The 71,067-nt window shown below is 42.2% G+C and overlaps 6 protein-coding genes across 7 annotated transcripts in view; 5 read left to right on the forward strand and 1 right to left on the reverse strand.

Annotated features, from left to right (window-relative positions):
* The first annotated feature begins 1,145 nt into the window (after nt 1-1,145).
* foxd3 (forkhead box D3) lies at nt 1,146-2,748 on the forward strand. The gene has a single exon (XM_076276076.1). It carries the CDS (start codon nt 1,389-1,391, stop codon nt 2,490-2,492), a length of 1,104 nt encoding a protein of 367 aa, XP_076132191.1. The 5' UTR covers nt 1,146-1,388; the 3' UTR covers nt 2,493-2,748.
* Nucleotides 2,749-6,977: 4,229 nt separating this feature from the next.
* alg6 (ALG6 alpha-1,3-glucosyltransferase) lies at nt 6,978-20,354 on the forward strand. 2 transcript variants are annotated; one of them, XM_076277856.1, is made up of 14 exons: nt 6,978-7,202; nt 7,439-7,523; nt 7,658-7,747; nt 7,903-7,991; nt 8,202-8,284; nt 8,607-8,671; nt 8,931-9,116; nt 11,069-11,204; nt 14,338-14,423; nt 15,484-15,568; nt 15,689-15,759; nt 16,692-16,760; nt 17,953-18,157; nt 19,788-20,354. In XM_076277856.1, exons 1-14 carry the CDS (start codon nt 7,121-7,123, stop codon nt 19,983-19,985), a joined length of 1,530 nt encoding a protein of 509 aa, XP_076133971.1. In that variant the 5' UTR covers nt 6,978-7,120; the 3' UTR covers nt 19,986-20,354. The 2 variants fall into 2 exon arrangements, with proteins under 2 accessions (XP_076133971.1, XP_076133973.1); XM_076277858.1 differs by lacking the exons at nt 15,484-15,568; nt 15,689-15,759.
* Nucleotides 20,355-20,558: 204 nt separating this feature from the next.
* On the reverse strand, nt 20,559-29,576 carry itgb3bp (integrin subunit beta 3 binding protein). Its single transcript, XM_076277859.1, has 9 exons — nt 29,517-29,576; nt 29,256-29,307; nt 28,865-28,949; nt 28,423-28,486; nt 27,300-27,378; nt 27,008-27,095; nt 26,779-26,838; nt 23,793-23,846; nt 20,559-21,236 (listed from the first exon to the last, which is right to left on the reverse strand). Exons 1-8 carry the CDS (start codon nt 29,519-29,521, stop codon nt 23,794-23,796), a joined length of 486 nt encoding a protein of 161 aa, XP_076133974.1. The 5' UTR covers nt 29,522-29,576; the 3' UTR covers nt 20,559-21,236; nt 23,793.
* A 260-nt stretch (nt 29,577-29,836) lies between these two features.
* Nucleotides 29,837-46,396, forward strand: efcab7 (EF-hand calcium binding domain 7). Its single transcript, XM_076276089.1, has 13 exons — nt 29,837-30,317; nt 30,510-30,721; nt 30,856-30,942; nt 31,215-31,401; nt 32,929-33,050; nt 35,065-35,206; nt 35,394-35,503; nt 41,405-41,565; nt 42,145-42,278; nt 42,636-42,784; nt 44,539-44,748; nt 45,275-45,382; nt 45,860-46,396. The coding sequence occupies exons 1-13, from the start codon at nt 30,200-30,202 to the stop codon at nt 45,932-45,934; spliced, it is 1,815 nt and encodes a 604-aa protein (XP_076132204.1). The 5' UTR covers nt 29,837-30,199; the 3' UTR covers nt 45,935-46,396.
* Nucleotides 46,397-47,404: 1,008 nt separating this feature from the next.
* On the forward strand, nt 47,405-57,038 carry pgm1 (phosphoglucomutase 1). Its single transcript, XM_076277860.1, has 11 exons — nt 47,405-47,728; nt 49,603-49,765; nt 50,069-50,212; nt 50,385-50,510; nt 51,003-51,193; nt 51,586-51,740; nt 52,597-52,712; nt 54,154-54,289; nt 54,930-55,113; nt 56,024-56,158; nt 56,778-57,038. The coding sequence occupies exons 1-11, from the start codon at nt 47,483-47,485 to the stop codon at nt 56,865-56,867; spliced, it is 1,686 nt and encodes a 561-aa protein (XP_076133975.1). The 5' UTR covers nt 47,405-47,482; the 3' UTR covers nt 56,868-57,038.
* Nucleotides 57,039-63,317: 6,279 nt separating this feature from the next.
* The window catches only part of ror1 (receptor tyrosine kinase-like orphan receptor 1), a 110,779-nt gene continuing 103,029 nt past the window's right edge, over nt 63,318-71,067 (forward strand). Inside the window, exon 1 of the mRNA XM_076276100.1 lies at nt 63,318-63,614. Coding sequence (XP_076132215.1) covers nt 63,506-63,614 — 109 coding nt within the window. The 5' untranslated portion in view covers nt 63,318-63,505. The remainder of the gene's footprint in view (nt 63,615-71,067) is intronic.

Here is a 71,067-nt window from a genome sequence, read left to right on the forward strand (position 1 = left end):
TTGTCAATTAAAGATATTTTCATTACGACAGGAGGAGGTAAGCTATTTGACGCAAATCAATACAGTTATATTGGTTGTGGCAAAGGGGTAGCCTAACGAATTACAGCGCTGTGATTTCCTCGTCCACCTAAAGAAATTCTACACCGAAGACATGCGTGGAATAGATGTTAGGCCTTTTTAAAAAAAAAGAGGAAACGTTATCCTTTCAACGCATTAGGTTGGTTATTTTTCCATTAATCATGCTAATCCGTGTCAAACGAGTTCTTTCAGCCCCCCCTCCGGTACAATGACATTGAGCAACATTTTCTCACTCAACTCAGGAAATGTTAAAGAGTTCTGTATTCCGTTTCTACATCCTTTTCTTGAGAAACATCCCACATGCGAGGCTCACCTTCGCGGCTTTGAATAGTCTCTATGCATTCGCCCGCTCCCTCATTTCCTACTTTTTCAAATGCTAACACATGCAATGATTAGGTCGTTAACACCTCCGCACAACCAGTTAAGAGTCTTTATTTTTAGTTTTTCTCATTGTTGCTGCACTGTTATCTCACACATAGCAAACCATGCACTATAAGCTAGAGTGATAAATAAAATACTCTGCATAAGTTAACGGAAATTTTATGTATATTTTAAGTCACAGTGACGTCTTCTCTAAGCTGTTGGTAGGCTACGAGTTGTTTTTTATGAAACCGCCGTTTCTACTTAAAATATCAATGCATTTCATGCAATATAAAGACGAGCACACAATAATAACTAAAAGAGATTCAATTAACTTAGCTGTCGACGTTTTCGTTCAGCAGCTTTCAACACAATTTGTTTAAGCAAAGTAAAAATTGGGTTTAGAGCGCAGCCGCGTTAATGCACATCGGAGCTGGAGATTTCAATCACGCTGGGCAATTTTCTTTTTCTCTCTCCTTCTCTACTGCCGTTAAATGGTCTATGACGGACGAACGAAGCCAGAAAGTAGTGGCAAGCAGTATTACTGTTGTCCCTTTGTTGACAAATCCATGAAACAACTTCAGATTGCATGGTTTAACAGGAGGGCTCCTGACGTCACGACGTCACGTGACAGTGCTGATAGTATATCTTTAAGTGAAAAGTAATCTATCAGACAGTCCTTAAAACCGGCTTTAAAAGCACGTGTCATCTTGACTTCGCACTCAGAAATCACACCTAGTTTCTAGGAAATACGGCTAGTAGGAGATCTGGCGTGAAACACGCATGAGTGTGTTTAAACTTCAGATGCCAGTCGAGTGGAGAAATATTTTCTAAAGTGTAAGTTTCACTGGCAGGCCGAAGTGACCTGCATTTAGAATTGGTTGACATCCGATCTGACCGCACCGGACCCTACTCTTACCTTGGGTTGTTCTTGGGTAAAGTAAGCGGTGATGACCCTGTCTGGAGGCAACAGTGCCAGCGATATGTCCGGTCAGACGGTGCTTACAGCCGACGATGTGGATATTGACGTGGTTGGAGAAGACGACGAGGGAATGGAGCGGGACAGTGATTGCGAAAGCCAGGGGATCCAAGACCGAGGGGACGAGATGGAAGAGATCGACGTGAAAGAGCGCAGCGGCAGTCCCTGCGAAAGCTCCGGAGAGGGAGAGAAGGGGGACGGACAGGACAGCTCCCCCGGTGCTATCCAAAGCAAGCCGAAGAACAGCCTGGTGAAGCCTCCCTACTCCTACATTGCACTCATCACCATGGCCATCCTGCAAAGTCCACAAAAGAAGTTGACGCTTAGCGGCATCTGTGAGTTCATCAGCAATCGCTTTCCTTACTACAGGGAGAAGTTTCCTGCATGGCAAAACTCAATAAGACACAACTTGTCCCTCAACGACTGCTTTGTCAAGATCCCGCGGGAACCAGGCAACCCTGGAAAAGGCAACTACTGGACACTGGACCCCGCGTCAGAAGACATGTTTGACAACGGTAGCTTTCTTAGAAGGAGGAAACGATTCAAGAGGGTCCAGCCAGACATTCTCAGGGACCAGACCGCACTCATGATGCAGAGTTTTGGGGCGTATAGCATTGGGAATCCTTACGGTCGTCACTATGGATTTCACCCGGCAGCCTACACGCACCCGGCGGCTTTGCAGTACCCGTGCATATCCCCAATGGGTCCGATGCTTCCCCCCGCCGTCCCCTTACTGCCATCCGCTGAGTTAAATCGCAAAGCCTTTAACTCACAGCTTAGTCCAAGCCTACAGCTTCAACTCAACAGCCTGAGCACTGCGTCCATGATCAAGTCTGAACCGTCCAGCAGACCATCTTTTAGTATAGAGAATATCATCGGGGTATCCAGCACTTCGTCCAATGCACAGACTTTCCTGCGGCCTCCTGTAACCGCGCAGTCTTTACTGGGGGCACAATCTCTGTCTCTCACCCGGACATCTATTGCCCCTATACTCAGCGTCCCTTCAAATATTATTTCTGGACAGTTTCTGCCTACAGTATCATCGGCAGCTGTTTCCAAATGGCCGTCCCAATGATGGGCCTAATAATAAAAAATAATATTTTTTGTACACACGGTTTTTGGGGGGAAGACTGTAGCCTACAGCACGAAAGAGGCTCCACTGGACACTGTATGCCAAAATGTAGCCATGTAAAGATTTTAAAAGAGAAAAGAAAAGAAAAGGAATGCTATCTGTACAGGTAATATTTGTAAATATTTGTACAAAAAAATCACTTAATATGTTTGGATTTTCCTGTTTTGTTTCATAGTTTGGACTGTATGAAAGTCGCTGAAAAGGCTGTCTTATTTTATTTTTATGTTATTTTTTTATTGAAAACTCAGTGCGAGTTTTTTCCTTTTAATTATGACATTTTGTTTTGTTTTTACAACAAAATATACAAATGTTCTTATAAAATAGAACGAATAGTCGTTTATAAAATTTAAATATATGTATCTATGTAGCTCTATTGTGTTGTAAACTGCATTCTTTTGTTAATAAATATGTAAACGAACCACAATTAGAGTCAGTACCCTTTTGTGAAAGTTGAATAATTTTCAGATATACTTATGTTGAAAATAATAGCATATCTATACAGTTAGACAAAATTAATTTAACAAAAATGAAATCCAATAGATCCAATAATAAACTGAATTTTCTTCACTGGGTCTGATCAATGAAATTATTAGTACAAATGCAGGGTAGGCTACTGCTAAGCTTTAATCAATATAAGCCGATGGGTTTCATATGCGGTTATATGACAAAACAGAGAGATTTTATTATGTCATACTTAATCAACACAGATATTCTCACCGACAACTATTTGCATGGAAATTACACAGGCCCATGTGGCTAGTCATTTTTATAGATCTGTTAAGTAATAGTATAGTTATTGAATAATGAGTGATCCAGCATGACACAGGAGTATAGTTTGTGTAGTCCTAATAAGCCAATTCGCCTGCATATCCTCATCCTAACGAAACCAACTCCCTTAATTAGCCACTCAAAACAAGTTTTGTTTTGCATATTGGGTTCAAGGTGACAATTTAATGTACATGTCTAGGCCTACGTTTAGTTTCCTATTCACATTCTGTTTATGATATTGATTTAATGATATTCTTACATACCAGGAGCTTTGGAGCTAAAGGTCAATTGATGATCTACCCTGGAGGTAACCCTGTAACTAGCGAGACACTATGGTGTCTATTTACAAGAGAAAGCAAGGCGATCTAAAAACGTTTGCATGTTGCTTCTATAAAAGTAACACTTCGTTTCACAGTTGTGTCTGGCTAATCAGCTCAACACAAACAGCAAATGGTGGATGGTGTGTGGCACAGGGTTAGACTAGAGCTATATTTAACTGATACCCATGGGAAAAGAGAAAGGCCTGCTTCTTGAATTCACTTTCATACTCAAGAAGCTGCTGATTGTGTGCTTCTCAATGACACTGGATAACAGAGGGCTCATTCCACAACTGCCTATTTATTTCTTAAAATGAGACAAGCATTTCTATGCGCATTGCTGTAATGCCTGCCGTCACACTGGAGTTGAAGTACATTCCGCCCGTGATTTATTGGCAGTGTGAGGATAGACCTCATTTTAAAGCGATTATCGAACAATATCAGGGTAACATAGGACATAATGATTCCCAAAATATTAGAGTTGATCTTTGACACCGCGTGCTGCGAACTGGATAGTTTGTAGAAGAGCCACATAGGGTACTATAAAAAATAATATAAAAAATAATATTAACAAACATATTTTAAAAGGAAATGTATGATCCATGTAAAAAAGCAGGCTAATTTTAGTTATGCCTTACATGTTAAGCACATCAGTGTTTGAGCTATTTTTGAAAGGGATTTGAGATTTCTAATTCGCTGATGGCGTCGCAAGTCTCTTTCGGAGGCCTTTAATAAAAAGAACAACTTAAGACAACACATGAAATAACAAATAGGCCTATTAGCCTACAGTGAGATAGGATAGTATAATAATGTAATATGTACTAATTAATTTATTCTAAGGATGTTCTAACGATTTTCTTTCCATGCCTGATTTCGACTTTGGTGCAAGGATTTACTACACAACAAGCAGGCTGCTCTCAACACTTTCATACTCAAGGCATGATTACGTGATAGCAATATCTCTGCTATTTCGCTAGATGGCGTTTATTGACACTTAATTTAGAAAATCCATTCAAATAGCCTTCGATAAACAGGTAAAAAGAAGCACAGAGGTGGCCCAAGACATGTCAGCTGGAATGGACTTCAAGAGCGCTAGTGGTCTTATTTATCATGGAGTACGAACACTGACAAATCTTGGGATACAATTGCTTTAAATGAATGGTCTATTTTAAGGCCTGCTGGGATAGAGTCGACTTTTTAACAAGGGCAAGGTTATAATAGAGCCTGGCTTTTCATATACCTGACGTCAAGAACTAACCTTTCATGCTTGTCCGAGGTGTAGTTGCGTAAACGCTGCGCGGCGACGATGGGTCTCAAGATGTTGCCGTTTCATGTGCTCAATGCGATCTCTGCAAAATAACATAAGGCCCACTCAGCAAGTGCTGCATCAATTTAGTAATCGGTGGATAACACTGGATCAGGTATAGGATCAACAAAAATAAGCTAAGGCCTATTAATTTGACAAAATCTCTTAACTTTCATTTTAATAATGTTTTTTATTTCAAATTAAAACCAACTCCGAAAACAAATTGAACCCACTTCGGCTAGTCATTGTTTAAGCACATGTTGATCTTGAAAAATATTTTTGAACTTGAACATAGCTGTAGCCTACTCCCCGTTAACTGTGACAAAGTAAAATGTGCAGATCAACAACATTTCGGGTTTGACTGAAAAGCCCGGAGCCTCGACAGAGAACTGACCTCTGCGGGAACACCTGCTCTCTGCCAGCGCAGGTGGGCATGCTCAGACAGAAAAAATGGCTTTTCCCCACAACCCCCAGAGGACGTCGGTCAACCAGAGTTGAAGACCATGGGTAGGTTCCCAAATACAGCGTTTCTTGGCGTTTGAAGAAGACTAAAAGGTATGCCAACATTACAAAGGATGTTTACTTTTCAACGTGTGTGAAGAATTCTAAGTAGCCCCAGACCTACCTTCAGAGTCTGAATCCATTTTTCTAGATTCGTTTATTGTCATTCACGTTAATGGTTTGAACATGCGCGAGATGAGGATAGCCATGACTGCAGAGCAGGCTGTAGATGTTACCTAGTTAAAAACACCTTAATATCCTTGATTTAATAACCCCACCCCCCTTCGCTGTTGCAACCTTCCAACCACTTCCCCTCCCCAAGTTAGTGGCTAAAGTAATTTTAGCTGCTTTCATCAAACATACATGATGGTTTGTCCTAATCCTACACATTGCTGGGAGCCTATAGGCCAATCTAATCTAATTAATAAATAAAAACTCGTCTAAACTTGTCTAAAATGGTTTGCCAGCAACATGCTAATTTACAATTTAATTTAAGTCCCATGTTTTAGACAAACAAAAATGGATGAAAAAATCACTCAAAAACATAGCCTTCAATATCAAGGTAGCATGCACATTCTTTTCACCATCTCCACTGATTTTGCTGCAACATCACAAAGGTGCAGACTGAAGTTACAGGCTACAGAACAACAAAGACATGCTGGCCCTTATCATGAGAGGAATGACAGGCTCTTCCATCTCCTGGAGCTGATCATCGCCAGTAAATGTAGATACAGCAGTTAGTGAATATTTAAAAGGCACAGAGATGGAGCAATACATGACAAAGTAAAGCTGGCATGCTGTGGGGCATTAATAACTAATGGACACCCATGACTAATAGGCTTGCCATTGTAATGAAAGTGTCATTGCAAATCAGCAGTTGTCCAGAGTTATTATTATTTATAAATATTAAATGGACTAGCTACAAAAGAGTATTCTGTCCCCACAACTTTTGACCCATGGAAATAGATATGAGATGTGACCCTTTTGCTTTTGATGCCTGACAAATAGGTCTATCATTGGAGTTGTTTAACTGCATACTGTGTGGTGTGGAAGATTAACTTGTAAAGTTTCTGATGTAGGCTATTGCACGTATTGTGGCTGTTGGATGGGGGAAGCATTTTTTGGATGATAGTTTACACCCAATCTGTGTGGAAATAGAAACATTTTGTAGCATCCTGATACAAATGCAAGCTGGACCATTTTCATTTCTCATCTGGTGGGCTTATACATTTAGTCATAAGAAAGTTAGATAGGCCTTAGGCATTATCTAAAAATAATATTTTTTTCATGTAATTTTGCCTTGATGCAATGTCTTGTTCAGCATTTACAAATTGTGGACAAAAATAAAAACATACACTGCATACTTCAAAGGATTATTCTTTATTTACATTAAGATGGTCTTCAAACATGTTAACCATTCTTTGCATCAATGGATACAGTGTACCACTGCTACAAAGTATCAAGCAAGAGGAAATCAATAGATACATGAATGAGGGGGTGGAGAGTACAAGTATTACGTCATCAGTGTGCGCCGAAGAAGCGCTGTGAAGTCTGTGACACTCTATGGTGGCACTGACGTGTGATTAAGAAAGCTGGATCACAGAAATAAACGTTAAAACTAGCTATGAACTCGAGATTAAGGTAGTAGCTATATAGAAACATACTGTTGGCTGCCGAACATGGAGAACTGGAGTCTTGTGTCCCTCAGTGTTTTGCTCGCACTCACGGCGAGATGGGCAGTCTCGTTCAATTCATACTCAGGTTAGCTAAACTCGCGGTAACCTTTTTACTTTGCATGAGAAAAGTGAGAAGTATTAATTTATTATTAATTATTGCCTAGTTGTAAATAAATATGTAGCCGATAACACACAGGCATCGGTTGAATATACGGCGATATTAATAGTTAGTTGTGAAATGGCGAGCTTACTGGGCTGTGACAGAACTACAGTTAGAATAGCTCTCCAATTGATTAATAACATTCTGTCCCCTATGTTCAGGAGCAGGCAAGCCGCCGATGTTCGGGGACTATGAAGCCCAAAGACACTGGCAAGAAGTGACGTACAATCTTCCTGTTCATGAGTGGTTGGTCAATGTTTATTAACAACTGGCATCTGCAAGGTGGAGGCTTACCTAAGTGTTATGCTCTTGAATTGTAGGCCTACGGTACGTTGCAATGGTGGTGGTAATGGTCGACTAATTAATGTTCCTCAATTTAGGTACTTCAACACCACAGAGAATGACCTAAACTATTGGGGTTTGGATTACCCCCCCTTGACAGCCTACCACAGTGTCCTTTGTGCTTACGTGTGAGTCAGTCCTATGCCTCCTGTTCCCTGATTTGAACCCCTCCCCTCCTCCAGTATACAAGTCCATTCAACATGAGAGCCATAGCCATTAGGCAGCAGTGTGTCATACTTTCATGATCACATATGAAAACAGTTGTGTTTGTCTTCCCCCCCAGAGCAAAACTCATAAACCCCGAATGGGTGGAGTTGTATGTATCAAGAGGGTATGAGAGTCCAGCTCACAAACTGTTCATGAGAGCCACTGGTGAGGAACATTGATAAAGTGCTTCATATGGTACAATTAACGTGTAACAATCCCAATGAAAGTTGATTTTGTTTGTCAACAAAATGGAATGTGTAGATTATGTACATGAAATTGCAAATTTGTATCGTGTCTATTATGTCAAATGAGGTCATGTCCACAATGAATGTTTTATCTATATAATAATTTACACAAGTTGCTCTGTGTTGTCAGTTCTAGTGGCAGACATCTTGATATACATTCCCGCAGTTGTGGTATACTGCTTGTATCTTGTTGAAGGGACCACCAAAAAGAAGGTAAGGACTGTACCACATAGTTTGGATTGTGATTTAAAATAGGAAAAGTTTTCTTTTAATATATTTGTATTTGTTGTATTCTCATGTTTCAGATGGCTCTGCTGGCATGATTGAAGTGTTTATTGTACACCATTGTCCCTGTGAAGCTTACATAGCCTTACCCATATAAACTCTTGCAGTCACTCCTTCTTAGTCATAATTTCAGAATCACCGCCACTACTCCTAACATCCCATTGCCATCTTTGCATAACACAATAAGTAGACATTTTATACGGAAAGTATGATTATGTGAATAAAGCTCCCACATTTTCCTTGTATCAAGGTCACCACAATCTTCTGTATCCTGCTCTATCCAGGCCTTACACTGATCGACTATGGCCATTTCCAGTATCCTTTTTTGAGGCATATGCATTTTACTAACAGACTGAATCAAAACACATCAGAAATATTCACCTTTTACTATTTTGATTGGTTATACACACATTAACTTCCCATTCTCTTGGTAAGCACTTGCTGTTTCATTGCTACTTCTTGTTGACCAGACATCACCCTAAAAAAATAAGATAAGAAATCTTGTGTACGTGTCAATGGAGACATTGAGTCATATTCTCCCTATAGTGCTGGTCCATCCTTGACAGACTGCCAGATATAATGGCGTGAGTCTGGGCCTGGCCTTATGGGGGGTGATTGGTCTGGGTCTGGGCTGGGATATGCTGGGCTCGCTGGCCTTTACTCTGGCTCTCAACTACAAGCAAATGGAGCTGTACCACTCACTGCCCTTCTTTTGCTACCTGCTGGGGAAATGTGTGAAGCATGGTCTGACAGGCAGAGGGTAAGAGAGCATGACCCGTCTACTGTCCACTCATTTAAGAGAACAGAGTGAGACTGTCCTATACATGGGTTTACATTTAGCCCTTAAACAGGCAGAGGGTAAGAGAGATTGACCTGTCCACTCAGCTCATATGAGAGAATACAGAGAGACTGTGACCTCTACATGGGTTTACATTTAATCATCAATAAGAGATGCTTATAGTTAAAAATTAGGATTCACGAATGGTATAGGTGTTTGGATTCAAGTCAGGACACAGACTTAGCTAGCTCATAGTTCTCACAGAAACTTGTGTGATTTTCTAAGTATCCTTTGGATCATTAACATGCTAGAATATTCTTTCTGTTAAGCCTCTGGAGACTGGCAGTCATCTTGACAGCAAGTATTTTGTTATATCCACATTCATGGTACCATCTAAAACGTTGGGGAACACCTTTCATTCCGAAGCAAACTGACCAAACTCATCTGACCAAAGAGTGGGCTCCCACTATTCATACAGCTTCTTTTAAGGTTCTTGAGTAAACTTTTGTGCTGAAGAACAAACAAGTTTTTTCCCTCGGACGTCGTCCATAGAGGTTTCTACTCTAGTCTACTTGTCACCTCAGACATAACGCAGTCATTAACAAGGGGTATAGTTTAGAATCTTTTGACATTTAAAGCTGCAGTTGGTAAAAATGTTTTGATCATATTCACTGAAACCAACACTATGCTCCGACAGAACAACATAAATCAGCCAGTTTTAGAAAAAAAACACACTTCTACCTCCATCTAGAGCCTGTTATTTGTTTTGCAAAAATCCACAGCACCCGGTTCTTCTGGTCCAATCAGAGGAGGGCTGTGTGAGATCTGACCATGTCAATCAATGGTGCAGTCTGGTGCGCACTGACGAGCACAAACTCGATGAGAGGGTGCTCGGTGGTAGTGGGGGAGGGGCATGAGAGTTGTAAGCATTCAACATTTTGGCAAAAGTCCCCTCAATCTTGTCAGACTTGCCAACTGCAGCTTTAATTGATATTGTATAGGGTTTTACTCACATCTGCTGTATACTGTATTTTGGTTAGAGATTAATTAACATTCCACATTGTATTCTACTGGGAGCTGTGACATCTACTGATATGAGGAGTTTTGAGTGAATGTTATCTGATATGATTTAATTTCATTGGTGTAGAAATGGTCCCAAGGCTGTAAATTTAAGAGATGTCCCGTGAGAACTGAAAAGTTCTGCGAAAGGTACTCATGGTTACCATGAGCAGGGGAGGTGAAGGCAGAATTGCCTCTGTAACTGCTTTACTAAATGTACTATGCCATTACTTTATCCACACTCAGCCTTCCCCTCTTAAACACCGCTATAAGCAGTAGCCCTGGTTTTAAAATGACATCAGTTAGCTGGGAGCATCCCTTTCTCCCACAGGCATTATTTCATGTACGGTCTCAAGAGTGTGATGTTACCAACAGGATGATGGGATTGAACTCTGCTCTTTGCGCTCTTGCATTTGTTGATTTAGTAACGGTGTACCAAGGACATTTGGTGGCAAATGTATCAGTGGATTAGAGAGCTCGGGGGGCAGCAATGTCCAGATGACACTGTTGCCATGCTGAAGGCCCTGTGCTATGCCCGCATGTGCATCTCTGGCATCGGCTCTGTTGCAACTGAGCCGGTCAGCTATCGAAACGCAACACATAGCTTTTTTTGTCCATTTAAGGACCGTTCGTTGGTAATCATAGAACCTGTGTGGTTACATGTAGGGCAACTTGGGTTTATTGTTAATCCCAATGATGGTGTAAGATGAGCTCAGTGCTATATAGATTTTTTAAACTTCCTGGTCAGAGAAGAGTAGTGCTGAGGAAACAGTCCATGTTCCCCTCAGCTGTGCATCACTCCAATTCCTGTTCTGTCAGCGCATTTGTCTGGTGGTTTTGGTCGAGCCTGCTAAACTCTCTCTGCTGCTCCCTAGGCTGCTCCTCCTGGTGAAGGTTGCTGTGACCGTGCTGGTGACCTTTGCCTTCTGTTGGCTACCCTTCCTGTTGGACTCCCGGCAGGTCCTGCAGGTGGTCCACCGCCTGTTCCCAGTGGCTCGTGGGCTGTTTGAGGTGAGTTGGGGACCACACACCAGCCAGGTTTCTTTTCCACTCTCTCTGCAGTGCTGCAGTGCAATACACTGCTGTCCTTGATGGCCACCAAAGTGCAGCTGGCTACCGTTACACATATATTTTTAAGACAAACTCTCTCAGCACACACATGTTGAGGGAGTGTAAATGCATACTGTACACACACACACACACACACACACACTCACACTCACACACTCACACTCACACACACGGATGAAAGTAATGTCTATATAAACTCGTTTGTTGTAAAACAATACTTTTAACCTGTTTAAATAAAGATAATTTTGGGGTAGGGTGCACACACCTAGTTTGAGGGAGTTTTAGCATGCATATCACACCTGTGTGGTACAAAACCATTGGAAAATCTCTTCAGCACAGAGCTTGAGAAACTACGCCCCTGTTGTGCTTACGTACATTTACACTCCTAGGTCTGTCACAGCAAGTGTAATAACTCACATCCACTCTTAACACTCTCAGATCCCCTCTGTCTCTCTAGCACTGCTGCTCCCACACTGAACCTGCCTCAAACTAACACGAGAGCGGGATCAAAGAAAACAGGAATAAATCCACCAGAGGTCGGCGGATCACTTTTCAGTGGATCAGCGGCCTTCGAGCATGCAGGGAGGATGAATCCGCCTCTAATTTACAGCTGAACGCTTTTCAGCACGTCGTTTCTCCCGAGCACGTCACCCAGGGCCCGGAGTGAATGGCAGCTCGCTGCCACGCACCCTAGATCCTCACCCCAAACACAGTTGGCAGAGAACCACCCTGCTACCCCCATTCCAAACTGACACATACATCCGCGTACGCACTCCGTATTCAAACTCGCATGTGAGACGGCGGGCTCACAGCAGCTGTGGAAAGGGAGAAGAGAACATGGTGTGAAGAAAAGCAGCTACAGAGTGTGTGTGTGTGTGTGTGTGTGTGTGTGTGTGTGTATGTATTGTCCACAGCAGTCAGTAAAATAATACTGGGTACCGCACTGGACAGTAGCCAAGCTTTCCACAGGCACCCTTTGAAACACTTCCACACCGAAGGTGTCACTTGAGGTGTGGAGATGTGAGAAGTAATTGAAAATACCCTGCTGAATATGACGTGTGTGTGTGTGTGTGTGTGTGTGTGTGTGTGTGTGTGTGTGTGTGTGTGTGTGTGTGTGTGTGTGTGTGTGTGTGTGTGTGTGTGTGTGTGTGTGTGTGTGTGTGTGGGCAGCAGTGTGCATTTTCTCGTGGCATGGCATTAACATAATACACAGGGTGTGATCTCTCCTGATCTGCCAGCCCACATGTGTGAGGAGGAGGTGGTGGAGAGGGCGGCTGTGGTGCCGGCGCTGCTGAACTAATTGTGAAAGTGCGGGAGTAAGCATTGGTTCGGGACAAACGCCGGGAGTTAGTTTACACTCAGCGCGGCATACTGACGGCTCGGATTCCCGCACACAAAAATGGCAACAAATGCACGGGCCGAGGGAGATGCCTAGGTGAGGTGACATTTGCCGATGCGGCTGGACCTGGTGTCGCACAGCCTTGGGGCTGTATGTGAAGGAACATTCCGGAGGTCATTTGGAGCAGGCTTAGTTGGCAAGGCACATGGGAGGCTGATAGCAGTGGTGCTGGGGCATCCTCCTACTGAACTGGAAGCCTCAGTGTGTGCCAGTGCACACACACACACGCACACACACACACGGCTTAATGTCTGCTCACATAAAACATTCAACAGTAATATCAGTGTACATGCAGTTGGTCTAAACAAACCATGCAGTTGGTCTAAATGTCCATACATTCCACTTTCCCACACACTCATTGGCCTGGTATAACCAGGCACACACACACACACACACACACACACACACACACACACACACACACTCTCAGCTGTGTTTCAAAGGAACAGCTGTGGTTTTTAAGAGTAAGCACTGTGGTAGCCCCTTAGAGGACTGGAGCAGCAGCTTAAATAACTCAAGTAATCCCTCTGCTGCACTATTACTGAAGAGCCTCGGTTTCTACAGGAATGACATAGCAACTCTGCCTCGTACAGCTCCGCAGGTGGCCATTTTGGATCTCTTTCCATAATCATATGACTTGAACTCAGCACGTTGAGGAAACTGCAACCATATGCAGAGGTCATTTTGAAACTGCCAGGCATGCAGAAATGAAATGAGATAATCAGCTTAAGCTCATACATTTAACCCTGTGTCTGCAAGTTTACAAATAAGTAGATGGCTTTTTTTGACATCGCATGTCTGACAGGAAAATTTACAGTCGTAGGGACACTTCCCCCTGCCCTCTGCGGGTACAAGTGCTCCAAGGAATGCTGGTGGAATTTTTATTGCACTTTCAGTTGGGAAATGATTACTTAGAGCAATGCCACTTATTTGCTTTCTGTTCAGAGGCCAATGCTGTTTAAAGCAGCAGACCATATTTGTATATGCATCTAAATTTGAGAGACATGCCATAAATTTTCAATCTACCGGGAAAGCACATTCTTTTCTCCTAATCAATATAACAATGCTGTGTGCCTAAGAAGTATGTTAAATAAGCTCTTTAAAATAATATAATAATCCTTACTTTGTCAGGTCATGTTTGTATATGGAGAGCACATGACAATCAACTTTAAGTTATATTTTACCTTATAAAAGTAAGTATACTCTTTTGATCCCGTGAGGGAAATTTGGTCTCTGCATTTATCCCAGTCCGTGAATTAGTGAAACACACGCAGCACACAGTGAGCACACAGTGAGGTGAAGCACACACTAATCCCGACGCAGTGAGCTGCCTGCAACAACAGCGGCGCTCGGGGAGCAGTGAGGGGTTAGGTGCCTTGCTCAAGGGCACTTCAGCCGTGCCTACTGGTCGGGGTTCGAACTGGCAACCCTCCAGTTCCAAGTCCGAAGCGCTAACCAGTAGGCCACGGCTACCCCAATTGATTTGTAGAGCACTTTTTTACACTTTTATTCCTGTCAGTTGTTTTGTTTAATTTTTATCAAACTAGGAAACACTTTTGTATAACTCAGATTTTCAAATGCACTATACAAATAAAGTTGACCATGACATAGCATATATAGCATTACCTTTGCATGTTTTACCTTGTCATGTTTTTTTAATATGTGTGTTTACAGGATAAAGTAGCAAACGCTTGGTGCAGCTTGAATGTTCTGATAAAGATCAAGACCCTGATGACCATGGAGACTCAGCTCTCTCTGAGGTAATCCCCACTTCACTTCCCTTAAGACATACTCCATATCTCCATGCAGCCTGGATCTATTTTCCTCCTCCCCCTTCTCTCTCTCTCTCTCACTCTTTCCGTCTAACCCTATCCAACACATTCATATCCTCTATACAAAACTGTAATTGTCTCTGCATATAACGGAGAGTGAGCTGGTTATCTTTAGAAAATATCCTGTGGTCCCTGTGCTGTAGGCTTAGGCCATCACCCCTAATGCTGTAGATAGTTGTTTTGACCATGCGTGTTGGATATTGCAACCTTGTATGTTGGCATAGAGTGACTTCCACACTTAGCTGTGTTGACAGGTATTGTCAGACGCCTTATTCATAAAGTGTGATGCTCAGATGACCAACTGGGCTATATTTAGAGTTCCACAATAGAGATGTTGCCTCAAGACTGTTAATCCTCTGGATTTATACATTTTGTTGACCAGTGGACATTTAAGACTTAAACAAATGGACACAATGCTGGACAGAACTCTGTAATGTGTCATCGTCTGTAGGGAGTAGTGCCATTAGAGTGGGATGTAGACATATGTAGGAGCTTTGTTGCTCACACTTAAACATCAACACAGAAACTCCAAAACATGAGTTAGATTTCATCCTCACGAGTGTTAAGAGCCTCTGGTCCCTGGAGGGCCATTTAGGACTAATTAAGATCCCAAAATGGCCTCTCGTATGGATTGCCTGCTGTCCAGCCCGTTCTCTCTCTAGTCAGCACTTCTAGCGTCCCTCGGCCTGCCCGCCCTCAGTGGAGAACCGACTCAAGGGTTAAACCAATTTGAAGGGTCCTGTGAGCCTGGGGCTTGTATTTGCTGCATTTCCTGCATAGCAGGGGTCCTACGTGTTGACCGAGGCTGTGTATAAAAAGAGCAAGCAGCCGCACGATCTGGTTTCGCAGAAGGGCTTAAGTTACTGCAGTTTGGCACCGATGGCCCAGTCGGTCATATTTCTCTGGGTCAGTTTGTATGCGTAGTAAATCCTTCCGTAATGATGCATATGTATTTAATATACATCCCATCTCCTTCTTCTGATTTCAGTTTTGTGCTCACACTCTTGGCCGTCCTGCCCTCGTCAATAAAACTTTTCAGCAAGCCGACCCTGTGGCAGTTCAAACTCGCCTTAGTAAGGAATCTCTCTCTGTCTTTTGTGCCAACGTAGTTGATGCTTTAGCTAAAAAGCTGTCATTTTAGCACTGCTCTGCAGAGGTGTTGACTTTTCAGTCTGTCTGTTGTTGCCCTGCAGGTGAACTCGTCTCTGGCCTTCTTCCTCTTCTCCTATCAAGTCCATGAGAAATCGATTCTGCTGCCCGCCCTGTGAGTCTGTGTATTTTCGTCACCCGGCTTCGTCTCATTAATCACACGTGAGCCTATTATTCCGCGCCGCTCCGAGCGCGCCGCCCAGGAAGAGGAGTTGTGAAATGTCTTTCCAAACAGGACTGCTCCCCGCTGTCTGAGCGGAGCTGCTGAAAGCTGCAGTTGACCTGCGTCCGCCTCGGTTCCGCCACTGTCTGCGCTTTCCAGTAGTCCAAGGAAAGCAGCGCACATCACCACCTCAACGCCTGCTAACTCCTTAGGGTGCTTTCCACGCTGGGCCCCAGTTACTTAGTTTATGGGAACCTTATGGGGGGGATTGTTTATGGGTCTAATTAATCTCACTGCAGCGTGGTATGAACAGACACATACACACATGCGTATTGCAGCTGTAAGGCTTGCTGCATTGTGCCACCTTGATTTGTTCACAGATTTCCTTGATCTATTAATCTAGATTATCCAGATTGTTGCTTTATTAACTGTTGAGTTATATCTTGCACCTGTCGCCCAAATCAATCAGTAATGCTTGTTCCAGGATTAGTGGGCACTGGGCGGTGAGGGGGTTGAGGGGCCAAGGGTGTTGTTTGCTGAGGATCAGTGGCGAGGGGCTAGTGGAATGGCTGTAACAGGATCACTAGAGAGGAGGCCTGTAATTACCAGCTCAGTACACGCTTCCCGAAATGGTGTCAGCACCTCCCCCACCCATCAACATGATCACATGCATGTGTTTTACACCGCTCGGTGTCATTCGGTTAGTTTGTGTGTGTCTGTACGCCTGTCATTGTGCGAAATTATGTAGCCAACAGGGACATGGCTGTTCAGTACCGAAACCTGATCTCCATGAAATAATCTCCTTTGTTTTTTTGCCATTTGAGTCTTAATCTTAATGTATTATTTTCTTATAAACTGTTTTCTGTCTTGTATTTCTGTTGTAGGCCAGTGTGCCTTCTCCTCGGTGATATCCCGTTAGTGGCCATCTATTTTCTACAAGTATCTACCTTCAGGTGAGGACTGTGTTGTAACAAAATACATATGAGATGGTTAACTGGTCTAGATAGGTGAGTACTATTAGATGTCACCAGCACCTTTTGGTATAATGGACAAACACTGTTGAAACAGGACTGATGTGTTTTATGAACTAGCCTAGATGTTGGCATAGTAATGGCGAATGTTGAGCCGTGAAGGCCAAGAGGAAGCAAAGCCATCTAAAGTTCAACCAGCTGTCGTCAAATTCCTCTGGCAGGCAGGACTAATAGTTGTGCGCGTGGTTTAATGTGAGGATATTGCTGAATTATGAGACATAGCCCACATACCACTTAGCACTAAGCACGCTTTGTATAGGCACAGCCCAGTCATTCTGTAGATTCATTCTTGCCATTTCTTTGAGTACAGTTTAGGACAATTGCCAGCGACAGCATTTTCATTTTCCCCTATTGTTGGACACACGTCCATTTGTTAGGGACGATGATCCAATTACACATTTGAAGCCGAGTTTTTGTATGCCTTGAGTATCTATAGAGAGTTTGGTATTGTCTTTGTTTGTCCCAAGACAACAGCTTATTGCCTTAGCACCAGGATGTGATTTTTGCTGCTCTAAAAAACAATAACAGTGGTGCAAATGTGAGAAAACAGTTCTATTTTCCAATGAAGGACAAATAAAGTTCTCTCTCCTCAAATGCATGACATATTTATCTTCAACTCTAGAACCACTAAAGTGTGTCTAACAAAAAGGAAACTAAAGTGCCAGGTTCATATGAAATATACTATCTACTCTTCTTTTTGTGAAAGTAGAAAAATATCAGGGGCCAAGAAATAGTTTACTTCAGCAATTTCCTTAATATTACTTACCATTGTCTGTGTGCATATGAATGTGCATAGTGTTGACAGAGATCATACTTATGTCTCTTTCTCCAGTGATTGGCTGGAACATCATCCCCAGTTCCCCATGTGCATTTACTAGAAGAATGTGTTATTTGTACTCAATTATATTGACTCATGTAAACAAATATATATCTATGTTGTGGAACATAATTGAAGTCCATGATTATGCAAGTGAAGGTGAAGAGAAGTTATTTTTGCAGGTGCATAGAAACATTCTGTATTTCTGTATATTTTTGAATCTCATGAACACGGTGAATGTATTTGATAGACTAGTCCGGATCTAATGTGTGTGTGTGTCTGTGTGTGTGTTTGCAGCATGCTCCCTCTGCTGTTGAAGGATGGCCTGCTGCTCCCCTACGCGGTCACCTCCCTGGCCTTCCTCTACTTCAGCGTGTCCCTGCTGTCGGCCCTGCAGCGGTCCACAGACGAGCAGCTCCGGCTGCAGCCCTACCACACCCTCCTCAGCACCGCGCTGCCCTGCCTGCCCAGGCTCAACCTCGGACGCATCACCAAGTGGAAGGTAGGGCTGGAGACACAGGCCACTCCTACGGGATTTAAAGCCACTCTCATGCCTCTGAAGGTCAAGTTGCTCCCTTATCACAAGTGTCATATGGAACACTGGGGGTATGAAGAAGCATGTTTGATCATATCAGCACACACTTAGTTATGTAGTTATCCAAATGACAGTACTGTCACAGCTTTTAAACATATGCTCCCCCCCCCGAGAGCTGAACCCATGGCCCTGGTGTGTTGGCTTGTGCCAAGCAGTACTATTCCATCAGTGAAGAAACTGGAGCTTGTGGATCAAGTAGCAGTAGCCCTTGGTGTCACTGCGTTTAGTTTATTTCAGTATATTTCTATTACTCTATGGCGGGTCAGCTGTGCAGATTCGCTGACCAGGTTTCCGTCCAGCACAGCTCGGGCCGGTAGTGAACACCCGACAGCTGCTGAAAAGCTCAGCTCAGGGGGGAGCCGGTGTGCGCGAGGATGTCTGCATGAGACGTCTGCTTGGCTTTATATAGAGCGCACCATTAACACAGGTTTGCCTAGATATATTTATTTACTCAACAGGCATAAATAAGGGGGCCCAGGGGTGGGCATCGGGTGTCAGGGATGAGCCTCTAGCTAGCACCAGCGCTATCTCCTCTCCCAGCCCTGTGCTTCTCAGCTCCTATATAGCTCTGCGCAGCCAAGGAGCTAAATGCCAGGTTCTGTCGAGGGGCCATTGGGGAAGCAGGGAGGATCTTGTGATGGAGATGTGGTGATGAATGATAGCCTCTCACTTTGGACAAGAGACACACAGACGTGTGAGGCGGCTCTTGTTGGTTTTTCCATGTGTGTGCCCTGTCGGCTCTGTCCGGGCAGCTCTGCATGTCTGCGGTTGTAGATCTTGTGATAACTGTGAGGGCAGATCATGATGTCTCGCTCTCCAAGAAAGGGAGCGATTCAGCTGACTCAGTCACTCGGCCTCTGGTTTGGGCTGGCAATAATTACTTCCGGAACATTCTGTGAAATTCTCCACACATTATAAATGAATTTGCTCACAGCAAGAATAGCATTTCTTGCCAGTTGCACGCAGACCCATAATGTTGAAAGACACATTAACAAACATACAGATGTCTCCAGCTGGCCTAGTAATGCATTGAGCCAGGGTGAGTCACAATGGATCTGCAGGCTCTCCTGCTGACTGCTGTTACTTATGTGTTTATGTACACATGGGCAATTGGAGCATAGTGCTGAAAGGGTTTCCCCTCAATGCACAGCAGGGGAGAGAATCAGCTGTGGACGTTTTATGTCTAGAGTGACAGGACAGGCCATCCCTCCTTATTATACTGTATGCCGGGATGATTTTGACTATACAATGATTGTATTTCTCTCCATATATATCTGATGAAGACGCACTGAAAACTAGTTAAATTAATTACATTTGATGGTGTGTATTTGATGGTTGTCATTTTAGATTATTTGTCATTTTAGATTAAAATAAACTGACCTCATTGCACAGCAAGTGATTGTCTCCTTTAAAAAAAATAAAAAATTGTCAACATCTAATTGAGTTGGATTGTATTGATGGACTTATTGTTGTACTGCATTTATTGATATGGTGAAGCGTTAATAATAATATTTCTTCATCATATGTGTCATTCCAGTTTGTAGTGTCCATGGTGCTCATGGCCGGTCTGAGTGTGGGGAGTGTGGCGCTGGAGCCTCCTGCGCGCTTTCCCGATCTATTTCCTGTGCTCGTGTCATTCTTTTCCTTCTGCCACTTCCTGGGTATTCTGGTCTATTTCAACCTGCTGCAGCTCAGCGAGACTCCAGCTAGAAGGAGTGGCAAGAAAAGCAACTGAGGCGTGGGAGAGCACCGTCAGGGCATGTACTCACCTGAGAGGTCATAAATGTTTGTATACTGTATGTTCACATGGTTTTGGAGTTAGTATTGTTTTAGGTTGAAGGGTTTCTTGGGGGCCAAAATGTTTGTGCCATTTATAGCAGAAAATCCTGCTTGAAGGCTTCTCTAGTTAATGGATATTGGTTCAGAGACTAAAAGTGTATGTGTTTGTGTGTGTGTATGGGTGTTTGCCAAGGCTTTCTGTATGTATTAACATGATTTTGAAGTGTATGAGGGTTATTGAAAATGATAAGACAATTTTTTACACTGTGGATCCAAGAATGTTTTCTATCAGAGCTCTTCATTAAAGGCATTTTGTACAAATTGACTTATTTGTTTCTTGAATTACTGTTAAGATTAATACAGATCATTTCAAATAAATGTCCCTGTAACTTGTAAAACTTCACAAAGCCAGTAGATCAACTAATCATCTCATAATTTCCATTATGTCATCAGCAATAATCACACATACAACAGCCTACAATTCTTTAATTTAATATCATAAAACAGGTAATTGTAACAAGTCAATACAAAAGGAGTCCTCGCACAGAGCTGTACATTTGAACAAAAGAAGTGTAGGCCCAGGCTGTAAAACAAAAATGATGGAAGCTGACATGAGAGCATAACACCATAAAGCTGAAATAGCACAGGAAAGAGGCACAAGCCATCTCTCTCCCCACCTCGCCTCCATCTCCATTGGGACTTAATGACGGCCATTAAAAAAATCCATTACAACTATAAATGTTATCAGGTCACAAAGGGGCCGCTGTTGTTCGGCCTGTTCCACACTAGCCCTGCAGGCTACCAAGCACACACACACACACAGCCAGGAATATGGCTGTGAAGACAATGTCTGTCCAAAGTGTGGCTAATGGGAGTAAAACACAGAATGTACAAAAACAGGACTGTAGTGCTTAAACTTCTACAATCTGTGAGTGGAGTAGAGCATTCCCTCTTGCACACAAACACAAACACACAGACTGGCATGAACATCACAAAAGAGAATACAACCAGGTCTGTGATTATAAGCGAGTACTATTCCAGGTCTTCACAAACAGGGTGTAGTGAATGGACCACAGATGCTCAGAGGACGTGGTGAATATTTGTTGTTTTCACACGGCCCAAGCAAGACTTTGGTCCAGAAGAGGAGTCAGTCGGGTCTACAGAATAAGTAGGGTTGTCAGGTAGACCATAGAAGACAGGCTGGGATCTGTAAGGATCAGAGGGAAGTGAAGGAATAGGTTAGTTAGCGGTGGTCTGTCCAGCACCACTCTGCAAGGTGTGTGGGAGGTGTGTCATTTGATGGGTAGGTGTACGGAAGTGATAACCTGACTCCGCCAGATGGATTTGCTCCGCATATCCATCTGGGAACTTTTCATTGAAGAACTTTTGGGAAGGGGCGGAAATACTGGTTAGCTGATTGGATAAACCATCTGTCTATCACTACCTTTGTTGGTTATCGACGGGCCAAATCAACCAATTAGATGAACAAAGTGTTCTTCTAATGCCTTCGTTTAACATACAATTAAGTTAGGTAACGTGACTAACGTTAAGATGTTTTAACTTACCATTTGTATGTGACATGAACCTAATCAACGACAATTCCCATCAAGTTTTCACGGTAGGCCCTACACTTCTGAAGAAAGTATATTCCTCCATTGTGAACTGGAATCAGCCGTGGAGGATGTCTGTGTCTTTCATTCCTCCCAGCTGCATGGCTGAGACTCATAGCTTCACAGCTTACCCAGAAATACTTTCTAATTTGATATCTGTGGATGCAGTCATGTTGTTCGTTGCGTCACACCTCAACCCGCCTCAAAGCCAACGCTGATTGGACGTTCGTTTGGTGAACTGCTCCAAATTCTCTTTAACGGAAAGTATCCAGACTGATCTGCGAGTGAAACCCTGGAGCTCGTGAGATCAGGATGGGCTCACGAGGCTACGGAAGTGAGAGAATGAGCAAGAATGAAGTGACTAAGGGTTAGAAATAGAGATTTGAGTATGTTTGAAGATAGGGTGTGAAACAGTGCCGTTGTGCTGAATATGAGGATATGGGTAGCGATATTTTGTGAAATATTTGTGTATACATAACACTAAGCTACAATATAACTTCTTTGTACATTCTACATTTGGCCTTTATTTAAGTTAAATGTGCATGTAAATATAAAATGTAGGATTATTAGTTGAAGGCAATAATTTTAGCCTTATCAGGAGGACCATTTGAATTCTGTGAATGTTATGTAAGAATTTAAAAACTAAATAAAATTTTGAAGATAGATTAAACCATGTCAGAGGAACAGACAAATACATATTGGTTGTTGTAGCGACACATAAGCTAGCTTTAAAGGAGGGCTGGGTAAGCCAGTGCTGTGGACGTTGCTGTGGCCAGCAGCACCCTACTCTTCACCTCTGCGCCGCAGGTGCTGGGGGAGGAAAACATTTGCTTTGTTAATGTGCTCCTGGACTCTGCGTCCTTCAGGTGGCCTCCAGGGGTGATAAAGTGGCAGCCACACGATCCACCGCCGCACACAAAATAGGAAAGAGGTTTCTGTTCTCAGCAGCTGTTGCCACGGTGGCGAGGTCAGGGAACGAGCGCTAACCCTCGGCCAAATAAAGAGCAGCAGTGGGCTGCCTTTAAGTGTGAGTGTGTGGACAAGGATTATCTGTAGGTGCAACATACAAGAGTGCGCCCCAACTATGTACTCCACTGACAGTGTATGTGTGAGTGTGAAATGCATAAATACATATGTGTGTCTGTGTGTATTCAAGTAAGCCCATTTTACTTGTAAGAGTGTGAGGTGTGTGTGTGTGTGTGTGTGTGTGTGTGTGTGAGGGCTCACTCAGTGTCAGCTCTGACAGACCCAAGTGCCAGTCTGAGGAACAGTATTTTCGCAGCGAGAGCCGCTTACTGTTTACCGAAGAATCAACATTTTGTCAAACACAACAGAAGTGAAGGCTGACTTTCAATAGAGATCCGGACAGGGATAGAGAGATGTGCAAATGTCGGCCAGCACAAAAACTGTCAGAAAACAGAACTCTCTCTCTTTCTCTCTCTCTCTTTCTTTCTCTCTCTTTCTCTCTCTTGGGTTTATGAGTATTTTCTGCTAGTGTGGTTTTTGACATGGACAAATATGAGTGGCAGCCTCTTATATATTTTTACAGAGAGAGAGAGAGAGAGAGAGAGAGAAAGAGAGAGAATAAGTTGGAAAAGAAGGCTTGTCTCTGATGTCACTGACATTAAATTATATTGCACAACGGGGGGTTTGTGGCTGAGCTGAATTTAAGGAGATAAGAGAGTGGATCACATGCCAACAGGAGACAGAATAAAATCATGAGGCTCGCTAAAGCAAGCAAGCACGAACACACACACACACACACACCAAAGGAAACTAAACAGATAGGGAATACTATAATGACCTGCCATGTCAAACCCAGGAGAAAATACCAGCAAATGTGTAATGTTCTTTGCTGAAGTGTGGAGATGAAATATTAACATTTATTTTGTGTTTGCCATTCACTTTGTTTCTGTTAAGGCATCACATGAAAACATCAGCATTCATGTTATTGTGTTCTATTTGGTTATAACCTTCAGCCTCTGTAGCATCTCACAAAAACACAGCCACCTGTGAGCTTATTGTTATTTTGCTCAAATAGGGAAAACATTCACATTAATAGTATTGCTGGTATTTCTTATGAATCATAAGTCATATCATATGAGTAAACAAAGGAAGAAAAAAGGCAGAATTTGATGAGAGGTTTTAGTTACCTTATCGTAGGAGTGACTTCAGAAACTCATGGGAGTTCCCTGTGGGAGGGAAGCCTGAGGAAAACAAGAATAATGACATTTGTGCATAACCTAATGTGGGAGCTATTGAATAGGTTTCATGGAGCAGCTAATTAGCTGAACTGCAGGACTTTTGATTATGCTCCTGAGTTAACTAACATCTGAGAGCCTGTCAAATATCCCCCGGTGTTATTGCACAGCCAATGACAGAGAGTTGTAACGGTGCATCAGAGAGCAGAGGGGAGCTTTGGGAGAGCCGACGAGGCAGGATGTCTTCCTGTTCCAGAGCCTGGTTGTCTCTAATATACAGCACCTCTTTAATTGGGCCTGTGTTTTTAATCAAAATCATAAAGCCCTCCCCAAAACAGCTGCCATTCATCCTTCAGAGGAGCAGGATTGATGTGACCATCATAACTGGGGTCCTGGACCCGCGCATGGCCCAATGCTGAAAATTCCATCGCTTTTATTACATTTGAAGGAATCTCCCTTTAATGCAGTCTATTACGGCTGCCATACAAATCTCTCCCCACGCCCGGCATCCAATGGCCTGATCAATTTTTATACTGCTGATCCGTCCCCTTCCCTCTCATTGTGTCACCTCCAAATTCATATTATATGGGATTTCCCTTATGGAGAGTCTGCCATAAAAATCTGTTGCGCTGGCCCATGGCAGGAGGGCAGGCCACTGCGTGAAGCTAAACACCGGCCGAGAGGATCAAATTTGTTTCAGCGGTAAGCAGAACTGTTTAAATGTTATTTATTTGCCATGCTCCTAAGAAAATATATTGTGAAGTGCAACATTGATTTAGGACGTAACAATGTCTGTGGCGTGGGAGGTCGCGGGAGAAAGACAGAATTTATGAATCCTTTGCTCAACTCCTTTAATTGAATTTTCCAAATCTCTCGCCGCACACAAATAATCAATACCCTGTAGCGGGCGCGAGGCTCGCCCTTACAGAGTTATTGCAGCCCTTTTCTCTCCCATTTTGTGCTCATCAGCACATAAAGATGATCCTAGGCATTTGTCATGCTTCGGCAACCTGCTGTATTTACGGCCCTGAGCGGATCTTGAATGGCTGAAGAGGACAGGACCCCTTATGAAGTATCCAAAAACTTCTGCTTGACAGGACGCTGGGAGTTCCTCCAGGACTCTGCCGTGTCTTTGGTCCAGCTTCGCTCTGACTGAGATGGATGATGAGGTTTGAGAGTTTAAAGCCAGACTGACTGACAGCCCAGGTTTAGAGTTTAAATACATGAGTTTAAAATATATACAGGTTGGAATACCTGAGCTTAATTACCCTGCTTCTCCATTTCCCCCAGCTGACTGGGCAGGGTCAGGCCGGCCGTGGTCACGCCAGCATCACGCTGGCACCAGAGCTGGCCTCACCGCCGACAGGCTCAGGTGACAAGACAGGCTGCGGTCACACATGCCCCAGGCCACTGCGCCACCAAGTGCAGCTGTGTTGCTTGTCTGAGTTAGGACGGCCTCCAGACATTTTCATGTGACCAATAACACACACTTTTAAAGTGAAAACTCAACAGCAGTGCAACATGGGTGGGCCATGTTTAGCCAGCAGATTAGAGACTTGAGGGTAGCACTTGTTATATCTTATTTGGGGCTGAATATTTTTATGAGAATGTGTTTTTATAGAACTCCAAATCAAACACTCATATTTTTTGAGATATGGCCAACCATTTTTCCTTATTTCTGAGGAAATATCATCACACATACATTATTTTAGCAGAACATAGGTTGTAGCACTAGGTTGTGGCATCATTTTTTACCAACATCTGCACATCTGTGCAATTAGCATTACGCTGATTACGACTGCAAAGGGTAAGCAAAGGGTACCTTCTACACTAAACACTACAGACACGCACACCCGAAGCCATGCAAACATTTGCTAAAGCAAATACTTCTCTCTACAATAAACCTCTATACACTCTGGCAAAGCATCTCCAAGTCATCTGATGATATCTGAAGCTCACAAGCTCAGACATCAGCAGTTCTTGGCTCATGTACAGTCCCCGCTGCCTGTTTGTTTACTCTGTACGTATGCCCCCCTGACACATTCAGCCCTTGCTGCTGCAGCCCTGTTGTTGTAAGGCCTGCTTTATGCAGGGCGAGAGATTTCATGCTCCACCATGTGATAAAAAATGTGACATTCCTCCAGTGTCGGGCCACATGCAAACGGATGCGTGAAGGTTTCCCCCGGCGTGACGAATTAAAACAATTTCGGGCAACCTTATCTTAAAAACACTGAACTTTTTTCCTTCCCCACCAGACAATTCTCCCCATTCAGTTTCCACAAATCACCATTATGTGATCGAATCACAAGTGAAGCTATAGCTGCGGGCGTTATGTATGCCTCAAATAATCACATTAATTCTGTCTTAAGGGCCCCCAGCGCTTGCTTGTGTAAAGAAAACTAAATGTTGTTTTGCTCAGTGAATATAACAGGGAAAAAAGTCCCTTTCAGATGTGTTGAACGCAGGGGCCATAAAAGATTGCTGATTGCTTTTAGATGTGGAAATATGAGGCCCAACAGAGATGATCAAGAGTCAGAGCCTGTCCACTACACCACATTTCTCAGGAACCTGAAATCAATCTTCCCCTGTAAGTGAGCGGAACAGCAAATAGTTTTCTTTTCCTCCCTGTTTTGGATTATGAAAAGGTTGCGATAGTTCTAGAGTGATTAGAGATGATTCTGCGAGGAGGGTAACTTATCTCTGTCATTAGAGAAACAATGATGACTTTTGAAAATAAATGTTATTTACTTTGTGCCATCAGAGTGCTTGGTTTATTAAGTCTACAATTTTATCTGAGGATAATGTTTTGATATTTTGCGTAATGTAATAGAGTTCAATAAGCACAACTAAAATGTTGAGAATGCAGGTCATGGCGGTAGTGGTAAGGGTGATGAGAAATTGAAACAAGGACACCGATTTTGAAGATTAATTCACTCACCTGTGAAACGACTCTGTCTATCCACCATGTCCATGGCAAAACTCAACTCAACTTTGGCCACTGAAAATAGAAACATATATTTGTCATTTTGATGCTAACATTATTCTGATGATACCAAACTACCTTATCAAAAGCACGTAGCAAACATGAGTCATGTCATGTCATGTGACTTAAATAATCTGACATATGTTATATAAGTGTGTGTGTGTGTGTGTATGTAAGCACTCACCGAGCTCCCTGTGCTTCTCTAGTTCTGTCAACAGGTCACCAGGTCTCCTCGGAAAGAGTCTTCTTAACTCGCTGCTGCCCTCTAATGGCTAAGCCCAAAAACAGAAAAACGAAACATTCAACCGCTAAGGAATGCATAATGACCAACCATCCAGCTTTCTTGAACTCAGCTCATGACATTCTAATATAAGGTTCACCACAAAAGCCTTGCTATTCACAATAGTCTATGCTGCTGTTACATGCTACAAGGTGAAATGTATTAAGTATCAGACTGCTATTGCTGATTTACTCACCAAATGGCTTTCAAGATCCTGCCTAGCTTTCAGGATGGACTGTACTGATTTCTTTACCTTGGAACGCAACTTCTCCAGTCTAGCAGAAAACAGGGGACATCCAAAATTCTAATATTGGAGAATTGGCAAAATATAGTCATGCACAAACATTATGTACGCATCTAATGCTATCCTGTTGGTCATAGTTCAGACAAGATAGTTTCTTACACTGCGAAAAGGAAAATGAGTGTAGCCAGACATTTCTGACACTCAGACATTTTGCAGGTAAGCATTTTGATCTGACCTCACCAAACCTCTCCCTGTCCTCTGCCAAAATAAATGAGAAAGCCATCATGTGGAGACAGAGCACTGTGCTCCTCTATGATATGTATGTGATATAATGTATCACTAGTTCTCCTTTCAGCCTCCTCTGATGTTTTTATGTATATTTAAAGAGCTTCCTTCCTTAACTACGGCACTATAAAATTCAAAACTAATGCTTGTCTTGATGGATTGCAAGAACACCAAGTTAGTGTGCTTTGGGGAAGGAAATAGGCCAATTCTTATCCAACTATTTTTAGTGCTGTGTAAATCACTGAGGATTGGTCTAATGATAGAGACAAAGAGAGAGACCCTCTGCGCCATGTCCTGTCATTAAACTTGGATCTGTCACAACGGCCATCAGACAAGTGACGATGAAGAGATCCGCTGGTGACAGTAGAATCCTTCTTATTGTTGCTTAACATAGCATGCAACTGCACAGGGCTTTCATGGTGCCCATGAAACCAGTGAGTGTGTGAGAGGAGTAGCATGCAGAACACCAGATTAATGCCACACAATGATGACTAACTCGAGAACACTGGCAATGTCAATAAAGTACAGCACTCTATTGCAGTTTATATGTCAGTGCCATCCAGCAAGAACTTAGATAGACTCTAACAGCAATTTATTCCTGTTTTACTATCTAACCCAAAGAAGAAAGATTCTCAGTTCTAAGAATTACATAAACAACACATTACATGGCTATGTCCAATGCAAAAAAAGTATCAACACCCTTATGCTAAATAATACAAACTATAAACAGCTTATCAGTGTAAAGTTGACTACCACAAGTAAATCACTGAACAGTAATAATGATTCTCACTTATCCTGTTGTGCAGCTTGTGTTTTGTGGGCACTGCTGGTCTTCCTTCTAGCTTGGTAATTGCCTGTTCAGGAAACAGAAAATGTCAGAAATTCATAAAATCACCATGCAAATTTGGCTTATTGATGGTGGTTACACCCTGGGGGAATTATTCATGAAGTTCAGCCACTTTTACTTTACAACCAAGTTTTGTGAGTAGCTGCAGATTCACAGCCATAGCTGGTTTAATCTGGAAGAGGCTGGATGATAAAAAAAAAATGGCTGCACACATTCAGAGGGGTATTTCACAAAGGCAGAATTAAGACATCCAAGATAAGTGATAAAGCGAGGTTTGACATAGCGTTGTCTGGTCATCAAAATGAAGGGCAAAATCACATAATGATTCAAAAATAAAGTGTTTTAGGCAGTAAGGTGGTGAGTAAGACTAAATGGGTGTAGATACCTTTAGTCCCAGGGGCAGGGCTCATCACACGAGTACCTGTGTAAGGAGAGAATGTCCTCTCCAAAGCTGGCATCTTCATTGGTGTCTTGGGGATGGTAAAAATCTTGGTTATTAGATCATAATTACACATAGCCTACCACTGTACAAACAAGTTTACAATGAAAAATGTTACTTGAAATAGAAATGGACGTGCATGCACTTAACAATTATAAATAGTATTACAAAACTATAATTTTTAGACACATATTAAGCCTAATCTTCAGTGGGTCACATATTCAAAGACAGGACGAGAAATAACTGCGACAACATCTTCATGCATCGAGTGTGGAGCTGCTGCTGCTACGATTCAGTGAAAGTAGGTTATGGTACCACATCAACATCTTACACTTACCGCTTTGTCACCTACGCTTTCCTTGTCCTCTAGTTGGAGAGCCCTTTTAGCTCTACAATAAGGACAGAAAACAGGCGAAAGGTTATTTCACTTTGACAAAGCTAAGAAAAAGTGAACTTCAGCAAACTTAGGGGGAGGAGGAGGAGGGGGGATGCATGCATGCCTCGGTGAATGTTTTAGCTAGTTAGTGACTTTACATTACCAAATAAATCAGATTAGACACACATAAGTCAATACAAGACATTATTATAGGCTACTTACGACATTGTGAGATGACCCTATGCTTAAAATGTTAAGAATTTGGAATTTGGCGCGATGTGCTGAGTATTTACTTCCTCTGGAAACATAAGCTATATAAAAGGGCCGTGGCGGTTAAGTAATGTTTTTTTTTACAAATACTATTTATGTATGCAGATATGAATATAAACAATTAGACGATTGAATATTAGAGGATTGTATGTTCCAAAACACATATTAAAACACAGCGCTTTCCCCCCACTGTTTCACATTTCGTTGTTTTGTTTTGTCCGGAGTGTTTTAATGGCACACCAACTCTGAATTGTTTACATGGCAACGTTTGATAGCAACGTGTCTGAATCTAGCAATCCTGCCAGGCAGCTTGTTCTGTGCATACTTATGAGAGAAGTGTAATTTAGGAAAATACACACATTTTTCGGTTGATATATCATACGGTTAATTTCTGGCTGCTATGGGTAGCTTCATAGCTTTCTGATGTTAAGTGAACACAGATTTCGCTATGCTAACATGCTAGTATGCTTTGCGGGAAATATTATTAACGTTAGGCTAACGTTTGTGCTACAGCGCTGTTCAAATAATCGAATGTAGCCCAATCTGTAGTAAGATAGCCTAGACTAGTAATTTCCACAGAGGCTATTTAATTATCCATTTCCTCTTCTGAGGGAGCTCAGATCTTTTCGTGCACAATGCTCAAATCACATCGAACCGAAGAGGAGAATTTCTATATAAACTGCAGGGCAGCATACCTGGCTGTTTTCAAGTCAAGTTTATCAAACATCACTTCCAGAGAACAGTTATGCCACGGTAAGGAATAACTCCAAACGTCTATTAGCTGTGAAGTAACCTCGTGCTTGAATGTTCGCTGATTAAAACACAGTGGAGATAACTTGGCGTTCAGGTCAAATGACAAATCATCATACCACTGACTTGTAGGCCTATGATATGATTGTCTGTTAGCCTACTGATTATGTAAAGCGTTTCATTTCGTGTCCATAGTTCTTCAACAGGCAGGACATAATCCCTCACAGAAGCTCCTGAATAAATACTGGACTCCTAGGACCAAGAGGCTGAATTTTGATGATTTCTGTGAAATAATGCAGAAGGAGAAGCCAACAGAACATGGTGAAATTCTCAGAGTATTTACGAAACTTGACATTAATGGAGATGGGTTCATCTCACACAAAGAACTGCACAAAGTCCTCACCACGGTTTGTGCCCACTGCAACAGCACTATACTATTATTCAAGGTCTCTGTGTAAACCATATATCAGTAAGGTGTATGGTTACCAATATCATCAATGTTTTTTTCACAACTACTTTATATTATTTTTTTTCCCTTTAGAGTGGTGAGAAGATGACTGATGAAGAAGTAAATGAGATTTTCTCATCATTTGACATCAACAAAGATGGGAAACTTGATTATCCTGAGGTTAGACTCGGCAGAAGCCTGCATGCCACATTCTGCAAACTCATACAGCCTCAATAAAGAGCTGAGTGATGGCCATCTGCACATTTCTCATGTAACATAACACAATCATATACTTAATGTTTCGTACACCATGGACCATAGAAGTTTTACACAATCACTGTTTTTCATTGCTGCAATAATGCTATGCTCTGAACAAAGACTACATAAATACATTTAACTGATTAGTCTACACAGACACTGTGTCCAAGTGTCTACAAACTCCTTTGTCTCAGTTCTGCAGAATGTTGGAGTCCACAGCAGAGCAGTGTCAGGCAGCAGCCCAGGAGAAATTGGAGGCTGATGCCAAACTCAAGAGGCAAAACTTTGGCAACCAGTCCGACAACTCACCCAAGACCACAACCCCCCCACACCAAGAGTCTCTCCAGAAAGGTGAACCTGATGCAGCCCTCCTCAGGAGAGGTATGATGCTCTTGGACTGTGTAAACCTTTTCATATATGTCTGCCAAAAATGGATTTAATATCATCATGGTTAAAGAAGAGAAAATTCAGCATGTCTGCTTAAATAACACAGTACACAAACACAGTTGATTTCTTTATTGGGTGACAGATCATACTTAGAATATGTAGAATATGTGGTGGCGGGCATTTTGAAACCGTGTCTTTAAGGGAACAGTACTAAATGGGCACCTCTACAGAGAGCAAGTGATCAAGTGGGATGGAGACATATTGCTGTTGTACAGTATATTTTGAATTATTTATGTGATTTGCTTCTGTATAGGGCGTGAATTTGACAGAGGAAGAGAAATTGAGTGAAGAGTGAGAAAGACAAGCAGAATGGAAATGAATGCAATGTAATGAGAGAGGGGCAAGGCAGAAGTCTGTGAATGGGAGGAGAGAAAAAACAGTTGGAAGGGAAAAACACAGTGGTCAAAGCGAGAAGGGAAAAACACAGTGGTCAAAGCAAGAGACCGGCTGATAGAAAGTGAAAAAATGGAGACTGAAAAAGCTTGTGAAAGATGGAAATAGAGGGTGAGATAGTAGTCAAAGAGATGAGCAAAAAAAGACTTGATATAACTCTTAAAAAATGTGAAAGGATGGAAAGATGGAGTAAGAAAGAAGCTTGTAAAAAGGAATAGTGAACCACAGACAGACATGTTTGTGTCCTGAGCTCTCTCTCTGTGTGGTCACTGTGTGTTCATGTTATTGATTGGAAGAGTCCCACACGACCCAAGGCGACAAAGGGATTTGGAAATCATCTCCAGGAGAGCCCCGCTAACCAGGCCTGCGCCAGAATAAATAACCTTTCAGCTAGTGTCTGGATTACCCCATTATATGCCACCTCTTTGAGCTATTGATTTATTTCCCTTCATTTCTTTGCCACAACCACAGGCTAGTGTTTCTGTCTGTGCAGTAGCTATGGAACACACGTGTACTCTCTGACTTCAGACATGCTATTGTGCACCTGAAGAAAACAGGAAAACATTTGGTTTGTGGTGTTTTGGAAGCACAGGCTGTCAGTCTGCCAATTGCAATTTGCAAACAAAATTGCTTGCATTTTCTGTCCCCAAGTTTTGCTCTAGATTAAGCGTTCCCTTTGAACAAATATGATATTATATTTTCCTTTTCGGTTGTTTGTTCCACACACAAATATAAAAGGACATTTAATTAAATTGTGGTACAGCTTTCTTCATCAGTCTATTCTGTTAGCATTGCATCAATAGTTTGTTTCAATTAGGGAAGAGAAATGAGTTGTGTGTAAGTTAATGAATTCGAAGGTATGTGATTGGGGTTTAATTAAAATGTTGCATATGAGGAATGGGGCTGTAGAATGAAAGGCTGCTTCTAGTACCACCTCTCTAATTAAAGTGTTTTGGCCCTAATCAGAGCTTATATAGATGTATTTCCAGGTGTTTTAAGACTATATGTCAATTGCTTTGTGTGTGTCTGTGTGTGTGTGTGTGTGTGTGCGCGCGCGTGTTCATTCAGACAGCCGCTCCTCCTCCCGGCCATCATCGGCTCGCAGTCGCCGTTCCTCAATCTCCATGGCCATCACAATGGCAGCAGCCAGCACCAGAAGTGCCAAACTGTTAGAACCGAAATCCTTACAGGTACCTCAGATATATGACTACGAGTCAATTAGGCTTGTTCCATAAGGTAATACATGTTACTGATGACAACAGAATGGTTTTGATGACAATTGTCAACTTGTGACAAGAGAAAGGAAAATGCTAATTCTGTCTTCAATGTTTCTCCATTTCCTTTTAAATTCAAAATCATTTGAATGGTACACCATATGCTTTTTTGTACTTGTGTTTAAAAAGACATTCCGCAAGAAGTTTCCCCTTCCCCCCTCTGCAGTGTCTCATAAAGAGAAAGCTATTAGATGGACATGCAGTTCCTGGGCACCCACAGACAGACCTCCAGGCTGTTGGTGACGGCTACTGGCCTGTTACCTGGGCTGTTGTTGCAGGGCTTCGTCGTGGCAAATTTACACCGGGTCGATGTAGTGTAGAGTGTGTCCATCGATTCCCAGCGCTTTGTTTGCACTCCTTTTGACTTAACCTCCTCTGGTTTGCTTTACTGCTCCCCAAAAAATAATAGCCGCCCGCTACGAAAAGATGGCGCCAATGGAAAAAGCCAGACGCATGGAGACAGTGCAGAAGGCTGCCACTGACGTGGGTGTATGAAGTATGAGCGTGCTGAGATTACTGCCGGCAAGTTCTGTTAGCAGCAGCTCAGGCCTTGGGCTAGTAATTGGGAAATGATTCGCTGGTGGGTATGAGGCACAGCACTCCCCACAACGCCGCCCCCCATTCCCACACCCCTCACCCCCCCTGTAAATCAGAGAGTGGGCTGGAGAGGGTGACACGGTTGGGTATTAGCCCTGGCCGACTGACCTCTCTCCCAGGGACCCTCCATCAGCAAGGGGGGAGAGAGTGGACACGCAGCCTGGGGGGGGTTTGTCCCAGACTCCGATCCAGGCTGGACAAACCACGGAGGTTCGTGTTATGGTTTGATGGTTTTTGATCCTGTGTACATTTCACGAGGTGACATAAAACCAGCAAGAGGAAATGGCCTTTACTTGGGGAAGTGTCAGTGTGGAAATACATTTAGTTTGGGGGGTCTTTGTTTAACTTGGTGATTTACTGACTGCTCTTTAGAAGATGTAGAAGGCTGTTGGTGGCCCGTCATTGCATTTCGAGGATGGAATGGGTCTCGAAGGGCTTGAAAGAGCAGCCTTTCCAATTGTATTTCCTGCCTCTCCATCTGAAGTCCCCGATGTCTAATGTATCCATGGTTTAACGGCGCCATGAAGACAACTTTATAACGGCAATAACACACCAAAAATATTTTGATGAAATTTCTGGATATAGTTGTAAATCACAGTATGTATAGTTGCTTGTATTTCAACGTAATGATATGTTTTGTATTTTGGGTATATTTCACAATGTTTTTATCAAAAGAAAAGTATCCTCAGGACATTGCCATTTATTCCTTATGGAATACATGTCCATGCATCAGTGTCTAAGTGAGAAAGCAAGGCTTGGGGTCTGTGTGCCTTTGTTTGGAAGTCGGTGTGGAAGATGCTGTTTGGTGTTCATCTAAGCTATGTCACCATAGCGCCACCCTGTGGCTGTGAAAGTTTCAAGTCCACTCCAGTTCTGATGCTAAACCGAGCACAACATTTTCTTTTATAGGGGATCATTAAATGTTAATGAATATTTTGACTCGATTTATGATTAGTTTGATGCTAATGGTAAGTTTTTATTATAATATTAATCTAATAAGGTCATGATTTTTAAAACGCACCATCACAATTTATGTTAAATGATCCTTTCTCTACACCTTGCCCCTGTGAAAATGTATACACAAATCAATTTCTGTTTATGTCGAACTGTAATATTTATTATATAAAGCTCTTGAATTGGAGTTTTCAAATGTATATTTCATTGACTGTATACAGTCAATGGTATATTTAATGCATATGTTATATTAACATACCGGTAAATGTATTTTTTTTTTCAAATGTTTACCATGGTGGCGCTGTATACAGATTATGATCTGATGAGCTGTATATCATTTTCAAGATAATGATGACCTGTTTCATGTCTCTCTCCCTAGGAGTGGCATCATAGCCATCTGAAAGGCTGTTTTTTCCTGGAGGAAGATGGAACCATAGTGTCTCTGCAGTATCGACTGCACATCTCCCAGACCACCACTGTCTACCTGACCATACAACCCCTCAACCTCAGCCAAACCCCGGGTAAGCATAGTACCCCCAGGCCCCTACCCTAAGCATTACTGAACACATGTGAATCATAGCCGATCCTACAGAAGAGTCATTTTAGATTCAGAGAGCAGAGATTTTATAGTTGAGGTGGCAACCACATTCAAATGTAATGAGATACTGGCCTAATTTTCTATAACAAATGTTCATGTTTTGGTTGTAGACAAGCCATCTCCCTGGATGTCTGTGGACACTGCCCTGCTTGTGCTTACATCCAATGAAGGAAAAGAGGACTCGAATGTTGTGTGTGTTACTGAGCTGCGGGACAAAGAGGTCAGTCTGTCATGGAGTCAAAGAAATGTTCAAATTATTAACTAGAACCAGGAAGTGAGAGTGTGATAGAAGTCCACTTCAGTGTTTTAGATTTAGTGTGTTAATGACTGATTAGGGTATAATAACTCATGTTTAAGAATATGGCCTTCTTTGAGAATTAACTTTTTTTCAAATGGAATATACATGTCAATTGTGTAGATTCAGATCAAGTGATCTGAGGTTAGTTTCAACATGGTAGGTCTGGTTGAAGTTAGGTCTGGGGTTACAATCTCCATGCTGTTGATAGGGGGCCATCTAGTTGCTTTTTCATAATAATACCCTGCCATACACACATATATGTCAAGCTTGGTTGTTTTTTTTAATGGCCATTGAAGTCGCCGTAAGCCAAAAATAAATATGTGTTCTGAGTTTGTTAGAACACAAAAAGGTATCATTAATCACCCAGACCAATATGAATGAATGAAAACATTGCGAGAGATATTAAATTAGCTTTTAAAATTATTAAAAAATAATGGGCATGCCCGCTTACTGTACTGAAGGAATCCACTGACAATTCTGACTAAATGTAATACATCTATAGTGTATGATGTAATGTGTGCACGCTTAATGAACTTCCATGCGTATGTAATGTATATGCTGCCCTCTGGTGGTAGTAAGTGAATAAACAATATAGGATCATACATTTCCATCAGGTCCTTACTGGTCCTACAAGTCATTAGGTTGCTGAATTATATTTATGAAATTAATCGAGGACAAACAGTGAAGATCACCAGAAGTCTGACTTCTGGTATTTGTTTAATTGGCGGTTATTGTCAATCGTTCACACGGTGAACCGTCTGTTGCTGCGTCTTGCCACCCAAAACCTCCTCCTGGGGACGGAGCCTTTGTGGTTCTCTGTGGCACTCCAGAATCGGGCTGCCCGCTCGGCCTCCTTCCTGTCTCCAACCTCTGGCCTCAACACTCTCTCCTTTTCTCCCTTTTTGTTCAGTCCTTCTGAAGCTAAACATAATGGGAGAGCATTTCATTAAATTCACTGCTGAACCATTTGTTTTAAATGTGAGCTCAATTTTTACATAGCCCACTTATTGCTCCGAGCTCAAGTCAGTTCTGGTGATGAAAGGCTACTTTTTACACCCAATGTGAGCAGTTGTCTTCTACTCACCCAGAGTCAAGTCCACTTTATCCAGGAGACCGTCAAGCACAGCTTTCACAGCGTTGTCCCTCTGGTCATTTTTTTCCTGTTCTTCTAACTGTTTGTCCAGGAACATGTCCAGATCATTTAGAACAGATATGACGTCTTCGGAGATCTCCATGGGCCTGAATCCCTCTTCGTAAACCATGTTGTCCGGTCCAGTTTTGCCATGTTCCACCTGCTTCAGCTCCTTTATTAGGAGCTTTTGTAGTTCCTTTTTGGTCTTTTTGTTTTTCTTTTTAGTTTCATTCACGTCCTCATCAATGTTAACTCCCAAAGCCTCCAGTTCTTTCTTCAGTTCTTCCAGGCCGTATTTTTTGACGCGTTTCTTAATCGTTTTAACTTCATCCTGCCGTGCTGCCAGGCAGCAGGCTAAGAACCAGCAGAACCACATTAAAATCAGATCGCCACAAATCAAAGTCCAAACATCAAATGATAAAAAAAATCTAAAACCAGCCAACTTCTACACAAGCTCAAGAAAGAATGAACTAAAATTCAAGTTTACCCTGTGCTATGTTCATGAGGTTGCCTAGCCACCTTTGTGATTCTAATCGGAATGGTTTGATGCAAGACTATTGTTACTAGTTAAATGCATCATTCAGTGGAATCTTTGGAATCATTGTCTGTGTTGACTCGTTTTGTTATGGTTATGGCATTTGGCAGACACTTTTGTCCAAAGCAACTTACAAATAAAAACTATACAATAGTTGAAAATTAACAGTGAACATAAAATGTTGGTAAGACATAGGGAAATAGCAATAATAAACAATAACGTCAATGCAATATCAATGATCAATAGCCTAAAGAAAATAAACAGATACTGTAGCCTAGTTATCCTCATATCCATATTTATTATTATTTATTATTATTTTTTAGACCGGTTTATTTATTTAGCATCTTTGATACAAAGTGCTTTGTTATGTTATATATAAGAAAATAAAGAAGAAGGAAAAAAAAGAAAATTCAGTTTTGAATAAAAATTATAGGAGGATGATGCATTCCCATCTCACCTTACTGGAACGGTTACGGTAGTTAAAGTCATTAGGTTGCAGAATTATGCTTGTTAGTGGATCTATGAAAGGTGGTTAATAATAACCACCCCCCATAACACCCACATACTGTACACATTTATCAGTCTGCAGAAACCATGATAAGGGGGTCAAACAGTGTTTGGCAAACACAAGAAAATGAAAAAAACTACTAATGGCGTCTGTCCTTCAGATCAATGAGGTTATCTTTCAAAGAACAGGATTGCAAACAATCCAGGCAAAGATTTACATATTTTATAATGTACCACTGTAAAGGTTCAGTTCTTATTAAGTTACAAGCTTAGCTCAAAACCCTTCCTCCTGAATCTAGAATATATGAAAGATTCACTTTTTGAAATAATTTAGGGTGAAAAATTTAACTTTTTCACGATATTCTAGGGCAGTTCCAGCGTTATGGATGTGACAATTGGACTCATATTGGTAAACAAAATGCCTTAGAGTGGGGGCAAAATTTGTATCAGTGAATTAATTTGCATAACTTTTAATGCAACCTCTGTCCTCTGAATACTGAGAAATCCTCAAATTTCATATAATCAATTTCATCCTAAGAATACAAGGCATTTTATCAGCGTTATGGATGTGACATGAAATGGACACACTTTTGTGAGAGATTACAGGTTTTCTACAAACTCTGTGAATTTTGAAGGAAACTGCCGAAACTATGATATATGTACCATGAAGGAGACTTGAATGAACACAAAAAGTGTGTTTTTGAAACTATGCGTAATTTTCGTAATGCATTATGTAGGAAAAACTGCCGTTATGGATGTGACGGTTTCACGTTATGGATGTGACGTGTCTGAACCAGTCCTCGACAAACTACATAAAACACATAATTAAGTAGTGAATTTTTATATGAAACAATTGAAATAGTAATCATGAAAAACTAGCGATGAAATTATTGCTTCCTCAGTGCCCACTAAGATCCACAGGAAGAATCAGGACAACAAGTCATTTAAAATATAATTTTTTTTTTTCTTTTTTTCTTTTTACTGTCATCAATTTTGGTCAGTGATTCCCGGGTTACTGAAACACCAGGGAACATGAAACTTGGTGGCCACTCCCCTAAATAACTAGCCTGAACCGTTGCACCCAAGATGACAAAATATTTATGGTATGTTAGTCTCAAGAGCCCGCATGAACCTAACCCATACCCACTCATTTGTGATTTGCACACATAAAGTACATGCACGCGCACGTGCACACACACACATGCACACACACGCACATGCGCACACACACACACACGCACGCACGCACAGTCGCACACATACAGACAGGCAAGCACACACACACACATAAACACATACAGACAGGCAAGCACACACACACACACACACACATGCACAAACACCCACTCACATGAATGCAGATATATAAACACACACACACAGGCACGCATACGCATGTGGGCATGCAAACACACACGCGCACACACATAAACACACAAACACAGGCACGCATACGCACATGCACACACACAGACACACACACACACACACACTCTTATAAACAAAAGCAAACTCACATATGCACACATTTGCATGCACTTGCATTTGCACCTGCATTTGCATGAGTTGCAGGAGTAGGAGATGGAGACAAATTGACAAGCGTGATTTATTTTTGCGAAGAGAATATGCAGGACTGAGAGGCGGTCGTATTTTGTACCGCTATGCGGTACATCTAGTTTATTGCTGCCCTTACTCATGTTACTCTGTGGGTATTAGCTACAGAGGACCTGACACTTCAAATGCTGTCATATCGCGTCACATTTAAAATTAAACTGTGTTAAGCAGACGTGAACGGCAGGCTGAACAGATCTGCAACATGATGGTAATTTTGATACCACAGATTTAATAGAGACCCAGTCAGACCAATAGTATGAAAAATCAGGAATAGAGTTTATTTACAATGATGCGCATCAAGGGAGAGACAGCATGACTTCACCTAAAGATCCATCAGCTGCTCTAACTAGACAAGGAAATAGTTAGAGTTTAAGTATCCTTCCAGGCTGACGGGAGATGGCGTTGGTCATCCCATCTCACGTGGACTACACTGAATCAGACCCTGATTAGTGGCAGCCTGGCAATCCGGAGCAGATATCTACTGACGCATCCATGCAGAACAGTGAAACACTGCAAAGTCATAATATTCCTGCTTATCTCTAAACACAGTCACACAGAGATATACACAGGGACAGTACAGATATCATACAGTCATTACATAGAATCATACTTTTAGTATCAAAGTGACCCACTAATGAGAAATGCAGAACATTAAACCACATATTGGAATATTGGACATAATGCAGAACATTAAACCATATATTGGAATATTGGACATAATGTTCTATTCCACTTTCTCTCAAACAGAACGAGGTTGCTATGTTAACTCCAGCTGCAAAGTCAGCCATCTTCACCAGCTAACACGATAATCCAGTTACTGTACAACAACAGTATGACAGTTACAGGAAGATAATCGCTCAGATTTTCGTTATTAGGCCACTTGAAAATAGGCTATGGCTAGGCTAATCACTGGAGGTATTTTAATATTATGTTTGTTTTGCTAATGGTTAGGCAAGGCCTCCCTGTGGTTTTGATCAACCTAATAATCTTTGAAATGTCAATTATAAACACTAAGTTGAAATGTGTTGAAACTGACATGCCACCAGAACAGACGTTTTATCGGCTTTGAGGTATAATAAAGTCCCCAGTCTTGTAAATTCACATTATGTAACATCCATAACGTCACATCCATAACGCACCATTAAAGGTTTTAAAAGTAAGAAAGGGGCACAATTTGGTCATCACACTTTACATTGATATAAATCAGCTTTGCACAGACACTATGGACATTGTCGCATCAACACTGTATGTGTAGCATAAACTTTTCCTATAAAACGTTATGGATGTGACATGGCCATGGAACTTGCTGACTTAAAAACAAAACCCTTACAAATGTAAGGAGTTGTGCTCTTAAAGGCAAGCTGAGCATAGACATTACTCTACCATTCCCTTGTCAATCTGGAATTTGTCAAATGACACAATTTGTTTGAACATTGGGTCCATTTATCTACTTTTGAAATATGTATAATATTACCATGTGAAATATGTTGTTTCTGTATGGTTGCACACCATATTTATGATGTAAAAAGAGTGTCATTCTCCATCAAATTCAATCAGATCAGTTACAAACAATAAAATATAGACCTAAATGAAGATTTTAACAACAGTTCTATATGCGTATGCACAACTTTTTTTTTTCCATGGTAAGGATGACCTTTGCATGGAATTGCCCTCTAATTTCTTGAGACCCACCTGTAGATATCTGACATTTATACATGAGTCAACTATCCAAAATATATTTACAGTTCTGGGAAAAAATGAAGAGACCACTGCACATTTTTCTGATGTCATATTCAAATTTGCAGTGGGCTCTTAATTTTGAAAATGGCCGTCAAGACATTTGAATGTCACTCAGCAACCGTAGGATAAAATCAGAAAAATGTGCAGTGGTCTCTTCATTTTTTCCAGAGCTGTATATGTTGAGCCGATATTTGGCTGCACACATGTAGACCAAGATGAGCTAAAAAGGTGTACTCAAAATATCTCTTCCGAGTTGGCAGGTCTGACATAGCGTTTCCGTATGTGTGTGAGACAGAAGTGTGTGTGGAAGGGGGAGCTGAGTGAGGGCACCTACATCCTCCTGCCCCTCAGCACGGGCTGCAGGCTGGTGCGCAGCAGGAAGCCTGAGCTGACCGCCGCTGAGCTGGTCTACAGGAACCAGGACTCAGGGGAGCTGGAGCTCACCAAAGAGTTCAGGTAAACGGGCCCGAGAGCCAGCTGTACTGTAGGATTAAACATTTGACATCCTGTTTTGTAAAGAAATTACCGGTTTTCATTTCTGGCTCTTTGGCCACACAAAGGCATGTATGTGTACTCCTTCAAGCTAGATTTACAGTTTGTAAGAGAACTTCCTTTCAAATTGCCACACTTGATGTATGTACATTTCAGCGTTTCCTCATTTCATTGATAAGAATCAGTAAGAGCAGTCTCACAGGTTTTACCATAGACCAACCATTAACACTCTTAATGGGTATTGACAAGCTTTTTGTGTTGAGCTCACAACAACACAACACATGTTTAAATGGGGCTATTGACAGCACGGCCGTGGCCAGTCGTACTTATGTATGTACTCAGGAGTCCATTTGACACAGCCTTTCAGATTGTGTAAAGCCAAATGTATGCTCCCTTTTCATCCAAACATAGATCCATCCGTTTCATCTGTATCTGTAAGCTGTCAGAAAACATTCCAAATAGAAGGATAAAACAAACACATTCTGTATTTAACATTGAGTATTAATGAGGCATAAACGGTCATTGTGCTCTTATGAACCACAGGGCGGCGCTGTCCACCATATTTGATGTGATTGACCTGGATGGGAACGATTTGCTGAGCCTGGAGGAGTATAACCTGTTTGAGGAGAGGACCAGTGGGGAGAAGTGTGATGAGGACGCTTGGGCCGTCTGCAAAGGTGGGTGCCCTGTCCTTTGCAGACCAAACAAGGAAATGAAACATTACATTACTGTTACAGTGCCACTAACAACATTGTTCCTGTTATTACAATAACAAAGCATATGCACATTGTGTAGTTAGTATATCAGTGTGACAAAATGTATGGGTTATTTGTATGAACTTAGAGATCTCTCTGTTTTATTGGCCCATGATATTGTTATTGTGCATTCTGAGATTCAGTTCATATTTGTATAGATCATTGTTTGTACTGAACTGCATATAAAGAAATGTACATTTGCTGTCATTCCTTCTATCATTCATCTCCACGCCCCTCTTTCTCTCCCGCACTCCTCTCCTCATTCGCCTTTTACCTCAGAAAACTTTGACACCAAGAAGAACATGCTGACCAGGCAGGGCTTTCTGGAGCTCAACCTGATGGAGGCCAACGACCGTGAAGGAGACCCCCGGGACCTGTGGATCACCCTGGAGGCCATGGGCTTCAACAGGGCCCTGGACATGGTGGAGGTGAGGAGCCCATTACACACTACACCCCTCACAGACTTGTACAGGACTTGTACTCTGGCATTTTTGACCTGTACTCTAGTGAAGGTAGAGGGTGGAACCCAGGTACCCACTGTTCCTAACTCTCTGAGGTGCACACAGCACACACTCTATGGTAATGATCAACTGGGTCTGTGTCGGCGGCTTGTCTTGCTTTATATATATTGTGCTATATAATATATTGCTTTCCTGTTGGTGTCTCATGGCTTGAGTTGGAAGAACCAGTAGGGGGAAATGACATTGGCCCTGACAAGTGCTTCTCAGTCCTGCTCAAGCACACATGAACTTGCCAGTGACTCTGTTGATCATCTGAATGGCCCTGATCTCATTAGGCTAGAGTATTTTAGTTATAGTGCGGCAGATTAGTGAAATAATCGTTCACTTTGTGATACAAGCATCAAACTTGGCACAAATATTCTTTGGGACCCACTTTATCCAAAAAGCACATTAGCCACGCAAAAAATCCAATATGGCCACCATTTTCCAAGATGGCCACCATTGAAAGCCATTATACTTGTTTTTTGACTTGGATTAGGATTGGATAATCACATTTTGATGATCTTGATAGCTAAATATAGGTAAAAGATAAAATGTCAAAGAATGTGTTAAATTGTGAAGATAGACGCAATTAATGGGAAACATAGCACATTTTAGTACTAATTTTAGCATTAAATTAAATTGTTTTTTGTTAATAAAACATATGTTGGTTAGGTTACTTCAGCAGAGGCAGGGGGCTAAGTAAGTGCATGTTCTTTTTTTCAGTTTAATATATATGTACTGTATATTACAGGAAATTAGCAGGAAAGACAGACAGGGCTGGATTGGGAAATGATCACTAGTTTAAACTGACCTTCAGCAGGGGCAGGAGGGCTAAGGTAGTGCATGTGTTTGTTTAAATATATGTAACAGAGGTCGTAATTCGTCCGCCGCTCATGGCCCTCGAACCCGCCACCTCCACACACACCGGCATGGGAGTCGAACCCTCTAACCACTGAGCTAAAAGCCCAGGCTTCCAACTCAGCGGTTAGAAGCCTTCTTAAGGTTAGGGGTGTGAGGATTTAAACGTGCAACTAGCATGCTAGCTCAGTTCGCCTCTGTTAAAAAAAAATATATATATATATATATATATTACCTCAATATAACAACAAAGACTAACAGGAAATGTGTTGGAAACAGAGACAGGGCTCCAGTAACGTCTAGTGATGCCTCTGCTCTGTAGCTAGCCATATCAGAATGTCTGTATTACAAATTAATTTAATCATTGCATTTGCAGGCACACAACGGAGTACACTCAAGACTAATGCGGTAGCATTTACATCTTCCCAGACATTCAATCTTGACACATTTAGTCAATTGTTGACAGCTCTCAGCAATTGGTGGGAGTGTCATCCACACTACTTGCCAAATGTCACCTTCTTTCCTCCAACCCCAGTTGGCAGGACTCTCCATATTCATTTGATATATACTTGCCTGACCCCAGATACAGGCAGCTTGATAGGTTGCACACTTCACATGCTTAGCAAGAGATGCCCTTGTTGGTGGAATAGCATCATAGGACCTCTGCTTCCGTGCAAACAGGTCAAGTCTTGTTTCATCAACTCCATCAGCAGTGCTGTTCTTGTTGCACATTGCTATGACAAACTTCAAGTGTGCTGAGATCCACATCATCTGTTACTGTGTTGTTCCTGTGTGTGTGGTTGTATTGCCTCTCCCATCAGGCCTGTCCCTTCATAATCGACGTGCACTGTGAGGACGTGAAGCCCATCCTGCAGGCAGTGAATCTGGAGTCGGCCGCCAGGACACTCAACACGGCGCTGCAGCGCTCAGTCATCAGCAGAGGAGAGGCCAGGCCCATCAAGGGTCAGGATGGCGTCACTGTGTACACATACCGAGGGGAGAGCCGGATCTCCTCAGTCATCGCTAACAAGGTACCTCAGCTCACCTCCTCACAGGCTCGTGCCGGTCAGCAGCTCTGACTGACTACATGAAAGAGATTTAACTAGAAATAAAAACATCTTGAGCAAATTCTGTTGAACTATTGAAATTTAAGCAAGAGTAAGATTAAGCAAGAGTTAAGCACAGGAAGTTATTGCTGTTTCTGTGTTAAGAGGATGCATACATGTGGGTAAAACAAAGCTGAGTTTTTGGTTGAAGTCATTTGGCATGGATTTCAAACCAAGCTGTTCTTACCATCTATGTACCAGCTAACAGTGATTAGTGTTAGTGTTTTAGTGTTGGTGTTAATTATCATGCTGCTGTTGTTCATGTTCACATGGCAACTCTAGCCCTGCTGCTGAGAATGCCACTCTGTGGGGAAGTAAGTTTACAGTGGCCATGGCTGGTCTGCTGCTGTGGACTTCCTTACCTATAACTCCGCAGAAGTAACCTGCAGATATGATACTGCATTTGGATTTCATCTAGATAAGATAAGACTCTTCTTGTTTTCTCTTTCAGAGCAACCAGAGAGTGGTGGTGCAAGTGAACAACGAGCAGAGTAGGAACTGTGTCAACAGCAGGGGACTGAGTGTGTTTGCTGTGGAGGTGCCTGCCAGAACCAAAATAGTAAGTCTCAGCAAACACACTCACATACACGCCTCAATTACACATGGAATATATGCTATTGTGTCCTTTTCACTTACTGTATAGAAAATATACAGAGATATGAAGAGATAGATGAAGGGTTTTGACTTGAATAGGAGTTTACATGGTAATGGTACATGTAGTGGTAATTTAAATGGTAATGGTAAATGGTAGTTTGTTTCATTGTTATTAGTTATGAGTTTAGAGTTTCAAAACCCAGTGTCCTCTGATGGTGAAACACAAAGCAATGATTGACAATGATACAGTGAGCGTTGTTGTGACGTGGAGGGCAGGTTTTAGAGGGAAATGCTTGCGGTTCCGGCGCTAGCAGTGGTGTAATTTGTCACCATCCGCCATCAAAAGTGGCCATACCAGATGTACCAGTCACAAGTGATGAAATTACCCCTGGCACCGCGAGACTGTGAGCTGCATCATGTGTTGCTGCATTTTCTTTCTTAGGTTTGCCAGCATGTTATGCCTCTAAACGAGAAACAGGAATGGATTTACAGCTGTTTGGAGAGCATCGTATCATAAGGGTTTCCAACGATGACTAGAAGCATTCATGATGTTTCATGTGTGGAGATGCGGCTTTTGATCAGGTACACACACAGCAAAGTTAATGTTCTACCAGAGGAAGGGGTTCACTCGATTTGTTGATACCTTTTTTGTACTTATAGTCCGGTAGTTGCTGTGCATTTAATTAATGTAATTGTCCTGTAACCTTTTGAAATGTTTGTATTATAATCTGTGTGTGCATCACATGTTTGGAACGCAATGTAGTTGATTATTTCACTTAATTGTCTTAATAATGAACAAAAAGTGCACATATCTAACTCAAATGCCATGCATTCGACTTTTTTTAGGAACTCCTTCCTTTATAAAAAATAAATCTGAGATTTAATTTGAAATCTAATGTAATGTAACATTATATTGTGCCCATCATGATTTGATTGTCATTTGTAATTTATCACATTAAACAAATGAATCCATGTCTAATTCATTGTAATATACAATATGTCTTTGCTGGTACAGTGTGTTGTGCTTCTTGCTTGTGGTAATTTTACCATCCAGGGAAGCCATGTGCTTCCAGCCTTCTCATCTGCATAGACTTTTATTCTTGCTGAGGTTGTTTGTGGCATTGGCAACCAAAAGCATTCCATTGGGTTGCACACAGGTCTCAACTTTATTCGCCCTTGGCCTTTAGTGACAGGAACAGCACTGACCTTCTATATATACCGCGAGGGCCATTATTTTACCCTATGACCTTCTCTACTGTAACTGTAGAGCAGCCCTCTAAATGTCACATGGTCTTAGTCAGGGTACTTAAGCCACTGTCTGACCCACTCAGGCTTTCTCTCCCACAATATAAAGCAAAGCAACAGCATCTGGCATGATCTGTTTTTCTAGTTTGTAATAAGAAAACCCACTGATTACTATTACAGTACGTCAGATTAGTATGCAGGAACTCTTATCTTGATGTCGATATCAATAAAAAATGCCTTGTCATCACAACAAAGCGTTGGTCAAGAGCAAGAGTAGTAAACTCTGCACTACTGAGAGTTCAAACAAATCACTAAACAAAGCTGCCCTAGTGCCCTGTCTTTTTCAATAGGGTGGGAGCAATGATTGGTCCCTGTGGGAGCAATGATTGGTCTTCGCCTGTGAGACCACATTACAGCCTTAACCCTTTCAGTGCTGTTAGATACTCTGCTTTGAATTATGCAAAAAGTGTTTATGTTTTGCAACATTTCAGAAGAGTTTCACTTAAAACTGAAGACTCTGACAAGTGAAATGCTATTACACCAGAAATACCTCTTTTGAGATTGTAATCTATGTATAATTTCTGCGAATTAGATTTTTAAAGCAGTAGTGTGAGTGGGAAAAATTACTTCTAAACAGTATACTTTTCCTCTTTTCATCATCAAATTCCCATTTTGACGATAAAGAAAACACCGCCCCTTTAAGAGCTGACGTAGGCGTGTCTGCAGAGGAGGGAACTACCGTGTGTGTGTACGTGGGGAAGTTTTCACTGTCAAGATCCCTCCGTGGACAAGGATCACACAGGTCAAGCTTTGGGGGAAAATGGTGAAAATCACTGTGGTCAAAACCAAGGCGTACGCCGACCAGAAGCCCGGAACCAGTGGACTTCGGAAAAGAGTCACCGTCTTCCAACAGAATCAGAACTATGCAGAAAATTTCATTCAGAGCATTATATCTGTCATCGAGCCTGCATCCAGGCAAGATAGCACTGTAGTTGTTGGTGGAGATGGAAGATTTTTCATGAAAGATGCTATTCAACTCATCGTGCAGATTGCGGCAGCTAATGGGGTAAGTATTCTGTTGTGACACGTTGCAAGTCCATGACTTGAGATCTCTCGTGAGGCTTCCGCGGTGGGCCAAAGTAAAAGTTAGCCTCTCAGCTATTTGTCAGCGGAAAGTTGGCTAGCCCTTGCACAGTGCACAAACTAAATCAATTAAAAATGTGTCCAGTTACTCTACCCGTGTTCGTGTTTTTTGAATTGACATTGTCTTATTGGCCAAGAGGCTTACTCTAAAAAGTAAATAAATAGAACTTTAACCAGATAGCTTATTTGATGAAGTAGCATCGTAGGATGAGAACAAGCTAAATTAATATATTAATGTTCCCATGATGTGATGTAACAAGATCACAATCTCAGCCATATACTGTGCCACATAATCTAGACTCTATCTAGCCTAAGAAGCATCGTCTCAAATTTGGTTCTGCCAGATGACCTCTTTGATATTTACATGAGACATGCTAGAGAGGTTCCTTGCTCAGTGTTGTACCTTTGACATTTCGTGTTCGCATGGCAAGGCAGCTTAGCCTCTCCAACCAAGCCAGGTTGCACTGTATCCCTAATACTTTAGTCTCGCTGCTGCAAACGTCCTTGTCAAAATGATACAATGTCTCTGTTTGCAATGGGAAACAATGTGGCAACATGTTGCATAATCAACAGTAACAGTGATGGCGAGCTAATGCACACAGACTATCCTGTTGCCGCGGTGACCGAGGAGACGTGTGTAGAGTAGGAAGCGTGCTGGCTGTCACGTTGCAGCATACGCCCTCTATGGTTGCAGTCAAGACACAGTGGGGCATGTCACATCCCTGCAGGATGTTAAAGACAAAATGTTCTATAAGATTTAGCATGGTAGACCAATTGCCAAAGCAATATTTTTTTTAATGAAACAAGCCATTTAGTCACCATGTCATTGTATCAATGTTTTGTTCACTTCCTTCAAGTGACTCACTCCGATTTTCTGATTGCTTTCCATTTTCATCATGCAATTGTAACACCTAAAGGCAGGTAAGGAAAGTAACCTGTAACTTAGACTTTGTGATAGAACCCTTGTGTACTTTTTGAATATACTTGTCCACATTATTTGGCCTAATGAAATGAGGAACTACATACAGTATATCAGCCTAATGTGTCCTTGAAAGGAAGTGATAAATCTTGTTTTGACTTGTTTTGGTGCAATCTGTAGCAGGCTTGTGCACAATTCGAATTGCAATTCTGCTTCCTGTTTGCTACCTCAATTGAAATGCAAGTGAAATTCAAGAATTAAATTGGAATTTAAGAGCCAGTTTCAATTCAATTCTGGAATTTTGCACAAGCCTGATCTGTAGTCAGCATTGTGTCATTTCAAAGTTGACATAGATAAATAGTCTTGAAAAGGCTAATTGAAAGTGCTATAAAAGATATCATGTGGGCATAGTGTATTTGCTTTTGTCACATTAGTAGACTGATATTAACTGTACCTTTCACCTCCAGTTGAAATACTGAAATCACAGTATTTAAGATTGAATAGCATTTTTTTCTTGTTATGATAGGTCTCTGACTATTAGAGACCTCTAATCGCGGAATGCATTTTACCGTAGTAACGTTTAGTAACGTCTCACAAAAATGCCAGTGATTCGTTATCTCATATATTAGCCAAGCACAATGAACAGGCATAAGCACTCAGTGGCCTGTGTCTGGCCCAGAACAGTAAGAGAAAGAACTTCCTCAGCAGGTAGCATATCCTCTGGGGGTCTGCCTACTCTCGCCAGGCTGCCAGCCGTCCGCGTGCCCGGGGTTAAACATAGCATGGGCACTCTGAGATTGACAGCCGGTCGTTACAGTGTATAGACATTTTACTGTACTATAGTAGCCTGATCTGCCTCTCTTACAAACCTCTTGCAGATTGGCCGGCTAGTCATTGGCCAGAATGGGATCATGTCCACCCCTGCTGTGTCCTGTGTGATCCGCAAGATCAAAGCTGTTGGAGGGATCATTCTGACAGCAAGCCATAACCCTGGTGGTCCCAATGGAGACTTTGGTATCAAATACAACATTTCCAGTGGAGGTAAGTCAGTGGAGTAAGTTGTTTTTTTATCTACCTGCTGTGGTGTAATCAAAGCACCCTTACTATCTTAGCTGAGTCTCATACACAGGTACTTGACTGAGTGTTTGCTTACTTGTTGCAGGAAGGTATTCTATTATACTAAATGAATAATTGCTATAAATTATTCATTTGTTAGGACTCATTGCTATTGAATGGCACTATTCAATATATTACTATTGTAGGGTAACATGAGACTGCTGTAGACATGTTGTGGAATGCAGGAGGTCAGGAACACCACAAGTAACCATCTTGTTCTTGCTTCAGGGCCTGCTCCAGAAGGCATCACAAACAAGATTTACGAGATCAGCAAAGGTATCACAGAGTATCACATCTGTCCCGAACTTAAAGTGGACCTGTCCAAGATTGGTAAACAGACCTTTGAGGTGGACACCTTCAAGCCATTTACAGGTAGAGTGACTCCTGGTCCTGGGGGTGATATGTATGTGATTGTGATCAAAGGCATTTAGCTTGATATATGCACAAATGCATTTCTTCAATAACACATTTTTTTGTCAGATTTGTTATGTTAATTTCGGTTGTAGCCATAATATCCGGTTTGTTTGTTTTTGTTTTGTGACAGTGGAGATAGTGGATTCAGTGGAGTCCTATGCTGAGATGCTGAGGGAGATCTTTGATTTCCCTGCCTTGAAGGAGCTGCTGTCCGGATCCAACCATATCAATGTGCGTCTGGATGCTATGCATGGAGGTGAGACGTAACCACTTCCCATTCATATCCACCAAGTAATGCACAGAATGCAACAACAGATACAAAACTATGACAAGCTGCTTTCCTCTTATTGACATTCCTGTGGAAATGTACCAATGCTCAGTTTTCAGGGTTAAGTATTTTTCCTACAGATAATAAATTGCCTCAGGCTAGTCTAACATAGCTGGTGGCTCCTTTCTCAGTTATAACATGTCCTCATGAATTGCCCAATAATTGTTTACCTCACAATACAGAGTTTATTGAGTTCTTCCTGTAGAAGTTTACGGTGAAAAAAAAAAGAAACAGCTGAGGGAACATGATTCACACTGCTCTTCAGATAGTTTAAAAACATTGTTTAGATCTTTTCTTTGATTCCCAAAGAAATAATAACTAAGCCTTGAAAATTGTATGGTATTTGTGTTGTATATAATGTATTGAATGATTGCTGTTGAACCGACACTTTTGCACTCTCATTCCTTTGCCCAATGTCAGTGGTTGGACCTTATGTGAAGAAAATTGTCTGTGAGGAGCTTGGCTCTCCTGCCAGCTCTGCTGTGTACTGCGTTCCCTCTGAAGATTTTGGGGGTCACCACCCTGACCCCAATTTGACCTATGCTGCTGACCTTGTCAAGGCCATGAAAGGTGGCGAATATGACTTTGGAGCAGCTTTTGATGGTGATGGTGTAAGTCTCAATATCCCTATATCAGGCATAATAGAAAGAATAAAAACCAACGTGGAACATGCAGGCAGTGCACTCAGAGCACTGTAGTTTATTCACAAGATCCTAAATGCATAAGGTCCTTTAATGCTTAATTGAAATGTGTAACTGACACCAGTGTTGCCAAGCCAAACTCTATATGTGCCTGCTTGTTTAAGGCCCCAGGTACCTTTTATATATAAATATACAGTATATGTCTGAGTTTATTGCAAAGTTAAGAAATGTGCTTTAATGAATGAGAATATAGAGCCAAACAAATATCTACAGCATGTATTAGTTTATTCATTTGTGTAGGTAGATACTGTATTTGGTTGGTTGTCACTCATGCTAGGCCTTATGCTATGTTTTCCTCTTAGGACCGTAACATGGTACTGGGTAAGCACGGCTTCTTTGTGAACCCCTCTGATTCTGTAGCTGCAATTGCGGCCAACATCACCTGCATCCCCTACTTCAAGAAGACGGGTGTCAAGGGGCTGGCTCGCAGCATGCCCACCAGCGGAGCTCTGGACAAGTAAGCATGGCCACAACCAGTAGCCAGAAGGACATATGGATAGATGGATAAAGACAGATACTGGGACTTCTTAAACTACAATTCCTGGTTAAAAATACATTATCTTACCAGTCAGGGCTGCAAGACTACACCCAGTATTTGGGCTGCAAGATCATATGTTGATCATTCTGTAAATCACTCCTAGTTCTAGGAAAATGTCATTACTGATGATTAATTGTTATGCAGGTATTGTTTTTATAGAAAATACATATTCTGTTCCACAATGTAGCGAAAATCTAAAGTATTTTTGTACAGGCTCACAGAGCCAACAGAAGTTTGACTTTCTCTAATCTCTCTCTGTTTCTGAGGCTAGATCTGAACCTCCAACAGCACCACAGAACTTGGACAGACCACACTGAACCAAGTGTTTAGTGTAGCTTAATTCAGTGAATTTGTTAGCATATGTTTTCTGACCAGTTAAATGTTTACTCAAGTAAAAATGTCAGAAGATGAAAACATGGCTTGAACCTTGGCTTGAACGACACTAGTTATGAGAATTATGAGAGTTCTGTTTGTTTAAGGAAAATGTTGTTTCTGTTGTGTTTTTTACTGTTCACATACTATATGTTGACACAAGCCTGTGTAAATAGCAATGATAGGCCCCAGGCTGACATCCATTCCACATGTTCTGGACTCATGTTAACCTCTGTAGGTTTGGAGGGCTGTCTGTGTTTTTGTTCTTGCTTGCTTTGCTGGAGTAGAGACTTGAGAATTTACATGATTTCTAATTCAGAAAAATATAAATCCCGATGTAGTGATATTTTACATGTATTTACTTTTTACGTTTATATGTATTTACTTTGTGTGTGTGTGTCAGTGTGGCCAAAGCACTGAAGATGGAGCTGTATGAGACTCCTACTGGCTGGAAGTTCTTTGGGAACTTGATGGATGCCGGCAAGCTGTCCCTGTGTGGAGAGGAGAGCTTCGGCACTGGTGAGAATCCCAGGCACCACCATGACCCAACCACCAACACTCAACACTTCACATAGTGCCCCTCTAATCTGCAGTGTCATTCCAACCCACACCACACCAAAACACACATGCTCATCAGAGCTACCAGTCTTTTGTTTATGTCAAAAGAGAACAATAGCCAAGAGCTACACCAGTATGGTATGTCTAAAATATTTACCTATAAAGCCTTAAAGGAATTATCCGGAGTAAAATGCACTTTAGATCGATTTCCGGATGATTGGGGGTACATACGTTGAGTTGACATCAAAATTATGTCATTCGGATGTGTTTTGAGAAAGTTCGATTGTACCGTTTTCAGTCACAACTCGTAGCCTGGAAGTGAGCGGGGCATTTCAATTGCGCCGCTACAAAACGCTATTTTTATACCTCTTCTACAGTTCCAAACAACATAACACTTACGTGGTAGTGAGTAGAGGGTCCGTAGGAGTCTTATTGCTGTGTAACACGCTCTGGAAATTCACAATTTCGTCGCCGTTTTAAAAAAAAAAAACATAGTCCAGTCCATACAACTTCATTTCAATTTCGAAAGAAATACTGGACTATGTTTTTTTTTTTTTTTTAAACGGCGACGAAATTGTGAATTTCCAGAGCGTGTTACACAGCAATAAGACTCCTACGGACTTTCCCCTCAAGGTGGCGGCAAAGATGGCAACATTCCCGGAAAGGTACTGGCTTGATGAAATTCATTCTGGACTCTCTATTCGACCACATACAGGTAAAGACCTCGGGATACTTCGGTTTGGCTTTAGGGACCCTCTACTCACTACCACGTAAGTGTTATGTTGTTTGGAACTGTAGAAGAGGTATAAAAATAGCGTTTTGTAGCGGGGCAATTGAAATGCCCCGCTCACTTCCAGGCTACGAGTTGTGACTGAAAACGGTACAATCGAACTTTCTCAAAACACATCCGAATGACATAATTTTGATGTCAACTCAACGTATGTACCCCCAATCATCCGGAAATCGATCTAAAGTGCATTTTACTCCGGATAATTCCTTTAAAGAAGAAATCCGGTGAGTTTTTACACAGTGTCTCGAGGTCACCGGTACGAAAAAAATCTGAAAACAATCAGTTTTACCTCGAGTTACTACAGCCAGCTGCTAATGCAGCCAGGCAGCTTCAGCTGGGGGCATGTACATGGGAGCTCACAGACATGCCCCTAGAGTGTAGCGCTGTAGCTGCCTTGCTGCAGCAACTCGTCTCTAGGCTTTTTTCCTACCGACAGTACTTAGTGACCTCAAGAAACTGAGTTCTATGTGAAAACTCGCTGGATTTCTCCTTTAATGCTAGCACCACACAACTAGAGGTGCTAAAGAGAAGATGCTAAGTGATTGGGAGAGAGTGAAGGAGGAAGAGATATGGTTGCACTTGCCTTCAGTCTGCTGCTGTGTTCCCTCACAGGCTCTGATCATATCAGGGAGAAGGACGGGCTGTGGGCTGTCCTTGCCTGGCTGTCAATCTTAGCGTCACGCAAACAGAGTGTGGAGGACATCATGAAAGACCACTGGCATAAATTTGGGCGCAATTTCTTCACAAGGTGATTTGAGAATAGATGAAGTTTCTTTGTATTTTAGATCAGAGGAATGGTAGAAAGGCGTGTCAGTGGAGGCGTATGATAGGGCATTTTTCTTTCTTCACACCAATGATTGTTAAAAAACAATGACAGCGAATGCTAAGTCAAAAGTGAAGACCAAAGACCAAAGATTTAACCAAATATGGTAGATTCTTGGCAGGCCTGGTTGGTTTTCTGTTTACTACAGATGCCCTGGCTCCATAATCACTTACTGCAGACTTTGGCTGCTATTTTGCCAATTTGAACAATTGTTGCTTAATTTCTTCATGGCATAAGAGCATGGCACCATGCTGTCCATGTTTTTTAGTTATTGCTCCACAAAGGTCTAACATCGCTGCCCCCTACTGACCAAATGTGATACTACTTGTTGTATTTTATGTACTCAAGTGTGTGTGCATGATTAGACACAATTACAAAATGACACATACATATTTACTTCATCCTTCAGAAATTCATAGAATGTTTGCCTTTGCTGATCTATTTTATGAACCCTTGTGATGCAGTTTGTGTCACTTATCTTATCATCCGTCTTTTGAAGAGAGTCTTAAATATGTTTCTTATATCTCAATACATTATGATTACATATACTACTGTGACATTACAGGTACGACTATGAAGAGGTGGAGTCAGAAGGTGCTGCTAAGATGATGAAAGAACTGGAGGCTGCCATGTCAGAAAAGTCTTTTGTTGGACAGAAGTTCTCCTCGGGTGACAAGACTTATGAAGTCGGGATAGCTGATAACTTCATGTACACAGACCCAGTGGATGGAAGTGTGTCAAAGAACCAGGTTAGTGATGGATATAGTTGGCCTTTACTGAGTACTATTCATGTACATTTCTAGGAACAACTGGATATTATACAGTGTCATCTACAGCATATATAGCTCACATTAGATATTATATCATGACAATTCTTTCCACAGTATACATGCAAAGTATGTTAACGCTCACTGAGGCCCTTTTGGGTATCAGACGTTCCTGAAGTGTAAATGTGAATGAGAAATACAAAATATTGACCCCCTATCTCTGGACACCTGTGTGTTCCATTCCACGTTCATGGTTGTCTACATTCTAAATCAAAATGTAGAGTTTCAGTTGTTACATTTATGATCCACATTATGACCCGTGTCTGTGTCCACTTCATACGGCCGGCTGCTCTCCAGTTCTGTGCTGGACGGGACACTGAAGGCTAAGCTATAGGATCTGTGTGCGGAACCAGATCCTGTGTTGAACAGGACTACAGTGTTCCAAGATCAGTGACCTGGCAGGATTCATCCCCCTGATTCACACCCCGAGGACAAGCTGTCCTTACACCAACCCACAACACAGCTGTGCTTACAATGTGGCCCACAAGGAGAAATAAAATATACATAATTTATCAAAATAATGCAATTTGCATTCACTTCCACTCTCCCGGTTTGCCAGAGAAAGAGATATTGTGATTTAGTGGTGCTTTTCTTTTTTTTAACCAAAATAAGTCCCTGTTGCTTCTTTGGTTTGGGGGTTTTTTTGTGTCTGAAGTGAAAGAGGTCATAGTCGTGGCGTTGGAGTGGGAGAGTGAGTGAGTGAGCGAGTGGATGTTTTGGAGTCGGCTCTCTTTCATGCAGCCTTATGTTTTTGTTCCCCTCCATGCGCTTGGCCAGCGTGCGTCCACTGATTACCCATCATCCTCCTCCTCTTCCCATCCTGTTTTTCCAGGGTCTGAGGATCATCTTCACTGACGGCTCACGCATCATTTTCCGCCTCAGCGGGACGGGCAGTGCCGGGGCGACTATCAGGCTCTACATAGACAGCTACGAGAAGGACCCGCAGAAGATCAACCAGGAGGCACAGGTTAGGGATTGGCCAGTGGCTGAGGCGGTGATTGAGTGTGACAGGAGTGTGTTGGACACACAGCGGGTGTGTGAGTGTGTGTGTAAATGTTTCTGCTCAGATGGAGCGAAAGGTTTGCCGCATTGTCTCTCCTAATCATTCGCAAAAGTGCACCGGAGAGACCAGCAGCTCAGAAACCCTGCCAGTCTAAACATCTCCACCTCTTCCACTTACCCACAAACACACACAGACACACACACACACACAAACCCTTATATAAGGGCCAACATGAACAGGAGAAATCAAATTAAATAAAAAACACTCAGATTGTATACATTCCTGTACCATCATTTGACATGTGTGCTTGAATATGTCAGGTCCACATGTCAAAGACCACAACAGCAGTACTGGCAGATGCTCTGAATGCGAGTTCACGCCAGGAAAATAGTGATTATAACATTGGTGCTTGGAATGTGGAAGTTTAAAAATGTACAGAATACCCTTTAAACTTTGGTATATATAGTTAGTTACCAAGATAATAGTACCAAAATATTCTCCATAGATAGTGTATGTGGTCATGCTGGTCTGCGGCTGGAAAGAATGCTTTTTGCGTCTTTAACGTGTGTGTGTCCTCTCTCAGGTGATGCTGGCTCCTCTGGTGGACATTGCTCTGAAGGTCTCTAAGCTGGCGGAGAAGACTGGACGCACTGCCCCAACTGTGATCACATAAACACCTTATGCCTTCCCCTCCAACGAGAAATCCATCCATTCAGTCACCTATCATCTCCTCCCCAAAACACAATCACTCAATGCCTCATATCAATACAGTATCATGCACTGCCGAAACAGAATAGTAAACCAATGCAACACACACAAATAAAAAAAGAACCTTCCAAAAGGATATGAATGGTACGTTTTATTATTTTCCAGAGCCAGTTAAGCTTTCCTTCAAATAAGATCTCTCTGGATCTCTCACAGGACCAAGATAGATGTTCCCCCTCCCAGAAGTTTGACATCAATATTTCTGAGGTTGTAGGATTATTGTTTGTGGTCACCCTGGAATCCAATTGTTTTCTGTCGTGTGCTCGAGTTGTAGCTCTTATCTATGATAAAGCACTGTTACTTTAATACAGTAAACCTGATTATACTGCTAAAACTGTGGCTAAGCACTAACATTGAGCTCTTGCAGATATCAATTAAATCAGGGACTGCTAACCAGGTACTTAATGGGGCGTTTGAAAAAATCCCTCTTTCCAATTAAAACAACTTAAAAACATGTAATACATGTAGTTTGTTTGGGAAGGAAATCAACCATAATGTAAATATCAGTCAATAGTATAGCAATATCATGTCTGTAACTTGATGAACATGAACATAAAATGATGAAGATGAACATAAAGAACACCTCATCCTGGTGGTGCATGTAGGAACTATGGCAGACATGCATTACAGTACATGCCGGAGGAGGGATGTATGTCCTTTCATCATTCATTAAAGTATGTGGGGAGAGCATCAGCTCAGTCTCAGACAGCACTGAAGAGATATCAATCACTGCAGGAATGCAGGGCCTGGCCCAGCGGCTCAGAGAATCGGGGCACGGATGTGGTTATGCAGGCCATGGAGACCAGGGGACCTGCATAATCAGGCCTATCCCTCTGCTCTCAGATCTGTGCCACAAATACTTAGCATGAGTGCATCTACAAGGAGTTAACCTGTAGGCCTCGACCACAATCCTTCAGACTGGCTGGCTTTGAGACCTCTGTGGTGAGCACCAGTGCAGCGTTTGGAAACGAGTCGGGCAGTGAGGTTGGGTGGAGTATTAATAGTCAGATCAGGCCTTATTGTGGAAATAGATGAGGAAGTGTCTGCCAGAGAGGTGTTGGATGTCCTAACGCCTCCATACAAGCCAGGCCAAGAATGCAATCCAGAAAAATGGAGTGTTGAGACTTCCAAAAATTAAATTACAAGCTTATAGAGGCCAGCCAGGATTACATATATCAGTTTTGCCCTCTTGTTTTTATTGGAATGTTTTGGAGATTCAGTTGAGATACCAAATCCTTAATCTCAAATGGGAAAAGAAAAATGTATTTACTTTATGGAGGTCCATCAAAGAAGGTTTTATGAGGTGATCTTGAAGCTGAAGCTTATGACTACTTTAGTTTGACTATTTTTAAATATTCATACCTGCAATAAAGGCAAATGAATATTTCAGTTCAGTAGAGTAAAAAAGGATAAAATGAAAAACAGAAACAAGGAATTTCCTTTGTCCCATAAATGCTACAGACAGCCTGACATCATGGTTCTCATTACAGTCGTCCATTTCACCTGAATTGCCTGCAATTTAGTAAATAGTGGAAGGATTTGGAAATCAGGTAGCCCTGTGGACTGCCCCCCCCCCCCCATTTCTCTCTCTCTCTCTCTCTCTCTGTGTGTTTTGCTCTCTCTGTCAGAATGCTCTGGATTACAGATACCCTTCACCAATTCCACTCATCTGAGTCAATGATGACTGCATCGTAATAAACCCCCATCCTCCCCGCACTGGGCCTGTCTGTCAACTCACTTATCAAATGGACAACTTTTGGCATCAGGATGTGTCACAGTCACTGTAAATGGTTCCCCTTTGTGCATGAGGGAATGAATAATAGGGTGGGACGTTTTCATTCTCTTTGAATACGCCATGGCCCGAGCTCTCTCATCTGATGCTCTGACACATAATGTGTTCCCCTGTTCAAGCCATAATGGTTTGCAGGTTTTATTTTGATTGGCCATCATTACGTCAGGTACTCGTAATAACACTCACATGCATTTAGCCGTGGAGCTATTATAAGAAGGCTTTTCCCCCCTGATGTTTGGCAGCTTGGCCATATTTTTACAGCAGCACAGAGAATCAGAGCCCTTGAGAAATGCCATGTCCATCAGCTGACAAATTAATCACCTTCAAAAGTCTTATAATGAGACCTGAAGAAAATAAATACACTTTTGAACAGGCAATAACAATCATGTAATACTATTTCATAAAACAGGACATAAAGTGCTTTCGAATTTCACATAACAATACAAAATTAGTCCATGAAATAAAAGTCTGGGAAATTACTTTCTCCATCTCCTCAAGTCTGTTAAAATACTTTGGTAAAGAGTTAAGACTACATACAATGAACTGATACAGGCCAGGATGTCTGATGGCATTTAAAGGTGTCCTCGTACATGATTGTAGCGTTTCATGTAATAAAAGGTTGAGAGACTTCAAGATGCACACTATCATATAAGACATTGTGTGTCATTTTCAAATCAAGTACAATATTTAATACAAGATGTTTACATACGATGAGGTTTATGGACAGTGGTTCCTTAGACCACAATCCATAGTGGTTTGCTCTTGCCTGTGTCCAGATGTAGTAACAGTATACAGGTTGTGCAAAGTTGATATATTAGCCATAATTCTCTAATATGTTCAGTAGTTTGGAGGTGATCCATCACTGTGATTGCTTGGACACTGCCAATGGCCTCAGTGATACATTTTTACTATAGTAATGAAGAAAGTCTGTTGGAAATGTGGAGTGCAGTTTCCTTTACCTTGTTCCACATCTCAGACAGCCAGACTCAAGACAGAGTCACTTTGGGTTGTGCATGCCCTTAAAGCAACAGCAGTCAAATGTTTTAATATACTACCCACATATGTTGCCCACAGCTGTACGACAAATAGACCAGCATTTCTGTATTGAACAACAAGGCCCCTTGATATACCTGAAGCCCTCACATGCTGTACTGAAATAGTAATTTAGCACACAAAGGGCACAGACATCATCTAGACATACAGAAAAACACAACAAAATCAAAACTTGTTAGGTTGCAGTGACCTTGAGTCAAAACTAAATCTAGAAGCTCTCTCTCTTTCTAAAACTCGTTGTCTATGTTGGGTCTCTTCCATTTGTTTTTCTCTCATACTCATATGTTTGATGCAGCAATGTCATGCTACTTCAACGTGAAATAACAGATTTACTCTGCTTGTGCTCAAACAGGGCTTCAGGGACAGCACAAATAAATAGCCATAAGTGCAAGAGGAACAGGGTGCATAGCAAAGAACAGGAATGTCTCTGTTTTCCCAAACTCTCACCATTTCCCACCTTAGACGGTCGTCCCAAAGAAAATAAATGTACCACAGCCTGCCATTTATTTGCTGCACCGGGCATGGCATATTAGCCCAGTTTCCAAAATATTGGCCCTCCAAGCCCAGGTTTATACACTGTAAATGTGAAAATGAGGGCAATCTACTCTGGACTCCATGCTGTATTGGTGATATATAGAGCTCCAACGTTCGGTGCATGTCATGTGTAGTCCAGATTCCTGGAAGCAGCAACCAGCTAGCCCAGCAATTTGCCTCCTTTCTCCAGAGGAAGGTCAACAGTATGTTGCTATCCATGTATTTGTTTTAAAAACAAGAGCTGGAGTTTGCGATGGGGGACCGAGATCCATCTATGGGCAACAGGTTATGTGGGCAAGGGGCTAATGTGATTGAATCTAAATTATCATTCCTAACTATTTAAACCAGGCAAAACAAACACAGCAACATGATCCTACTAGATCCCAGTTTTCCTTCGCCGTCCCAAATCACCCCATCCTACACACACACACACACACAAACACACACACACACTTAGGTACACAAACAAGGCCAGATGTACACATACACAGACTTGTGTGAATTCACACATACAGTATACAGATGCACACAGGAAAGCACTCAAACACTCACTCACTCAAACGAATCTGACCATTTTCCAAATGCTCACAGCTTCGCTCATGGGACAGGGATCTGCTGATATCACAGCACTTTCTCATGATCAAACATGGCCACCCGCCCCATTCTAACACAACTGTTATTGAAGGCTGACAGATTGGCTAACAGAAGAGAGGACCACCCACAGACTCCAGAGGCGGCCTCTCCCATACCCCCACACACACACACACACACACACACACAGACAGTCTGCTTTCCAGTCTCCAGACGCCCAGAGTGGTGAAAAACACCTCCACTGGTGAGCTGCTCTGTCCTGTGTAAACAAAACGGTGCTAACCTGTCACTCATAACTGACCTCATCTGCACTCCCCTGCGGGGGGTGGGCTGAGGATGGAGTCAAGGTCACTTCTGAATCTCAATCAGTCTCACCCGCAGCAGATCAGACAAGGAGACAAGGGGCCATCAGCGATGAGGTCACTTTCATTCAATCGTTCAAGGGTGGGAGAAGGAGAAAACAACTTTCCCCCCTGAGATGGGCAACGCTCAGGTCCGATAATCTGGTTTGATCAAAGACAACCAGAAGAGGGTTTAAAGGGCTAGTAGCAGGCCTTATTAAACAAGCTGTTTGTGCAGATGTTGCTCCCCCACCCCACCCCCATGCGGCGTAGCCTACTGGCTGGCAATAACCTCCCTGGTTCAGCCGGCCCTCGGAACAGTGTGTTCATTCTCCTGCCCCACAGCTCGTGTGTGGACGGAGGGGGGGGGGGGGGGGGCTGTGGGGGGGACGGTATGTCTTCAAAGCATCTGTCGCGTGAGACCTCAATCTCCCTCTCATTACAATTAGATGTGTTTTACCCTGCATGGTTGCAATTTCAATAATCTCATTTTGCTTTGGGAAAATAAAAGCAGATAGACATCAGAAAGAAAAATAGGCCCACGTCACAAATATTTCAGGTCCCCTCTCTACCGTTCTTGGGCTAATGGCTTCCAAATGTTTGATATTAGATGTAATCACATGTAGGAGCTGCATTGAGCCTCCCTTTGAATATGCTGAGGAGGGAGCCCTCCAAGGCAAACAGCCAAAATCTGAGCTTGAAACAAAACGATTATCTTAGTTCATCAGGACTCATTTTAGTCTTCTATCTCCTTGTTGTCCCTCCACAAGTGATGTGTATTTATTGGCTAAAGCATGTCAGACAGCAGACACCATGCAGACTCCAGAGTAGTGTCATCTGTTAAACTAATCTTGAACTAATGTTATTGACAGAACAGTCATTCTTGCTTTCTCAAAAGCTTAATCAAGTTTCACATAAATGCAATTCGTGTTAATAGTTTACAGACACAGACACACAGAAACTCACACACATGTAGGCCTACAGAGACACACGCACGCACGGACGCACGCACACACACAGCACAAACTGGTCCTAATAATCAGAATAGCATGCTGGGGACCTTCTCAGCTTTGATCGGGGAATCTAGCATTAGCATGTGTCACCATGCCGACAAGTGGACAGGAAATGAGAGATGAACCTGGAGTCTGGTGAGGCAATGCAGCCCGTCACTTCAAACGGCGGCAGCTTCAGCTTTCCTCCCCAGCCTCCCCGGCTGACACAAATCAACAGAAACAGGTCAGGATGCAGGACTCAGATCTTGTAAATTGCTACCATTCTCTGTCCTATTCCTTGTCTATATGGACCACAGCAGGGCAGATATGAAGTATGCTAGTCATTACCAGCAAAGCTAATGCATCCATAAACTTGAGCAGACTGGAGAAGTGAGGATGAGTTCCTGATTTATAATACTGAATATTTGTAAATCATTTTCAAATATTAACAAAAACATTGCATTGCACCTCAGACATTTAGACATTCATTTAGTATGTGTGTGTATTTAACTACATAGTAGGCCTATTGTTTCAGAACAGAAGTACAAATAATATAGGCTATAATTATATAGGAACCCAAAGCCTAACAATGATTTCCATTAAAGTAAGATATACCCATTAGCCTACAGCGCCTTTGTTAGGTTAGTTCAATTAATCTAAACCTGTTTTAGTAGACGTGATAGTCTATCCTACTAACGGTTTGGAGTCGTCTGCTACAAGTTACACTATTTTCCTGTAAACTGAACAAATCGCAGTAAACTATAATAGGCTAGGCCTTGATAAACTTTAAGAATTACAGTCACCACCACGCAGGCAGCCTGTTTGATATTATTGCGTTCTGAGTTCGGCCCAAAAGATACAACTTCCAGCGCCAGGTGGCGACACGTATGCATTTAAATCAGATTCTCCTAGTCCGACTCCAGTGCGGAGATGTTGAAGAGTGTGAATGGGTGTGTGTTAGAACGTGTGTGTGTGTGTGGTGTTTTGAGGGTAGGCAGCAAGAGCGAGGGGAAAGAAAGTAGTCAAATCTTAACTGGAAGAGAGTGAGAAAGAAAGAGGGTGAGCCTTACGAAGGGAACTTGCCTTCAAGTATTAGGCACGCTAGAGTGCGCGAAGAGTTTGCACGCATGAACTTTGCTAGAGTACTGCTGTGATTTTTCATTGAAGATTTTAAGGTTTGGGTTGAGAAAGAATTTATAGTGGATGTGAAGATACGAAAAGTTATCAGAAGAGAATCAGAGGAATGTATGAAATGCGGACAACAGTGAAACAGCATTCACAGAGATGTCATCTCGACTTTGTATGGGCCATCGCGTTGCTGCAAATAGTCTTCAGGATGCCTTTTACAACGGGTAGGACTTACCATTTTAATTGTTATAAGCATGTCAGCTATTAAACACTAACTACTGCGTCTCTGAAATTAAAATAATTTCTGGTTTAAAGAAAGAAAACGACTTAAGACTAAGTTCTGTGCGCCTGGCTCATTTGCCAGCATCGCTGTTGGATTACAATACAGATTATTTTCCTTAGGTCTATTTGCCTTGATACATATTTTGAGACTTCCAAGAGGACATGCAGAGAGTTTGGAGAATTTGTCTTTGTCAATGTATTTTTTTTAGTTTCAGATTATCATCTTTTCAGTTTTTGTTGTGACGTTGTTTTTAATGTAGAAAGGTAAACTGTGCTTATCTATCGCTCCAAAGTGTTATCTGAAATATGACCTCGAGCTGGTCTTTTGAAATCAAAACTCAACAAAGATTGATTTGCACCTCAGTAGGAGGACAATAGCTCAGTAATGAGTTGATCGGGGGGATCAGCGTCGCCGCAGGAGGTCTGTTGAATGAACTATTATTTCTTTTCTTAAAGAACACCAGTGAAGTTTACATGACTTAGGGCCTGTAGAACAACACTTGTGATTTACAAAGTCACTTAACAACAACGGCAACTGTTTTAACTAACAGCGTGGGGTATTATTTGTCAAGTTTGCATTTTAAGAATAATGATAAATGCTGACTCTGCATTAATCTTCTTTGAGTTATTAGGTCTGTGTCATAGGCCTATGTCGTGAATAATCAATGTATAATCAAGGACAAAACTACTTAACTGTTTTTTCATTTCACCCTTTCATAGTGTTAATTAAATTGTTTTACTGCAACCAATAGACATACCTTTGAAATCTGTCTTTGGAAGTGTGTGTGATTTATTCAACAGCTGGTACTCATAACTGGTATGGTCTGACTGATACAGTGTTAACCCAGTGATAAAGTCATAGCATCACACAGGGCCCTTAGCTCAACGCCATAAGAGCTTGTTGGTTTACCTAATCCTCGCTCTTCTGTGCCACACGCATGCAGAGTGGACAGAGAAGCCGACTATTCTTCCTGCTTATAGCTCTGTCAGTTAAGTTCTGACCAAAGAGATGGAAAGAAACCGTGTACATGTGAGATGAAACATCCCTTAGTCACTGGCAGGACAACCCAAACAGACACTCTCACACTTCCACTTAACCTGTGACGGTCTGTAAACATCCTCTCCACGTTTGCTGGGGCAGGAGACAGGTGTCCAGGTGGGTCTCATTTTGGATAGGCATTTTTCACTGGATGCGCAAAATGTGATTTGACTTTACAGTTACATTGTCCTTATTTTTATGCTGGGGGATGGGTATGGCATGACATCTCGACCTATAGGGTGCTATATATAACCAAAAACCAGTTGTGGACCACTCCCATTTTCCCTTTCCACATAATCTATTTATATAATCATAAGCTCCAGACATCATTGATTGTGTTTGTTTCGCTGGTTTTTGGGTCTTTTGATGGCATGGGGAGATGGCCTTTGTTGCTCTGTCATATCGTGGGCTCATCACTTAGGTGAAGGACAGGGGCTAGCCCCCTTTGCTGTGATCCCATCTATGGATAATAGTTGCTGGGGGACTATAAATCAGTGGGGCGTAACTGTCTGTGTGCGGATTTCAACCAGACATACTGTTGACACTAAATGCACTTTACCTCAGGGAAAAAAAATGCACCATTAGGAAGGTTTGTTCTCGAAGACTCAGCCCTGTGTCTCAATCCCCCACACCCAAATGTATAACGCAGTTACTCAAGCATCAAGTGCTCTATCTTTAAAAGCCTCGGTGGACACCAAGGAGTGTTTGCTCAGTCACTTATAATGGACAGTATGTGTGAAACAGATGTAAACTTCATGGTTCATCTTCTCTGCCTTTCCTTTTTTTCCCTTTTCTCTTTCTCTTGCTCTCTCTGTCACACACACAGACACACACACACACACACACACACACACACACACACACACAGACACACACACACACACACACACACACACACACACACACACACACACACACACACACACAGACACACACATACTGTACATGCTCATCATGCATACAAATACACACTTTATAAATCAGTGTAACAGGTTAATAAATCATAGTCCTTGATTCTTGCTCTTTGTCAAAGAATTAAAATAGTGTATACAAGCCTTGTCAGGCATAAGTAATTACTCCAGCCATTCACCATTTATTGTTAACCTTGTACTCTTGCCAAATTGTAATGCAGCTAAATCTCTCAGCATGTAATATGTTGCTAAGCTTATGATCTGTTTTGAAGAACAACTATTAGTTACATTTGATTAATGGGTGTTTATCATTCTACTCAACAAGAAGATGCAGTTTAAAGGAAGATTGCTATGATATGTCCATAGTCATGAACCATGATAACAGCATTTAGTACCTTCTGAATCTTTCAAGCTTAAACCTTCAGACTACTGGCAGCAGTAGTTCCTGATGACTATCATTACTGAACTACAGTTGCATGGCTGACTGTGCTAAACTGGTGTTGCTGGGCTGTAAAGGAGCAAGTGCCTTTGCCAAGCCTGCTTCCCCGTTAGATTACAGATAGAATCACTGCTGTTATTTGGGGCTTTTGTGGCTCTTCTGGCCATAGGGTTTTCCTCTGTAAGTGGAAGCAGAGGCCCAAAGATACAGCATACACCGTTTCCTTAATAAACAGTCAGTTTAGTTAAGCAGATACTTAAGGTAGCCTAAACTTAAGTAGAACTCTGTGTCTTTTGAGTGTGAATTTTACATGAATTTGACTTGATCTTGAGTTCTAGCTTTTTCATTGGAGGTGGGAAAGTTATCCATATAAGGGCAGAATGGCAGATGCTGGACATGCAGTGAACATATCACTTTCCAATAGGCTGGTGAGATCAGCTCAGCACCCCGTGTCCACTCCCAGACGCCGAATGACTCTGGGGTGGAAAAGGCCGTTATCTAGAGCAGATCCACTCCTGAGCCAGCCCAGATCTGGCCCAGAGGTCGCCGGTGTCACGTTATTTCTCTGAGCCTCAGATCAAATGAGGCTGAAAAAACAGTCTCAGTTGTGACTGCAAGGTCCAACATGGGTAACAGCTGATAACCATTTCCCCCACATATGACAACACAATAACACAGTAAGTTATGTACAACATGCCCAGAAAATCTCACAAATGAGACGTAGTGTATTTAGATTCAGTGCTAGTCGTGAGTGCACATACAGTATAACAACTTCCGCAGGGTGCTTGGCTTTTTTGCTTATAGCAGATCTACAGTGACTGAGGCATTCCTCACCCCGTCCTGACTTTAATCACTGTGCCCAAAGAAGGAAAGCTGACTCCACACCTGCAGCTCAGTCCAGCCAAACATGACCAAAATCCACCCAACACAGAAGCCGCTCCGACACCCTCTGTTATTGTAATGTGCCTGTCCGTGGATCAAATACTATCTATAAAAACATGCAGGAGTGGAGCTTGAATCCAAATCCTTTTAGACTCCCAACCACACCTTTTTAACTCACACCGCTCCTATTGAAAATGTGTTTGTTTTGCAATATTACACTTGCCTCATTAATTACTATACCTTTCATACTGAGTTTTTTATATCAATCCTATCATCTTACAAACGTACATTAGAGGAAGAGATTGAAGTCTGCATAGAGTTGAGGTGGTTGGTAAAGACCCTGAGGGAGTTTTTCTTTCCTCTTCAACACTGCTGCTTAGTAGTGCAACTGCGCGATACCAAAGGGTGTATTTCAGACACTCATTCTTTGATTGTCTGAGTAGCCACTTAAAATGAGTTGTGAGAGATATGTATCATCGGACCCCTGGGCCCTGTCTAGGATCTTATGGGAAATGAGTGGTCATTACACGAAAGCAGATCTGGATTTCAGCACCCCTTATCAGGTAACCATTTTCCCTTGCCAAGTAATGTTTGGCCCCCACAAATGGCCGGCAGCTATGCTACATTTCCCTTTACGCAAGTCATGATGAAACATGGCTTTTTAAATCAGGCTGTAAATGTGTCAGGCCAAATCCTAAAGCCTGTTTGCATTGCATTAAGAACTTGGGGGAAAAGCTGCACATTAAACTCTTAGTGCCCACAGATGGTTCTTTGTGCATATGCCATGTTCTCTCAGCACCAATAAATACCTAACCTTCATGGGGATTTTCAGCCGAAAGAGTCATATAAACAATGAAAATCTAGATGTGATCTATCAGTGAGGAAATTGTTTTATTTTCTAGGCTGTCTTGGACACACTGGGCCATCATGGTGTATTGTTTTTGTCACTGATGTTTGTAGTTTTGGGGTATTTGTAGATTCATCTCTCAGTCCTCACATCTGTTTTGTAGTTTGGGATCTTCTGACATGAAGTAGAGGGGAACTGGAACACTAATAGCTGTGTTCTCCATGTGCCCTGGACTGCCTGACAAGGATAGCTTCAGGACTCTCTCTCTCACACACACACACACACTCACACACACACACACACACACACACACACACACACACACACACACACACACACTCCCAGAGAAACTGTCACCCATTTTTCACTGAATTGATTTGGCTGTGTGGCGGCTGTTTCCACTTTCCTCTGTCCTGACTGGGGCCTACTGTACCTGGCCTGCTGTCTGCCGGCCTCTCCCAGCTCCTTGGCCACGGAGCACCCGTTGGCTGCCTCCGCACGGGCTGACAGACAGCTGGGCTCTGGCGTGGCTTCACATGTTTGCTTACGCTGTTCTGAATGGAAGGAGAAAGGCGTAAAGGAATGGATCTCCAACACTTTGGAGCTTCTACAAGCATTCTCCCGCTCTTTGCATATCTCTGTCTTTCTCCCTGTGTCTCCCTGTCTTTTTCTTCCTCATTTTCTCTCTCTTTCTCTCTCCTGGTCTGGGTCATGACACTCCACTTTGTGTTGTACTGCCCTCCTGAGCTGGGAGATTTAGTGTGTAGCTGAATATTGAAAGTATGGCATCCTTTCTGTCAGCAGTTCAACCTAGAGATGATAATAGACAGACTAGAACGCAGGTTGCAAGATGGCTTCTGTTGAATAAAACCTGTTGAATATCAGCCTCCCTCAAATAGTTGGGCCTCACAGAGGATGATATCATTTGTGGACCTGGTCTTATCTTTCCTATCTTAAACATTAATCCCATAGATTTTTAAGGGATATTTATGGATTAAGGGTTGCCATCCATAATGTCATGCTTACTGTTGTAGCTGGCCTCAGTTTAACAGTGGCTATATACATTCAGCAAGTCCAGTCATTTTCTTAACCAGGCCTTTTTCTTCCCTTAATGTATTAATGCCATTTGGAGAAGGTAGAATATGTGCAGGACAGATGAGTGACGAAGAAAAATCTGTTTCTGCTACTCTATAAGATGATCCATTAAACATCTGAACTACACATATGCATGTATGGATATCTTCATATAGGGAATGTGTACATTAATGTGTTTACATTCAGTGTGTGTGTGTGTGTGTGTCAGGAAGGGATAACAGATGGGAAAAGCGGCTGGCTAACTAACCTCGCCACACAGTGAGTGGGACACAGGCAACCCTAAAGTCCAACCACTCGCATCACAGGAAATTAAATTTTACGGGCCTGTAATGATTTGCTTTAGAGGGAGCAACGTTAACGTACCGCTTCCTTATTATTGTGGGGGAGCCACTGAGATACTGCTCAGAGAAAACAAGTGAGGTAGTTGTGCATGTGTGTTGAAGGATTTTAGTCTCTCTGGCCTTAGCTCTGCTGTTCAGAAGTCAACACAAGTACATGCAGGCTAGTGGGGGATAACACATACTTTTCAACCTGAAGGTCTTTGTATTCACTCTCACTAATGGTGTGATTGTATTTCTGACGATCCTGCATCTGAATTGGGTTTACATGATTAAGATGTGTCCAAACCATGCTTTGCAGCAGTGAACCCTTGAAGTTTGCTTAAATTTGTTTAACTCCCTGTTAAGTGTGTTTAACTCACTTGTGCTTTAAAAGTTGGTAATTACTATCAGTATCCATAGAAACTTTAATCCAGCCATAGACTGAAGGTAAGGAATTCAAGGGGCTTTGAAGATTAGCAGTGCTAAAGAGGTTTAGATCCGAGCCACTGTTTTAACAAGCCGACTACAGCCGCTATAATGTTGGGATCTGGTAAATGGATTGCGGGCGAAATCTGGACTTTCCCTTTCATTTTTTTGTCATGATAATTTAGGCACACTGCTTTTATGTAGCCCCTGGGCCATCAAGGAGCATATGACAGTAGTCACACACAGCATGCTGCTAATCAGGCTTAGGTGCTCTAATTTAATTTCAGGGGGAGAGAGAGTTGGGCCTCTCCCAACCGATGCCACCGAGAGGTCTCTCACATGATGCGGCCATGATCAATGAGAAGCTGCTCTCATAGGAACATAGCCATGTGACGGTGTGACACAGGCCAGGTCAGAAAAGATGAGAGAAGAGCTAGCCTCGTAGCAGGAGCTACTGATGTAGCGAAATAATCGCGGTCTTACACTTCTCTTTGGTCTGCTTCTGTCACACCACTTGTTTAGAAGAAAGAAAGGATGTATTGGGCGTCTGTGTCAGTAGGATTTCTTTGCACAGAGATCACACAATGATTGTGAGAAGAAGATCCCTCATCAAGCCATATTCGCCTGTTTGAGCTCATCCAAACGGAGGCGTCAGAATGCCAGACAGAGGAAGATGACCCCTTGATGGCCGGTGACGTGATGCTCCTCATGCTACTTTCTCCATCCTGATGTCTGAATCTCCCTAATCTGTGTGTATGAAGCTGTTGAGGGATTAGCGAGTCTTGAGTGCTGGGCCTCTGACTGCCTACTGGCTTAGGTCTACGAGAGGCAGGCAAACACAAACGGCTTTAAACACTGTTTGTTTAGGAACTGCCTTTGTGCAATTGTCACCATTAGAGAAGCAACAATTAGGCAGCGGCTTGTGTTTGCTCAGCCAGTCCATGGCGGCGATGAGAGGGGAGTGCCGGCGCTTCTGTTCTGCCGTTCTGATCCTGTCCTGTGTAGATGAGTGGTTTGTGCTGAGAGAGTGGACGCAGGGTGGGCTTGGGGAAGGTGGGGGAGACCGTTCAGCACGTGCTGTCTCATTGTTGGTCATCCTTGTGTCTTGCTCTTGTGTTTGTTTCTTTTTCAGTCCGGGCGTTTATCTCATTTGTTATGTCTGTGCAACTCTTTCATGGTATGTGCTCTGGTCTACCTCCACCGCTTGGCTTTTTCTATCTGGGCTTTCTCCTCTGTCTGTCATCTCTCTCTTACTCTCTCTCTCTTTCTCTCTTTCTCTCTCTGTTTCCTCTGCTCAAATGTGTGTAGGCCGCCTCAACCCTCTAAACCACTCCTCCACTCCTCCTTTCCTCTCCTCCACTCTGCTCTCTCACCCTGTGGTGAAGCAGAAATGACTTACCCGACCACACCAACCGTGGAATCCTGAAATATAAAGC

This window comes from Alosa pseudoharengus, unplaced genomic scaffold (assembly GCF_046254945.1).
Source record: "Alosa pseudoharengus isolate Yale_2024_CS ecotype anadromous, Long Island Sound unplaced genomic scaffold, YU_APseudo_1.1 YU_APseudo_1.1_scf_11, whole genome shotgun sequence".
In the NCBI taxonomy this organism is placed as follows: Eukaryota; Metazoa; Chordata; class Actinopteri; order Clupeiformes; family Clupeidae; genus Alosa; species Alosa pseudoharengus.

Bases quoted from the DNA above. Each gene is read 5' to 3' on its own strand.
- pgm1 (XM_076277860.1), top strand. From the start codon at position 47,483: ATGGTGAAAATCACTGTGGTCAAAACCAAGGCGTACGCCGACCAGAAG. The intron at 49,766-50,068 runs GTAAGTCAGTGG...TTCTTGCTTCAG, and splicing joins ATACAACATTTCCAGTGGAG to GGCCTGCTCCAGAAGGCATC. The intron at 55,114-56,023 runs GTTAGTGATGGA...CTGTTTTTCCAG, and splicing joins GAAGTGTGTCAAAGAACCAG to GGTCTGAGGATCATCTTCAC.
- alg6 (XM_076277856.1), top strand. From the start codon at position 7,121: ATGGAGAACTGGAGTCTTGTGTCCCTCAGTGTTTTGCTCGCACTCACG. The intron at 7,748-7,902 runs GTGAGTCAGTCC...CTTCCCCCCCAG, and splicing joins AGTGTCCTTTGTGCTTACGT to AGCAAAACTCATAAACCCCG. The intron at 8,672-8,930 runs GTATCCTTTTTT...ACAGACTGCCAG, and splicing joins ATCGACTATGGCCATTTCCA to ATATAATGGCGTGAGTCTGG.
- itgb3bp (XM_076277859.1), bottom strand. The intron at 27,096-27,299 runs GTGAGTAAATCA...TTTTGGGCTTAG, and splicing joins AGGATCTTGAAAGCCATTTG to CCATTAGAGGGCAGCAGCGA. The intron at 26,839-27,007 runs GTGAGTGCTTAC...TTCTATTTTCAG, and splicing joins AGAGAAGCACAGGGAGCTCG to TGGCCAAAGTTGAGTTGAGT.
- efcab7 (XM_076276089.1), top strand. From the start codon at position 30,200: ATGCTCAAATCACATCGAACCGAAGAGGAGAATTTCTATATAAACTGC. The intron at 30,722-30,855 runs GTTTGTGCCCAC...TTTTCCCTTTAG, and splicing joins TGCACAAAGTCCTCACCACG to AGTGGTGAGAAGATGACTGA. The intron at 44,749-45,274 runs GTACCTCAGCTC...TTTCTCTTTCAG, and splicing joins CCTCAGTCATCGCTAACAAG to AGCAACCAGAGAGTGGTGGT.
- foxd3 (XM_076276076.1), top strand. From the start codon at position 1,389: ATGACCCTGTCTGGAGGCAACAGTGCCAGCGATATGTCCGGTCAGACG.